The following is a 71,324-nucleotide window of genomic DNA, read 5'->3' on the forward strand; positions in this document are numbered from 1 at the left end:
AAATATTATTTTAAATTTTAAATTTATTATTATTAGAGTATTATTTTTCTAGGTAGTTACGAGTTAAATTTTAATTAACAATAAATAATATGTATATATATAATTAATGATTTTATTAATAAATTAGTCAAAATAAAATAATTTTATTGATAATAATATTTAATAAATTTAACCATAAAAATAAAAAAAAAAAGAAAAAAAATGACAAAATGGAAATTTTACTTTTTTTTTAAATTAAAAGCTTATTATTGTATGTTAAGAGATTTTTTTTAAAAATAAAAATATAATTAAAGTTGACATATTTTATTTTAATAAATTAAAATTGAGTAACTAAAATAAAATAATTATATAAATTAAAAAAAAATTGTTGCAATTTACCCAAAATTTAGTGTTGATTTGAAAAGAAAATCCAAATGTATGAGTCAATTTGAAGATAATGAATCGACTCAAGATTGGTTTTCAAAATTAAATGAGTAAAAAAATAAAAAAAATAATAAAAATATGGAAGGTTAAAACAGTCAAGGCACGCTAAAATTAAAATGATTGGAAAAACCAGAACGAGTTGATCCAACTACAAATAATAACTCAGAAAATTACTTCCTCCTGTCCCATTATAATAGATGATTTAAAAAAAAATTATCTCACTTTATTTATTATTTTAAAAAATCATGAAAATATTAATTATTTTTTTTTCTAATTTTACCTTGATTCATTATTATTTTCAATGTTAATATATTGAAAATATTTACAAAAATATTTAATAATTATTTATATTTTTTATAAAAATATTATTATTTAATTATTTCTTTAATTCTTAATTCTTATGTAAAATCCTTGAAAAATTATTACAATAAGAGGGAAAGAATATATACTTATTGTAAAGCTGGATCTAAGAAAAATCACTCAAGAGGATTATCACGAGAGGTATATAACCTTTTTAGAAGAATACTAATATATTGCCGGAGAATACTAATCACTTATATAAGTATAAATTAAAGTAAATTAATTATAATTTGATCGGTATTTTCTTTAATTTAATATCGTATTAGAATTAAGTGATTGTATTTATATGAGCTAGAATTAAAATAAATTAATTATAATTTAATTAATACTATATCTGAATTTAACATTTATTAATTAATTAAAATATCTTTATAATATCATTGAAATGTAAAAAGGTACTAAAAAGAGAAAAAAAAAACTATGGCAGAGTAAAAATTTCCTCCTACAAAATAAATTATTATAGAAAAATAAAATTTTACAATAAATAATTAATGAACAAAACATATATAAATATGTAATAAATAAAATAAGTAAAAAAAAAAAAAAAGAAGGATTATAACGAAGCTAAAAAAAGCGCGCGAAGGCCGGATTTTAAGTTTGAAAAGAGGAAAAATAGAGAGCCCATGAAGCGTTCCACTGTATAACAAAATTGAATAAAAACCACCACTACCAATCCAACGGCCCGCATTGCATCTCGCGCTTCCATAAAATTGCCCTCCCTATTTTCGCTTTCTAAACCATCACTCCTTTTCCTCTGCTATCTCAAAATCACCCTTTCTTCTCCTTAATTAAGGTTTGTTTCCTCTCTATTTATCTCTCATTTTCTTTACATTTATCTCTCTGTTTCTCTTTTTTTTCCTGCTACACTGCGATTGGATCTGCTTGCCAAATTGTTAAGTTTGTTTTCTTTATTCTATACGTGTAGCGATTATGTTGAATATGATTGAAGATTTGGGGATGGTTGTTTATTTGTTTATTGATTTATTAGTTTCAGATCATAATTTTTGTTTACATTTGTGGGTTCTTTGAGTTTTTGAATCATTTGATGGGATGTAAATTTGTGTGTATTTAGCTTGAAGAGAAATGAAAATGGGAGCTGAATGCCTTATTAAGATATGCATTAATAAGTCAAAATGCCAATTGTACATGGTTGATATGTTGTATAATTCAGTAATTCTTTTAGTTATATGGCAACTTGAAAATGACAAAATGCCTTCTCTTTCATGTCTTAGTTGATACATTTATTGCAAAGTTATTTTCTGTTTACTCTTTAATTTGACATCTGCGGAAGGATGCGTTTGTGCCAGTGTTATTGTTAATTTACATTCTATTGTCTTCCAAGTTGTACATTAGTAGCACATCATGATTGTGCTGCATCATAGCATTTGCAATGGCAAATTTTTTCTTACCTTTTATTAATCAATCCAATAAAAAGGCTATTTCAGCTTAATCATACGATGTTAATGTGCAATGAATGAACAAAAAAGGGGGGAAAATGACAGTGATCGTGGTGCATTTTATGTAAAATTATGAACCTTTTTCTAGTTTGGTGTGGCAGGCGGTAAAAGATGGCTGACGCTGAAGACGTTCAACCCCTTGTCTGTGACAATGGAACAGGAATGGTCAAGGTATGCCATTGGACTTTATTGCATTTGTATTTGGAATCTGACTGAAATTATTTTGGAGTGTTGGTTTTGGGGGAACTGATTTCAACATTTGCTTTTAGGCTGGATTTGCTGGAGATGATGCTCCACGCGCTGTGTTTCCCAGCATCGTTGGTCGTCCTCGTCACACTGGTGTGATGGTTGGCATGGGCCAGAAAGATGCATATGTTGGTGATGAGGCTCAGTCCAAGCGTGGTATTTTAACTTTGAAATACCCAATTGAGCACGGTATTGTGAGCAATTGGGATGACATGGAAAAGATCTGGCATCACACCTTCTACAATGAGCTTCGTGTTGCTCCGGAAGAGCATCCTGTACTTCTAACTGAGGCACCTTTGAATCCCAAGGCGAATCGTGAGAAAATGACCCAAATCATGTTTGAGACCTTCAACACTCCTGCTATGTATGTTGCCATTCAGGCTGTTCTATCCTTGTACGCCAGTGGTCGTACAACTGGTAAGCAGTTAACAATTTTCTTCATTCACTGAGGGTTTCATTTGAAAATGGAGTTCTTTGATGTGCAAGTAATAAAGTTTATGTGCGAGATGAAGTTAATTCTAGCAGATGAGACTTGTGAATTGGCGTGCCAAACAGCTAGTGCATATGGGGTGTTCTCCTGAGCACAGTATATCATCATTCCTCTGATATCTGTCAGAGATTTTTTTTGCTCTTTTTCTGTCTAAATGATTATTTAATTTGCTGGGACGTCCAATTTATCTTATAACGACGTCAGCCTATTCAGTGTGATTGTTCTGGAATTTATTGTGCAGGAATTGTGATGGACTCTGGTGATGGTGTCAGCCACACAGTTCCCATATATGAGGGTTATGCCCTCCCACATGCAATCCTTCGTCTTGACCTGGCTGGGCGTGACCTTACTGATCACTTGATGAAGATCCTCACTGAGCGTGGATATTCTTTTACCACCTCAGCTGAACGGGAGATTGTGAGGGATATGAAAGAAAAGCTGTCTTATATTGCTCTTGACTATGAGCAGGAGCTAGAGACCGCCAAAACCAGCTCATCAGTAGAGAAGAGCTATGAATTGCCCGATGGGCAGGTCATCACCATTGGTACTGAGCGTTTCCGTTGCCCAGAAGTCCTTTACCAACCATCCATGATTGGAATGGAAGCTGCAGGCATCCACGAGACCACATACAACTCCATCATGAAGTGTGATGTGGACATCAGGAAGGACTTGTATGGTAACATTGTCCTCAGTGGTGGCACAACCATGTTCCCTGGTATTGCTGACAGAATGAGCAAGGAAATCACTGCACTAGCCCCAAGTAGCATGAAAATTAAGGTGGTTGCACCACCAGAGAGGAAGTACAGTGTCTGGATTGGTGGCTCCATTTTGGCATCCCTCAGCACTTTCCAGCAGGTTGGTTCAGATACATTTATGGTATTGCACAAATGTTTCTTCAAGTTTAATTTCTAGTTAATTTCTCATTGGGGACTTTGCTTGCTTGTTTATTGAGTTCAGATGTGGATTGCAAAGGCAGAATATGACGAGTCTGGACCATCAATTGTGCATAGGAAATGCTTCTAAATGTTCCAAGAGTAGGATTGTTGAAGAAAGTAAAAAAAATGTACTGTTTTGTTTCTTGGAAAGAAGTGGGTAGTTGGCCACCCTTTCCATTCTAGCTTTGTTGTCCTGCCATGTTTATTGTGGTGTTGCAGTGATGACTTTGAGAAGGCGAGGAGATGATTGCCAAAATGGTCCATTTCTTCCATTGTTATTGTTCACAAGCTTTTTACTCCTAAGATGCATTTTGCACCCCTAACGTTTTTTTTTTAATGGTTTTAAGGCTTCTAGCATAATAATTACCATTATAAGTTTTCTTTTAGGTTCCGATGAGTACAGAACCACAGATTATTATTATTATTATTATTATTATTATTATTATTATTATTATTATTATTATTATTATTATTATTGTTGTTATTGTTATGTCTCAAAGTTTAACAAAATTAAAGTATAACAATATTTATCAAATTTACAAGAATTATTACATAAACTAAAAGTAGTATTTGAGAAAAAAATTTTGTAGTAATATTAATTTTACTACTATAAAATTATAATATAATTGTTATATGAACAATTATCATTAATAGTGCATAAAAAGATAAAAAATGTGACAACATTTGTTATTCATTTAATTATTTTTATTAATAAATTTTTTGTAATAGCAATCACAATTTTAGTATAAAATATTTACCGTTATTGGCATGAAACAATTTTTACATCGTGTCATAAATTTATGGTAATAAATTTTATATTTTTATAAGCATATATGAATTATTGCCAGTACTTTACAATAAAATTATGATTACTTTAAAAAAATGTTATTAAATTTATCATTGGTAATAATATTAAATAATAATTATAGTTATTTTTTTATATATATCATTAACAGCCATTATATATGTTAATGTTATATATATATATTGATTTATAACAACAAAATTAATGCCGTAAAATTTTTTGTTACTAATGTAGTGACTGATGCACTTAAGGGAAAGCAAAAATATCTCTTTATTTTATTAAACTTCTGGCCAGTGAATTCCTCATAACTTGAATTTTATTAATTTTTTTTATTAGATCTAATTTTTTTATTAAACAATAGCAATTTTTAGGGATTCATATATTTTTAACATATAACTAATTTTTTTTTAAATATAGCTCATAATAGCAAGGCATTTAAAAAAAAAAAAAAAGAAAAAACAAATTTTAAGACCTAAATAAACTGTTTTGAAAATTTTTTGGAGACTACTGTTGGATTATAGGACTTAATTTCAACTTTTATCTTTTTTTTTTATATATAATCAAGATAATATGTAGAAAATTTTTCATTTTTCTTTATTTTATATACATAGAAAATAATTGAGCATAGGTATATGAATTTGCTTAATTCATAAATGAATTTATTATTTACCTTAAATATAAATTTAAGTAATTCCAACATACGTAAGCCAAGCATAGTGAGTGCTTTCTTGGACTTTGATAATCATTCGCCTCTTCCCCTAACACTATATTTCATAAAATAATGAAAAATTTTAAAAAAGTTTTTTAAACTATAAATTTCTGATTGGAAAAACTTAATATTATATATATATTAAAAATAAAGTTTTTTGAGAAATATCTGAAAATCTTTAAAAACCTCAATTTTTAATTTATTAAAACAGTGAGTTGAGAAGTTTTTTTTGCCTTCAAAATCTTTAAATTCCTTTAAAAATTTTCACTTCCTCTCAAATAATAAAATATTATAAAAACTGTAAAAAACTTTATTCATAAAATACTAGCTTTATTTTATAGAAATCATATAAATTCTTATCACTCAGTTCATTATAGATCCAACAAATAATGTGTATAATAGAATTCATGTATAAAATAAGTGAAATTCATATAATCATATAAATTCTTAATTCAAAGCAGACAATTTTTATTGAATTAAGAATATTGTCCATAAAAATTTCTTCCTTTCTACACTAGATTGAATGAACATATTGTCGTTCTTGACTTCTTGTACCAACATCTACGAAGTCGAGCAAAAACTCCACATATTTCATATATGTGTTTCTGGCTTTTCCATTTGTAATACACGAAGCAACCCTAAAACTACGCTGCAAAAAAGGAGTCTTCTTTGGCAGATTGCCACATTGTAAACCTCATTTGCCTACCAATTAATTGAAATATTAAAATTTGGATCAAGTGGATTATGGCTACAAGGTAAAGGGCAGCACTTTTCTACTATCAAAGTTATGGAGCTTCTATAAATAGCATGCATCTCCAAACCATTTGATCATTGAAATTATATATTATATTCAATTTCTATATAAATATTTCTTTCCTTTCAGAATTTCAAATTCCATCCAATGGCATTGAAAGTTCAATAGTTCTTTTTTGTCTTTTATTAGTAGATGGCTCACCTTCAGCTCTTCTTCTAAGGCATATGTCCAAGTTGATGGGTTGGCTAGCTACTATACTGCTCACACGCGTAAACATCTGAAGACATTCTCTTTACATGTTTTTCTTCGTTCTTACAATTATAAGAATTCATATCATCTGCTTCCTTTTGTATGCAGCTTCTGCTTGTTATGGGTATGAGGACCATGGTGTAATGATAGCAGCAGCAAGTGAAGCTATTTTCAACAATGGTGCAGCTTGTGGGCAATATTATCAAGTGACTTGCAAAAGTGGGACAAATGCTGGGACCCCATTCCCTTGTTGGGGTAGTGGGGCTGTGGTGGTGAAGATTGTAGACCGTTGCCCTGATGGGTGTAGGAGTACCATTGACTTGTCACAAGAAGCTTTTGCCTCCATTGCAGATCCTAATTCTGGTGTTATAAACATCTCTTACCAACAGCATGTGCAAAATTATTGTTATTATTATTATTTTGAAGTTCAAAGTTCTGCTTTTAAGATAATATTGCTTTTTTTTTTTTTAAATAATAAGCTAAGATAATATTGGTCTTGTGATTCTGCCCAATTTCAATTATTAGATCTTTTTCGATTGCATTTTTCACGGTCTAAAAGATGCTTCAAGAATACGAAGTTCTTAAAGAAGTGACATTGCGATCAGATTTTTCTAATTTCAAATTCATTGAAGTTTAGTTCATTTTTTTATTGATTATTTCTTATGTGTGGCAGAAAATGAAATGGAATAAATTATGGCTGATTGTGAATGCAAAAGGCTTTTTTTTTTTCCTTTTAATTAGCTAAATTGCACCTTCTATTTTTATAATTCTTGATGGATTAAATTTATTCGAAATTTTTTCGAGATATTCTGAGAAGAGTGCACCTTATATGACAAGTAATTTTATAATAAAATCATGATTCCATGTTATGATATTACATGCAATGGCAAGCTAATTACAGATTGACACATAAACAAAAAGTTAATTCCCATAAACACCCTTTCAGGAAAACAACTGCGATTGGCCTTTATTTTATTAGGTTATACATACCCTTACCAGGCATTAACATCCAATTTAAATCTTTAAAAAAAAAAAAAAAAAAAAAAAAACAAAAGAACCTTATTACCAGCCTAGCTATCGTTATGAAAGCGAAAGTGTAACCCTTTAATACCATTACCGGACACAGGGAAAGAAAAAATGTGAAACATTTCATTCTAGAGAAGAAATAAGGGACTCTGAAGTGTGATGATCACTGTGGCAGAATGGATGATCTTCCACTGCACATTCCTCTTCTCTAATTTTATTCCCACTACTTTCAAGTGCTGGGCTGACATCCTCATAGATATTTTCTGGTTTGTGGATTTTTTCCTCGATCAAAAAGTTGTCATCTGAGGCCAAGAACTCATATTCTTGATTGATTTGTTCAGTGTAATTAGAATTACACCTTGTGCATGTTCTAAAGGTTAAGTCTTTGAAGCTTCCATCATGTGAAGGGGACCTATGGCTAAGGGAGAAGCTACCAAACCCTTGAATCCCTCGTGTTAACTTACGAGCTCTTGCCCTTTCTTCTTTAAGAAACAATTCATTTTCCAGCAACTTCAGTATTCTTGCAGATAAGTTTCTAACACTTGAGCCCCAGTTGAATCTGCATATCAAATAATGAAACCAAAGGATTAAGATACTGTAAAAATAAAAATTGGAATGACCTGAACGAGGAAAAAATATATGCTTATGTACACAAGACCAACCCTTTCTCGTCAACAAATTGAAAACTTTCCATCTCCTTAATGACCTCTTTATCACTCTGAAACTCATCAGCGACTCTTAAAGGACCATGGGTTAGAAGGTGTTCTAACAGGAGTAGAGTCTTGTAGGAGACCCTCCAAGTTTTTCTATCAAACTTTGTCAACCTAAAGGAAAAAAAAAAAAATAAATAACACTTAAATCTTTAATTCAGGTCACAGCTCCGTTAGTGCAAATAGATAAACCAGATCCAAATAAACGAAACCTGTTATGTAGAATGTCCACAATTCTCCAATAATCATCAACTTCGAAGGCAGCCCTTGAAATTACACCCATAGTACGTGTATCTGGTGCCCAAAAATCTCCATTTGTAGCTTCTTCTGTCAATCTTTAAAACCAATAAAAGGTAAGGATAACTGCACAGTTTTGAATTATACACGTAAACAACAAACTTACAGTTCTGCTGGTGTAACATCCGTCAAGGCCAAGCGAGCAGTCTTGATCTTCTCCTTGAAGAAGAAAGAGGCTTGCCTTTTGAATTCATGGAAAAAGGGGCTGCCCATCTTGTTGTTTCTGTCTAAAAGTATTGACATGTTGTTTGCTGTGAGAGTTGATGAAGAAATCAACTTGCTTTCTCTTTGTAATTCTTATCTAATGCATGTAAGGACTCCAACTACTCCACTATAGCAACGAACGCCAACTACTCTATATAAAGAGTGAATTTGCTTATGTAATGAGAGTGTGAAAAGGACATGTGAAAATATTTTAAGAGAAGAAGAAAATTGGGTAAGGATTAATCAACTTTGAGTTGGGATTTTGACCATTAATACAGTGGAAATGCCGTGGAAATTTTGGTAGTTGAGCATCTGTATCTTAAAGAGTCGTGTTATTGAAGAATAACTTGTTAAGGTAGAATTTAGTGGTTTAGTGAAAATTCAGTTGATTTCCATAATGGACTATTGATTAGGTAATTAACAATTCTCTGACATTAATCTCCTCTTAAGACGCTTGTAATAAGTGACCTCAATTAAGTGCCATGTAGGCTATGGATGGGAATTATTCCTAATTCAATCCGTCCAATCTAGTCCAGCACTCAATCAATTTTTTTCTGACTCACCCGTTTTTTATATTGTGCAATGGACTCGGAAATCTCCATAACCTATCCTAATAATATATATAATATATTATTTAAAAAAATTATTTTTATGCATTTATGTATATAAATATTATAATTTTAAATATATATGTATTATTAAGATCATGAATAAAATTTATATTTTAATTTATAATTCATTTATTAATAAATAACTTTATATTATATAATACTAAATTAAATAAAAAAAAAATCTCTACAAGTAAATCCATCCCGCCCAACCCAATCTTGATTTCTTATGGAGTGGGAATGGAGAGTGCAATTCCATCCTAACCTGCCCATTGGCATTCCTAATGTAGGTTCAATCACACCAGATTATACCAGCTTCAAATTTTCTCGCTGTTTTTTGATGATAGGTGCAAATAAACAACGTCAAGCCAGAGGCAGTCACGAAGCACTTGCCAAGCAAGGTAATGATTTAGCTTAGTAAAAGTTGAAAGAGTCGTAGGTTACTATCACACATTCCCAACCAGCAATGGACCTCTGAAAAATGGTGATCAATGTCTATGTTAACGTTCTTGAGGGGCACTTGTTCTTGATTCTTACGGCTGCTCTAGACGGCACACTCCCTATCACATGTTAGTACTGAAAGAACAGAAGTAGTTAACCCTAAAGACTACACAGGCGAACGAAGCAACACCTCCTTCATGTCAAAGAAATGTATCGTCCTAGCCATGTAAAGCATGAAACAATGATAGCTGTTCTGAATATTGAAGTCTTAAGTTAAAGATAACGAGCAGTCTTATTTTAACATGGCTTCTGGTTTCATATGAATGTACAGTGCAACTATATATTTCTTGAAACAAGTGGCTAAACTCTAAATTCAGTGATCAAGGAATGATAAATAAAGAAAAAGATTGATCACTCAAATAGTACTGTGCTTCCATTTCAACTGATAAGAATCGGAAGAAGCAAGGAAGATCACGATAGTTCTCATAAATGATCTCCACTATGAATACTCTGAGCGAATTTCCCACATTCCAGTCCCATATCCAAAGACCATGATTGCAACCTCCCACATCGCCTGGGGAATGCTTAATAGATTCACCTTGGATCCAGGCATTTCAGACCAGTCTACAGAAATTTCAAGCACGGGGATATTGAAATGTTTGCATAGAAAAACAACCTCTAGATCAAAGCACCATCTGCACAAAAGTTCAATTTCTTCAAACATCAGTCCACATAATAAATTCAACGCAAATTAACCGGTAGATACAGCATGGAACATCAAAGATGGAAGAAGCTATTGCCAGACTTAACCAGAAACCTAAGTCCCTTTTACTTTCAGCTAAGAGACTAATGTAAGTTGGCCAGCAGTTGCTTTTTAAATCTGTCTAAGGGCATACTTAGAATTCAATCACATTAAAAAAATTGATCTGAGTCTCTTTCTGCATGTGTTCAATCAATCGATAAATTCCCACCAAGACACAAACTAATTGTTGATGCACAGATTTAATGTGAAGAACTTTTCCAAAGATTTGGGTCAAAGAAAAATTATTAAAGTTAGAAAAGATCGTTGTTTTGTTTATAATTATACTATAGAAGGCAAGGACAGTTCAATGCCCAATCATAAAAGAAAAAAATATATATATATATGAAGAGCAAAGCAAATCCAAAGTGAGGTTATAAATATTTTGAAGGAACCAAGCACTCAAGAATTTGATCTTGAACAACTGTTGAACACCGAGTGCAAAAAGCGCAACCCCAATATTATGATTAATGGAGCGATTCCTTCTCCTGTATGCGTCTGTTTTTGTATGTTTTTATTATCACATTGTATGTAGTGTTTACATTTTCTTGAATTGTACTCCCTCCTCAACATGACAGATACATTTTGCATTCTGAGCAATAAAAATACTGGCATGGCACAGAGGGCACTAAATCAGGGGTGAAGGTGGAATCACCAAGCAATATATTTTTTACCTTTCTGGTTAACCTCCTTTGAATCAAATTTTAAAAATTGAGGATATAAAAGATATAAGAGAAACATGTTGAAAGAAGCAATGATTACCCTTTCAGCCGGATGTTTGCGAAAAGTTTCCTTGCTGCAGCCCTGGTGAACATCTTAAAGCCACACTGTAATTCACGAAAAGAACACATTCATGTATTTTCAGTGTATTTATCTGAACAAAAGTTGCAATGGAGTTGGGTATCTGTGATATTGTCAAAATAAAGACCATGTGCATCATATAAATATTCCAGAAAATTACCTGTGTATCACGAATTTCAGGACCAGCAACTAAGAAAACAACAGGATCAAAGCTCTTCTTTAGAAAATAGCGATACCATTTTCTCTGAAATGCAAAGCATATTGAATCAACCATGAGAAATATAAAATAAAGTCGACAAGCTAAACGAGGACAAAAACAGAAACTAGTGAAGCATAAGCAAAGCATAAGCAAGACTGAACTGTTTCCAAAGGTTTCTCCTCAAGATGAGCACGAGAACCAAATGCAGCAACTGGGAAATCAGATATTCTAAAATTTGAATCTGTCGCTGTAGCATTTCCCAAATTAATCTCCTTTTTGGCAAAAGCATGAATCTGACAAGCAAAACATCAAGTAGCTCAAAGCAACTATGTTTAACTTTTCCATAGACATTAAAATGATAATTTCACAATAACTGACCATTTCACATTTCATGAAGATTACAAATAGTCTATAGAGCTACAGCTAACACAAACCTGATATTCAAGTTTCTCGAGGTCATTAACCTTTGTTGCCCCATCAGCATCCACCATTAGAAGTAGTTCACCACGAGAATGAAGCATGCCCTGTTTTACAATGCTTTCACAAAGGTAAGAGCTTCAATGGTTGTCATCATGCATGCGAGATGAAACAAGGGCTCTTCAATGAAGATATATATACATAATTAGGGAACAGTTTGGATTAGACTCACTTTTCGAATAGCTTCTCCCTTGCCATGATTTCTCCCAAGAAGGATAACTCTTACATTGTCCACTGTGTATTTTTTCACGAAGCCAAAAGCTACGCTTTTTGTGGCATCCTGACTTCCATCATCAACAATCACCACCTGTTTGAGAACTCATCCATTCACATATGTAGAGCTGAAGATAATGATAGACGCAAAGCACACCCTCAAATGTTCATAAAAGTAATCAATGCAACAGACGAACAGCAATCAGTTGATATTAACTGCAGATAATGAACCTCACATGTAGGAATATTACCTATTTATAACCTGTATGATAACATGCATCCATAGACACATGTGTATGCTTGAATTACCAAAAACAAATTAAATGGCTTTCAACTTAACAAATACTTAATAGGGTTTGAGATGATGAAAGTGCATCTCTAAGATAACATCCTGAAGAATAGTCAAGTAATACTCAGCGAAAACATATATCCAAAGGAGCACAAAAATAAGAAAGCTTTTGAAAAGGAAATTTTTCACTACCAAAGATAAAGGACCAAAAGGATAACAAACTAAAAGGAAACACTAACAAACTAAAAGCAGAGACCCTTGGTCTGTTTAGCATTGTTATTAATATAGCTATTGAATATCAAATACTAGAGAGTATTAAAAATTAATTAAAAAATAAGTTTAATATATTTCAATAATAAGAATACTAAAATAATAAAATAATTTTTTTTAAATGATTTTTTTTTAGTAATATCTAAAATGAGACCTTTTTTTTTCTAAAAAAAATGCTTTTTTTACCCTAAAACTCAATGTTAAACGAGCTTCTATATAAATAAAAGTTAGTGATAGGCACCAACGTTAATCGGTCACCACAGTAAGCTTTCACTTATTTACCAAAATCTTGCATGATGAAAGAGTTCAACAAAAGTTTGTATAGGAGAATACAAGGACGCATGTTAAACACAGCCAGAACTTTACTACATGGAATATTGACTAATGCTAGAGCTCGAAGCCTCAAACAATAACATCAAAAACCTATTCTAGGAAAGTTTCACATAATGGATGCGCAAAATAAATTAGCTTTCCCGATGAAGCAGAAAATTTTATTGGCATCACTATGGGAAAACTTGGAATTGAAACCTACATTCATCAGTTCTTAGGTGAAGTATGTTTTTTTACCATACACAATTGAAATGAAAAGGTAGAAAGACAAACAATCTTAATTTAAATTCTTGTTAGCCAATTAACTATAATCTTATGTTGCACTTACATCGCAACCATTCATCATTTACAGTGGATACTAACTCAGGTTATCCAGGAAATTAGAAGAATAAAATCATACCTCATAAGTAAATGACCTATCCTTTGCTGCACGTCGTTGAAGATAACTACAAAGTAAAGACATATGAATCATTAATACTGTAATTTCATTTGTAGTAGTCATCAATCAATGAATCAAATTAATAACTTTAGAGGAACTTTCTGAAACCACATGCCCCGTCCTCCAATCCCTGTTGTTATTATGTACATATTAAAAGAAGAAGAGAAGCTTTACAATGACAACAACATTTGAAAGAAGTGCCAACGTATGAGGATTTGCATTTACATCTACAAGTTACAAATAAGGTGTCCTGCCACAAGGTTCCTATTTGGTGATTTTGTTGGCTTAACTATATTGCACATATTTTGCTTAACTATACTGTTATCATTCATGCAATGATAATAGATAAAGAAATACTCTCAGCTTTTCCTTTTTTTCTTTTTCTTGGCAATGAAATGCGACATAAAGAGCAATACTGCTATAATACAAAATAAATAAATAAATAAAACCTCTTTTTTTTTAACTGTAATAACATACTCCAAAATGAAAAGAAAAAATAACATTATGATAGATTAAAATTATTCTTCAACTTACTTCATGGTTTCATCAAGTGCTGCAGGAAGCCTACGTTCTTCATTAAAAGCAGGAATTATCAAAGATATATACTTCTCTGCTGGATCATTGATATGGGGGCAAGGAATCTGTAAAAAATGGCACGAGAATGGTTAGATTCACCAAAACCATTCCAAATTTCAATAAATTATGAAATGAATTAATTATTACAATCATCTTCAAAGAACAGAAATCAAGCATGATTGTGCAAGAATTCAATTGTTTTTTTTTTTTTTTTTTTGTGGTAATGTCTAAACAAGGGAAGACCGTTTAAGATCCAACTGCACCAAGAGATAGTGAGAACTATCAAAGCTAAGTGAACAGAACACAAAATTTGATTATTCTAGCATCATATTTTCCTTCCAGACCACCTTTCATATATTCATGAATCAAGCCTATGACTTTTTCACTTCAAAGAATCACTGAACAGAAGTGACAGAGATCATCTTAGTGATAGACAATGCACCTATTATTTGAATCAAAGGTTTACACTACAATAGTCTTCTAAAAGAAAAAGAAGACTATTGTATCTCAAACAAACTAACATCATATTCGAAAAAGAAAAATTCTTTGAAATTACCTGTTTTAACGAATTCAGATCCTCATAGATAACAGGAGCATCAACATGCCTATCAAAAACAAGAATCAATAAGTATAATGAACAGAGAATAATGAATCATGAATTCAAAAGGAAAAGACAATGGCGACTGAAACAATAAAGAAGAAGAAGATTACTCGTAACTGTGTCTTCGCTTGTAGGATTCAAAGATGACTGGAAAGAATGTTATCATCAGAAGTTGAGCTGCCAGATGCTCTGCTATTGTCAATAGTAACTCCATTGGTCACTGTCACGGTGTGTAGTCCTATGGTTTCCAGTCTTCACTTATTTATTTAGGACAGAGGCTTGATCTTTAAGCAAGCCCGTCTAGCTCAGTCGGTAGAGCGCAAGGCTCTTAACCTTGTGGTCGTGGGTTCGAGCCCCACGGTGGGCGATTTCATTTTTCACATCAGAGGTCCGATCTTATCCATAAAATTAATTACAACATTAAAATTTAAAACATTGTAAAATGTTATAAAACCTTTTATTAATGGAAAACACTTTTTTATAAGAAAAAATATATTTTATTCTTTAGAATAATTTTTTTTAAAAAAATATTTTCCTGAAAGAAAATTTTATTTCAAAGAAAATTTTCAAAAATTTATTTTTAATGAAAAAATGAAATTGTTCCAAGAATAGTTAAAACAATAAAAGTAAATCTTTTAAATATGCATGCTCGGTGATGAAACTTTTAAATATTATTTTTTTTGAAAATTTCATGGAAAATCTTATTCTTTAAGAATTTTTTTTTTCAAAAAATACTTAAAAAACATTTTTTAGAAAATTTTTCTTTAAAATATGCCTTTTTAAAAAAATGCCTTAACTTACTCATTATTCAAACTTCAATAGCTAAATAATAATTTAACTAAGGATAATAGTACTCTTCCTATTTTCTTTTTAGTTTTATTCCCCTACTTTTTTTAGCAAAATCAAAATATATTAACGAAAACAATAATAAAGATTTAACTTCAAGGGCAAAATGAACTCAAATGTAAAGAAAAAAACAATTTTTTTTAAAGTAAGATATTAAAAATTAAATTTGACTCTATTATGTGAGTGATATATTTTTAGTAACTAATTAAATCATGAAAAAAATGATTTTTTTTTGCTTTTATTTATATATATTTATTTAAAAATAAATTCTTCTCTAGGTGGTTAAATATAACTATTTAAATTAGATTTTCTAGATTTATGTTATAATTCCTCTTAAAATTTATAATATAAGTAAACTTAAAATGTATTTTTTTTTGTACATTCAATTTTAATTATATGATAAAGTGATGGTTTCAATTTTAGCATTAAACTAAATCAATATCTATGGTATGATTCACAAATTTCCTTTAGGATAACCCTTCAATTATGTACATTCAATATGCATGGAAGGTGATGCAAAAATTATTTGACAAGCTAAGTAAGCTTCTTAATAGTAATATTGTATTCCTTCCATTCCATTTCAAATGTCTTCTAAGATTTTTCATAAGGAATAAAGAAATTATTAAACAAGTCAATTTTTATAAAAAATACTAATAATTAATTAAAATTGTAATACCTTTAAAATGTAAAAAATAATAAATAAGAGATAAATGTATTGAAAATAATAATAAATAAGGATAAAATTAAAAAATAATTTTTTTTAATTTTTTTTAAAATGAAAAATAAAATTAAAAAAAATTAAAATATCACTTGAAATGGGATAAAGGGAGTATTATTATTCTTACATTAAATGCCAATAATTAAAAAAAATAATAAAATATTTTAAATATAACAATTTTATTATGATAAATAATCAAAACAAATTTCATATGAATTTGATTATAATTAAAATCCATCTTATTAAAGATTTCTTTTTCCATTATCATGATATTTGAATTGAAAATGAATAAACAAGAATTGGTTTTGACTGTTTGTTTGCTAGTCGACAAGAAATTCAGAGAAAATGAAGGAAATGTTGTTGAGAGAACGTTGAAAACGTTTGGCAAGTGTTGGAGATTTGATTAGATAATTTCCTCATTCAGCTAGCATAGACAGACTTTAATTAAGGGTATATGTTCACCAATCACCCTCGTTATCTCTTTGTATTTGTGTAAATCAAGCCTTAATTGATGTCATCTAACCAACTTATTTTTAACTATTTCATGGCTTTTAAGTCAAAATATTCCTTTCTTAATTGTCATAAAATTACTGTGAGATATTGATTTTTTTCTTCTTTCTTCTTCCTTAATCCATCTCCTAATCTAGAGTAGCTCAAAAAATTTTAATTGTGTTATTGTTTGTGGCTTAAATTTTGTTTTTATGGGCCCGAACTGTAATCCGATCCGAAAGTTTCGCGCTGCGACCCGATTAAGATAAAAAATAAAATCTGTGGTAGTAGCGGAGGACACAGGACTAATATAAATATTGTAACATTGTAACCTTTGTGGTAGAATTATGAAATATTCGGGAAACATATTGAGGTTAGGGTTTGAGAGTTCTGAGTGATTGTATTTTACTCCTTTCATCATAGTGAAACTTTTTTTTTTGTTTTGCCCGTGGACGTAAACTTTACAGTTGAAGCACGTTAAATCCTATATTATTCTTTTTCTCTTTTCTATACTGTGTGATTGTATAATTTATGTGAGCTTTAGATTTGCGTACCTATCATAACAAATTGAGGTCAATCGGAATACATTAATAAAATATTTTCTTATATACATATATAATAGAGTATATAAAATGTAATAAATAAATATAATACAAAATATTAAACTATAAAAATTATTTATTGCCTAACTTATTTAGTCCAGCGACTAAAGTTATATCACTCCAAAATTTATATGAGAGTTGAGATTACTAATTTTATCTATTTATATATGTGTAAATAAAATAATTTTTTAATTAGAATAAAATAAATGAGAGAAAACAAAATCAGAAGGAAGATAAAAAAAATTATTATATTTATATAAAATTATTAAAGAAAAAATAAAAACTAAAAAAAATCCCATATGATTTTAAATTGTTTCATAAGAAATTATATATTAAATTAACTTGTATTTAATTTTCATCAAATAATAATTATCAATCAATTGTATTTAATTGATGTCATCAAACCAACTTATTTTTAACTATTTCATGGCTTTTAAGTCAAAATATTCCTTTCTTAATTGTCATAAAATTACTGTAAGATATTGATTTTTTTTCTTCTTTCTTCTTCCTTAATCCATCTCCTAATCTAGAGTAGCTCAAAAAATTTTAATTGTGTTATCTTTTATGGCTTGAATTTTGGATATGTTTTTATGAGTCTAAACTGTAATCTGACCCGAAAGTTTCGCGCTGCGACCCAATTAAAATAAAAAGTAAGATTTGTAGTGGTAGTAGAAAACACAGGACCAGTATAAATATTGTAATATTCTAAACTTTGAAGTAAAGTTGTGAGATATTCGGGAAACATACTGATGTTAGGGTTTGAGAGTTTTGAGTGATTGTATTTTAATTTTTTTTCTTTTGTTTTGCCAGTAGACGTAGATTTTATGATTGAAGCACGTTAAATCATATCTTATTCTTCTTCTCTTTCTATACCGTGTGATTGTGCAATTTATATGAACCTTAGATTTACATACCTATCATAACAAATTGAGGTCAATCGGAATAAATTAATAAAATATTTTCTCATATATATATATATATATATATATATATATATATATATATATAATAGAGCATATAAAATGTAATAAATAAATATAATACAAAATATTAAACTATAAAAATTATTTATTGCCTAACTTATTTTGTCCGGTGACTAAAGTTATATCACTCCAAAATTTGTATGAGAGTTGAGATCACTAATTTTATCTATTTATATATGTGTAAATAAAATAATTTTTTAATTAGAATAAAATAAATGAGAGAAAACAAAATCAGAAGGAAGATAAAAAAATTATTATATTTATATAAAATTATTAAAGAAAAAATAAAAACAAAAAAAAAACCCATATGACTTTAAATTGTTTGATAAGAAATTATATATTAAATTCATCAAATAATAATTATCGATCAAATTTTATTTTGTAAATATAAAAATTGCAAAAATTATTTTTAATTAAAATTTTGTACTTATTTAACAATAACTAAGTAATTTAAGTAATTTTATTGCTTCAATTTAAATCACAATATATAAGTTATAAATTATTAAAGACCAATAAAAAATTTAAAGCGACAAATTAATAAAAAATAAAAATATATTACACTTATTTAATATTTTTTATAAATATTCGTAAAGATTAATGCAAATTTTTAGAATTAATTAATGCCTAATCTGTCCACCAAGAAGCCAATTAATCATCACATACGGGCTAATTTTATACATATACACTGTAAAAATTTGAAGTTATAATCACTACCTCAGCAGTATTAGAGTCGGCTCCAAACTATAAGATTTCATGTTTGAATTATGATCAAAGCTAATTATATATAAAAAAAAATTAGAAGATTTGAATTTAAATTTCAATTAAAATTTAGTGAATAAAAAAAATCATAATAGATGGCCTGGGGAGATCCACCTCCTAGTGGGAAGAATACTTAATTTTCACTTCTATTTCTGCATAATCCCATTTTAAGTTTTTTTGAATGAGGAAATTGACCCAATTGCCATTCCTAACAAAGCTAGAAATTGATTCATTTGTAGTGTACGCACATTGACAGAGTTTCAATTTCAAAATAAGGTGAAATTGCAACTGACACTTTTAATCATGTTGCTGCTCTGCAAATTGATACCACATGTGATACCCTGTAATTAACTAATATGATTTCCAACCCACAGTAGCACTATTCACTTCACTGATGCACACTGGTAAAAGTGTACACACAGCAGACAGAGACTCAGAAGATATATAGGCAATTCTTTATTCAAGTTTGTATATAGCAGAAGGAAAGAAAGTCCATGATTCTTGTGAAAAAAGAAAGTTGGCTGGAGAGATGGGGCCTTCTCAAGGCATGATTAAAGCGACAAAGAAGGATTGAGAACAAGAAAAAGATCTTTTATTTTTTCTTTTCCTTCACTTTTCTAGACCATAAAGCTTTGATAGAGGTGGAAGGTTGGCCCTTAACCCAACCCCAGTTTCTGCTTTGCATCATGACACCCAGCCTCTTTTTCTCTTCCTTCAGCCCTTCTCTCTCCCCATATACATATATGTATGCTGAGCATTCCATTGATTCAAATTGATTGAAAAAGAAAGAAATGCATCATGCAACATAGCAATATCCTATTTGGCAAAAAATTCAAGATTCACCAGATGAATTAACCCTTTATTTTCTGTACTTTTCACGGTACTCCAGGGAGAAACTTGTGAAGTTACCAAGAAATTTTTGACATTATCCTACATGAGATGACAAAGTTCTGCAGTATTATTAAAATACTGAAACTGTGTATTCTAATTTCTATACCAATTAAAGGGTTGAAAGTGTGGCCTTGGCATTTGAGTTCACAAGTTAGATCTCAAGTCTCAACACAATTTACAAGAAAACAGCGTTGGAGAGAGGAAATTTTGAACAAACTGCTGAAATAGCAATACTGGAAAGGGAATTATGAATTTTGTATAGCCATATCATAATAACCTCTGAGCAGCTCAAGCTAAATATGTTTGGAATCACAAGGCTAAGGATTTGCCCAGAAAAGAAAATTGAACTAGCATTAATTTTAAGCCATGATAGACTATTCTTCTTGAATATTTTTATTAACTACATTAGTGAGCACATTAAATAATAGATCAAAATGGGTAGAAGGAAATAATTAATTACTGCAAATATTCTTCAAGATAATTAAGAATATATAAATATAACAGTACTGCATACCTCCATTTTCAGAATTGCCAGTAACCACTGCCACTACTTAATCAGAGATATCAACTTGCAGTTGGAGACAATAAGAAGCTAAAATACAGATTGCAGATAGGTACACAGAATTCTCTGTGAAATAAACTCCTATTTATTCATAATCAAATATAACTTTTTAAATTTTGAAAGAAGAAAAAAAAAACCCATAGCAAGAATCCCCAACAAATAAACCAATCCCCTAATTCATCACTAAAAAAATATTTAACTAGGAAAAAAAAAAATTAACCAAAAGAAATTAAATGGCCTAAAAGATCAAGAAGAGAGATGACCCTGATAAGAAGAAGATGATGATGATGATTGGGGGAAGAAAAATTGACTAGCTAGTGAGCCATAGCAACAGGAGATTGATAGTTGATGCTTCTCTGATGAGGCATGGCAAGCATAGTAGTGTGATCCAAGAAATCTTTAAGAGAAACCACAGACTGTAATATTGTTCTTAAATCATCTGCACAAGAAAATCCCATGTTTCCTACCCTTCTCACTGCATAAACATAGAAGGTGATGCATCCTTTTCTGAACTTAAACCTTGCCATTTCAGACCCAGTTAGGCCTCTAATAAGCTTCTTGTTCACTTCACCTAGAGGTATCTCTGGTGGCCATATTCTGTCTATAGCCAATTTCATAGACTCAGATTCAAAAACAAACATTAGTATTTTGGATTTCTTGGTTCCAAGACCAAGTGTTAGAGTATGCCAAGCCTGGTGGGCTAGGATAGTGAAATTTGTAGGCAAGAAAGCAGTTGTTGAAGGGAAAGGGATTTTGCTGCTGCTGTTGTTTCTATTTGTTGGTGGATAAGAAAGGACTTTTAGAAGCTCAAGTGGCCTTGCTCGCCTGATTGTGAAAGATTTTACAATGAATTGACCTCCAAAACGAAGACCCTTTACTTCTGAGCTAGGCTTGAAAGAAATATCTGATGCTGGTTTAGTGGTTTGGTCATTCGGGTGTTGGTGCTTTTGCTTCTTATTCTGCTTCTGCTTCTTCTCTTTTTCTTCCATGGATGGGTGGTGGGTGTGGTGTGGTGGCCTGGTTGAGTTTAATTTGATGTATATGTGATAAACAAGAAATCAAACAATCCAATACTTTTGACAATATATTATATATGTTTTTTTTTCTTGAAAAAACAATAAGTATTTCCAACTGGGTTTCTTTTCTCTGATTGAGATGTTACAGTCAAAAGGAAGGGCAACCACTTTGCACAAATTTGATCTTCTTTATTTTAGGTATCATTTTCAATGTCTGTCATGTATATGCCATTCCTATGATGGATGAAGAGGTTGCAACAGTTCATTTAACTTCGATTTTCTTAATATTTTAGATTAATATACATTAATTAATTAATCCATAATAATAAAAATAAAGGGTTTGAGATGGGAGCAAAAGTTGAAGCTCTTGAGTATCCTCATATATTGATGGCACATTTCATGATGTGGCCAATTTTCTTCTCCTATCTTTTCCAACTGCACCTTTGTACACATGATGCTTCATCAATTTATATCCACAAACAAGCACCACATCAAAAAAAAAAAAAAAAAAAAAAACCCTTATACGCACATCAACTATTTAGAGTTAACCCATGAACTAAAATCGTAACCTATTAAACGCTTGAACTTATTACAAATTATATCAATACATTATTAATAACTTATAAAAAAAAAGTCAGAAATGATCCTGCTTAATTGTACTTTAAATTTTATTGATTGTGCTTTAAGTTTTATAAAATGATAAATTTACCCTCAATATAATGATTGTTATCAATTAAAATTTAGACCACAATTGGCAAAATTTAGAGTATAATAAATAATAAGTGAAACAATTTCTGATTTTTTTCACACTTATCAATAACATGATTAATTTATATTTAATTATTATGATTTTTATAAATTTAAGTGTTCAACAAATTACAATTTTAATTCAGATGTTTAATAGATTGACCACAAATAATACTAGGATGTAAGCATATATTTGAAAAAAAAAAAAAACTATTAGATATTCTAAATCATTTTTTGGAATTCAATTAAATTTGCATTTATCAACCTGTGTAATCAAAGATAAATAATTTGTATTTAAATTAAGAAATTATCTTCCATTAATTAATAAAAGAAATTTAAAATTTAACAGGAGAAGCTCTACTTATTCCATGGGTATAACAAATGCCTTAAGATATCTTGGGCGTCCCTGTAAAATTGGTGTAAATGCTCATTAACAGAGGACTGGGACCACACAGGGTAACTCATGGTGGAAATTACCCTAATCAATATTATAATTTTTTTCTGATTATCAATAATTACACCCATTTGTTTAAATCGATCCTTTCAATTACTACATTTGTAAAATCTCAATGTGCCTATTTAGCATTTAAATTTGAGATTTTATAATTTTATTATTAAAAAAAATGATTATTTAAAGAAGTTAATAGGCATGAATATATTGCTTGCAGAACTTGTTTTTCTAACAAAATCTTCAAGCCATAAAAGCAGCCATGACTGGAAACTGGACCCATTACCAATGGATGGTGGAAGCTGCTTAGAAGAAGGAACTTGATAAGGCTTTTTTTTTTTTTAATTAAAAAATAAAAAAAAAGGTATATTTGATTATTTTTTGTGTTATATTTGTGGAAATGGAGAGGCTAGAGAGGGATAAGGTTGGCTTACCTCATTTTGACAACCCATGAGTCTTCTCATCAAAGTTGTTTCCTTTCAAAGGCACCATTGCTTTTAATCATATCAAGGGAAAAGGCATTCCAGAGGTGTTTAGAGGAGACCAACTAAAAGTCTAAATAAGCAATCACTCATAGAAACCTTGCCTAGTTTTCCATCTTTTTGTCACAGCCTGTTTTCACTATTCATATCACTAGTTATATAATAATTATTTTTTATTTAATTTCATTTAAATTTTGGGATCGAAATCTCATAATTCTAGACAATATCAACACCATTAAATTAAAGTTTATTAATAAAAAAATTTAGAAAAAATTATTATTAAGTCCTTTTATTTTAATGAAATTATAATTATTAGTGTTCTGCTTTGAAAAATACATTAATTAGTTATTGTATTGTTATTTCGTCTATTCTTTAGTTCTTCTGTTCAATTTAAATCAAATTTTCTATTAATCAATATATTTCAAGGAAAGAAATTATAATGATTAAATAGTTCAAGACTAAAAAAATATAGATCAAATTATAAGGACTAAAACAAAATCTAAATTAATGCCTAAAAAATAATAGGAGTTAATTATTATAGAGTAAACGGAATTAAAATATACATATTATAATTAATTTATTTTTGAAAACAAAACATTATCAATCAATTTTATTAAAATAAAAAAACTAAATATTAATTTCTCCTAATCTTATCATAACTAGCATAAGACCAAAGTCTATCCTAAATTCAACATGGTCAAGAAGCATAAATGATCAATTAATCATACAATTGGGGTTCCTAATTTCTATCAATTTCAGCAAAATTGACAGATAAGTAGATAGCTAGTTAACAAGAGGGATCCTAAAAAAAATCAACAAAATTGGGTCAAGATATTAATAAAAGCTGACTGATAACAATGGGTTTATATTAACATCTTCCTTATTTGACACAAAATCTACAATAATTACAGTTATCAGTCTTCCAAGAGAAATATTGTATAGTTGAATGGTGAAGTATAAATCTTTTCTGAAAAAACTACAAATATGATAAAACAAATTAAAAAAAAAAAAAAAGAGTTCTCAACAAATTAATAAATAATATGTCAATTTTACACAATTGGAAGACTAGCTTTCTCTTTTCTAAGCATTGACAAGAGAGAGAGAGGGAGAGAGAGAGAGAGAGAGAGAGAGGGTATAATGCTGAATGGGCTCCATATCCTTTGTAAGGACAAGAAACAATGAAAAAATGCAGTATAGATTTTAGAAAAAAATTGCTCCACAAGGAGATTCCTTTGGGATAAGCTTATTTTTTAGGAGTTATGGCACTTGTGGAAAACATTTTTAGTATTTATTTTCATTTCTCAATTTTTTTCATTTTTCATTTTTTAAATGAAAAGTTGGAAAATGTAAAAAACTGTTCATTTATTTAATTTTTCATTTTTTTTATTTCCTCTTTATAAAAAAATTTATTAGACTTTATCAAGGATTATTGAATTTTAAAAAGTTAATTATTTTAAATATAAGGCTCTATTTATTTCTCAGGAAATATTTTTTAAAAAATATTTTTTATATTTTTTAGTATCTGGGACAGTAAGAAAATGAGTCAAGGAAAAAACTAATTCATTGTAAAAAAAAAAAGGTTTTTTATTTTTAAAAGAGAAAGTTATCTTTTATTTTTCAAAATTTTGATAATTCTATTAAAATATGAAAACATTTATATATCATGATATAAATACATATCATTAATTTAACATTACAATCAAATAACGAAAAATATTTTTATTAACTTTTTTAAAATATTTTTATATACAAATTATTTTTCACAAAACAAAATCCTAATTATATAAATATTTTTAATAGTCCAATATTGTTTTTACAAACTGTATATATATACACATTGGACTTGAATTGTGTTTTCCACTTTGAGCCTTGAATTGTAATTTGTAAGTGTAAATGAGAAATTAGAAAACATTAAATTTTTTTTTATTGCAAATTAAATCTATTGAAAATAATCAAGAAAATTTAGAAAATTAATTTTTAATTTTCTATTTAGAAAGTTTTGATAATTAACTTCCAAATTCTATTATCTAATTTTTTAAAAATATCATTTTTTTTCCAAATTCTATTATCTAATTTTTTAAAAATATCATTTTTTTTCCAAACTAAACAAGAAACTCTCAAAATGGAAGTGAGTGAGTCACTTGAATGGCTACTTTAAAAATTAAATTCAACTGGGCTTTTTTTAACGAGTCAAAACGATTGGATAAATAGAAACAAACTGATTCATCTATCCAGCTTTAAAAACATTTATTTAATTTGTATTAGCAATCCCTCAAATCTTACATTTTTATAAATTAATTTTACTATTAAAATTTTTGTGAAAATTTGCCAATAATATTATTAATTTCTGTCTAATAATGCTATTTTTTTTCTCAGCAAGTGATTGATTTGCAATTTTTTTTATTGTATATTTAAACAAAATAAGAACTGTTTAACAAAAGTCTAAGGTTAGCTTTAACATGGTCACAATTCATGAAAATTTTAATAATAACAACATAAGGAAATATTATATTAGAAATCAATTAGGGAAGTATTTAATGTTGCTCAATGGAATAAGTAATAACCAATAAGTTGCACGATCAAAGGTGGTTATTTCTCTTTTTATTACAAAGGTAAATTGTCATATAATAGATAGTTGAAGAGACTTGAATTCAAAATTTTCTCACTTTCTACACCTTAAAGGTAAAGAAAAACCAATTAAGTTATCCTGATTGAAAATGAATTTTAATTTCTATAAAATAACTTCATTTCTAAATTTTCTTTAAAATTATACATTTACTTTCTCACCCTAATCCATTAAGAGAAATTATGTGACATTCCCATATGAGATAGAAATGAAGGAATGAAAGGGTTTATAAACCAAATTCAACTAAAAAATAACTTTAATTAACCATTTTGAATCTATAGTTGAATACAAACTACATACTGCCCACTTTTTTTATAAAAAATTTAATAATTTATTAATAAAAATCATTGATAAAAAAAATTATAAAATAAGTACAACATATGAAAAAAAAAAAAAATATATATATATATATATATATATATATATATATATATATATATAAAATTAAAATCTTTTTGTACATAGATGGTCTGGACAGAGAAGAATAATTTTATAAGTAGTAATTGTAATGCTATTTTGGTAAATTAAAATCTTTTTGTACATAGATGGTCTGGACAGAGAAGAATAATTTTATAGGTAGTAATTGTAATGCTATTTTGGTAGCTTGTTATCTCGTGACCTATAAAAGAGATTAAATTACTAAATATTAATATAAATATAGACCAAGACTATGCACTATCAGGTTTTATTGATAAAAGATCATTATTCATATGTGAAAAATTTCAAACAAAAAAAAAATAATAATTTATGCTATATTTTAAACTGTCAAATAGCTATTTCAAATACGGTAAAAAAAAATACCCCAATGAAAGGGTTTATAAACCAAATTCAACTAAAAAAACGTAACTTTAATTAACCATTTTGAATCTATAGTTGAACATATACTGCGCACTTTTTTTATTAAAAAGTTTAACAATTTATTAATAAAAATCATAAGATAACTACAGTATAATTTTCTTATAAGAGAAAAAACACAAATATAAATAATTAAAATATTATATTTAGAGATTATCTGAACAGAGTAAATAATTTTTTGGATAGTAAGTGTAACTGTCATCATAGAAATTTGTTATTTTTATGGCCCACATAATAGATTAAATCACCAAATATTAATGGAAGAATAATAAACTGCGAAACTCTATTGATTGAAGATCGTTACCCATAATAGAGATCCAAAATTTCAAAATTAAAAGAAATCAATTGTTCACACTAGGGGTGGCCACGGTCGGGTTTTGAACCGAAACTGGTTCGGTCAAAACTAGACCAAAATCGATCAAAACCAGAACCGACTTCGAACCAGACTGAAACCGTCATTCTGCGGTTTGGTTCAAGTTCATATATTTTTTAAGAACCGTGAACTGGCGGTTCCGAACCGGATTGAACCGATGATTTCGAACTGGATTAAACCAGCGATTTAAATATAAAAAAATTCAATAAATATGTTACCTCACTCCTAATTCATTTATATATATCATTAATTCTCTACACAATTATTCTCTGCATTTTCTTCAATTCTTAATATTTTTTTAATTTTTCTCAAATTCTCTAAATAATTATTTTCTACACTCATTTTAATTTCCAATAATCTCTCAATTTCCCTACTTTATTATTTTATATACTTACTGAAATTTTCAATACTATCTCAATTACTTTGTTATTACTTTAAATCCTCAATAAAATTTCTAATACCCTCTATTTTAATTTTTTTTCTCTTTTATACTTTTTAATTATTAATTATTATATAATTTAAAAAAAAAGGCAAGTAATAGAACTAAGAATTTTTATTCCTCTAAATCCTAAAGGAATATTTAGGCAAAATTAAGTTCATATACTTTTTGCTAATTTCTTTAAAAAAATTAATTTCATCTCTAATTTTTTTAATCAGGTTCAAGTCTTTATTTATTAAATTTTTCTTAAAGATAAATTATTTTCTTTCTTTTTTTTTCTTATTTTATTTTGATTGAAAGATTTCTAAGAAAAATTAAAATATTTTTACAAATATAACTTAAATTTTGAATCAATAAAATTTTTCTCTAATTTTTTTTTTCTAAGCTACCATTAAACCATCCCTAAACCGTTTTCAAATCGTCCTCCAAACTGTCTTGAACCGTTCTTTTTCAAACCACCCTTCAAACCGTTTTAAATCAGAGCTCAAACCGAAATCGGCGGTTCAGGAACCGTCTTCCAAACCGTCATTCGGCGGTTTGATTCAAATTCATGATTTCATTGAACCTAAACCGGCGGTTCCTGAACCGTGGCCACCCCTGTTCACGCTACCAAGTCCCATAATGAAAAAATAGGATCCTAATAGGTCACCGCCCACTTAACAGATCCCAAATATAAAAACTACAAAATTGTGTGCATATATAATTTTTCACCGAGCGCACTTAATTAACTAATTAAACCGAAGAATTTAAATCAAAGGAAGAGGCCTCTGCCTCCCTGTGACTATGAACGTCCTGCTGGAAGTCCTTGAAAAATTTAGAACACCACTGACAGAAGGCGAAAACGGCAGCCCAAATAGAGATTTTAATTGAAAATTTACCACTCCTGAGGAATAGAAAATAACTAGTTGCGGCAACAATAAAGGCACAAACCAGTCCAACGATATCTGTGTAGGAACAAAATAAGGAAGGTCATGACCTTGTGAAGTATAATAAAACCAGGGCAAGGTGCCGCTCCACATCCAAGTAGCTCTTGCCCTCCGAACCTTATATAAAAGCTCACTGATGCAAATAAGCAATGCTAGAAAAGACATCCCCATACATATTGGCAGAAAAAGAGAGTTGTGCTGTGAGGATAGCTGGTCGAAAACTATTGATGCAAGCTCCACATTGAAGTTGGCAATAGCAAAGATCCACTCTAAAACCTTGAAATTAAGAAGAAGCAACGTTATTTGTTAGCAATTGAACATGTAATTTATTCTTCATCTAATGGGTATATATGGAACAGTAATTTTCATTATGACCTTATGTTTTGAGGTGTTCCCTCCCCTGAATGACTCGTGACTGCCATCACCACTATTGCTGCTATAAAAAGCAGTCGTTTCAGAGGAAAAACCTGTGCGGGAAGCTGTATTTGAATGGATTTCATTGAGGTCCCCCAAGTACTACTTTCTATTCTTATTGATAAATTATTCAAGGGACACACTGGTGACGATCAAGTACTCATTGGAAGCTCTAATACGGACTGAGCATTTGATGGAATCTGTTGAATGCTCAATCATGGAGATGAGAGTGACTGAAGCCTCGAAGGACGATCAGCCGGCAACTGGAGCGGCCGGTAAGCTGCGTCCAAGGATATGAGGCGACGCACAGCTCGAATTTTTCGAGGTAAGCCTGATGAGAGGCTGCTCAGATTATTGGGAATCTCTCCTTCCATCAAGTTGCTATTGGTGAAAAGGGAGCTCAGATCACTTGGTTTCACTCTTTCCTTCATTTTATTACCAGGCAGAAATAGTTTTCTCAGATAGTCATATGGGATATTTGTCTCCATCTGCTGGATCGATGCAGGTCTTTTTCTTCTAGCAGGCAAGTTCGAAGAAGGGAGCATATGCGACCGCCAGAGATTTTCAGTAAAATGTTGAGGGTTTTTGTCCTTAGATGCAAGTCAATTTCTTGAGCAACTTCCAAGCAATTAATAGAGATGAAGATGATCATTTCAGGAACTTGACTAAAGAAGTAATCGCCAATTGTATACGCTGATCGTAGCTTCAAGCTTAGTACGATTGGTGAACGTTACTAAAAATGTCCAACTGATCAATCTTATCCAACAAACTTTAAAGTCAAGTAATCATGGGTTGAATTCTAGTTCTTGGAATATTATTGCTGAAGCATTCTTCTGCAATCGTTTTATGTCCTGTAAGACAAAATTTCAGGAGCTATAAACTTTATTATTAAGATTTCATTATTCAAAATTTTTAAATTTTAATTAAATTAAATTAATTTTAAAAATATCATTATTATTAAATTTAAGATATTTTAACGTGCAATTAATATTTTTTTTAAATCATTGTATAATTAATATTTTTTTCTGAAATTATGTATTATTAATATTTATTTAATAATATATTAATTAAATTTTGATTCATTTAAGATTACACCCTCAAATAGCTACATGTAAATATTTAAGGGCTAATTGTAAATGGTAGGTAATGTTTCGATAGGCCCAAAATAGTAGTTTTTTTAATAAAAAAATTGAAAAAATAAAAATTTAAATCTCAACTCAACTCAACTCAACTCAACTAAGCCTTTATCCCAAAAATTTGGGGTCGGCTATATGAATTCGCTTTTTCCACTCTGAACGATTTTGGGTTAAATCCTCAGAAATGTGTAATGCTTCTAAGTCATGTTGTACTACTCTCCTCCAAGTTAATTTAGGTCTACCCCTTTTTTTCTTTCTATCCTCTAACCTAATGTGCTCTACTTGTCTAACTGGAGCCTCCGTATGTCTACGCTTCACATGACCAAACCACCTCAATCTCCCTTCTCTCAACTTATCTTCAATTGGCACCACTCCTACCTTTTCTCTGATACTCTCATTACGGACTTTATCTAGTCTAGTATGGCCACTCATTCATCTTAACATTCTCATCTCTGCAACTTTTATCTTAGATGCATACGACTCTTTCAGTGCCCAACACTCACTACCATATAACATAGCCGGTCGTATGGCTGTACGGTAAAATTTTCCTTTTAATTTATTGAGAATCTTACGATCACATAAAACTCCCGTGGCACATCTCCACTTCAACCATCCGGCTTTAATCCTATGACTAACATCCTCCTCACATCCCCCATCTACTTGAAGGACTGAGCCTAGGTATTTAAAGTGATTGCTTTGGGACAGTACCACCCCATTCAAACTAACTCCTTCCCTATCACCAGTTTGGCCTTCACTGAACTTGCAATGCATGTATTCTGTCTTCGTTCTACTTAACTTAAAACCCTTTGACTCTAGAGTACTTCTCCAAAGTTCTAGCTTCCTATTGACTCCTTCTCGTGTCTCATCTATCAGAACAATATCATCCGCAAACATCATGCACCAAGGAATACTCTCTTGTATATGTTTCATCAGTTCATCTAAAACTAATGTAAAAAGGTAAGGGCTTATGGCTGATCCTTGGTGTAATCCAATTGAGATCGGAAAATCACTTGTGTCCCCTCCTTTGCGCACAATAGTAGTTGCTCCTTCATACATATCTTTCAATACTTGTATGTACCTAATAGATACCCTCTTTTGTTCTAACACATTCCATAAGATCTCTCTTGGAACACTATCATAAGCCTTCTCCAAATCAATAAAAACCATGTGTAGATCTTTCTTCACATCTCTATATTTCTCCATCAAGCTTCTAATGAGAAAGATCGCTTCCATAGTTGAACGCAATGGGCATGAAACCAAATTGATTGAGAGAGATAGAAGTATCATGACGTAGTCGATGCTCCACAACTCTCTCCCACAACTTCATAGTATGGCTCATGAGTTTAATTCCCCTATAGTTTGAGCAACTCTGTATGTCTCTCTTATTTTTAAAAATAGGTACTAAAATACTCTTCCTCCATTCATCAGGCATTTTCTTTGAGTTTAGAATCTTATTAAATAATTTAGTTAACCATGCCACTCCCATATCTCCCAAATACTTCCACACTTCAATTGGTATTTCATCGGGTCCACAGGCTTTACTCACTTTCATTCTCTTAAGTGCTTCCTTTACTTCTAAAGATCGAATCCTTCTAGTATAATTTACATTCTTTTCTATTGTTCTATAATCTATATTCACGCTATTACCATTTTGACTATTATTAAAGAGATCATTAAAATAATTTCTCCATCTTTCTTTAATGTCCTCATCTTTCACCAACACTTTTCCTTCTTTATCCTTAATGCACCTAACTTGATTGAGATCTTGACATTTCCTTTCTCTACTCCTTGCTAATCTATAAATATCTTTCTCCCTTCTTTAGTTCCAAGTTTCTCATATAACTTTTCAAAGGCCTGTGCTCTTGCTTGACTAACTGCCTTTTTTGCCTCTTTCTTTGCTATCTTGTACTGTTCATATGCCTCATTATTATCACATTTAGGTAATTTCTTATACCATTCCCTTTTTCTCTTCACTGCCTTTTGTACTTCCTCATTCCACCACCATCTCTCTTTTGAGGGTGGTCCATGTCCTTTAGACTCTCCAAGTACTTTTCTAGCTACTTCTCTAATCTTTGATGCCATCTGTATCCACATATCATTGGCCTCCATATCTAGCTTCCATACTTCGGACTCGAGAAGCTCATTTTTGAACTTCACTTGCTTTACTCCTTTGAACTCCCACCACTTTGTTCGAGCTACACTATTTCTTCTGACCTTACTTGAATTGTTCCTAAACTTGACATCCAAGACCACCAACCTATGTTGACTTGTTAAAGCCTCTCCTGGAATGACCTTGCAATCCTTGCATAGAGCTCTATTTGTCTTCCTGGTTAAGAGGAAGTCGATTTGGCTTCTATGTTGCCCACTTTTGAAAGTCACTAAATGTGACTCTCTTTTTATAAAGTAGGTATTTGCTAGTATTAGGTCGTATGCCATAGCAAAATCCAGGATGCTTTTTCCCTCCTCATTTCGACTGCCAAAACCAAAACCTCCATGAACATTCTCATAACCTTGCCTATCACTTCCTACATGTCCATTCAAATCTCCACCAATGAAAACATTCTCTTCATTCGGTATGCTTTGCATTAAATCATCAATATCTTCCCAAAACCTTTATTTACTCTCACTGTCTAGTCCTATTTGTGGGGCATAAGCACTAACTATATTTATTGTTTCTCCTTCTAGTACTAGCTTTACTAGTATAATTCTATCTCCTACTCTTTTCACAGCTACTACTGCGTCTTTCAATGTTCTGTCTATGATTATACCCACTCCGTTCTTATTTCTCTCCTTTCCGGTAAACCACAGTTTGTACCCTGAATTACCCACTTCCTTACTTTTCTCTCCTACCCATTTAGTCTCCTGAATACAAGCAATATTCACCCTTCTCCTTTCCAAGGTATCCACAAGCTCCATTAATTTTCCTGTAAGTGATCCAACATTCCAAGTACCAATCCTGATCCTCCTCCTATCCTGCTCCTTCCTAATTGGTCTCCTTCTATGATATCTTCTATTGTTTTCTATATCTATCTTGTGTTCTGTTCCACTATTTATTCTACTATCTGTCTTATGGACTAACTTCTTTACCCACACCCGTCCATGATGTGGGAACCCTTGCTCACTTAACACCATACCCGGGCGCCGGCATGGCGCGTCGCTTTCGGTGAACGCCCTACACCCTTGCATATTTATCACTACACCCGGGCTCCGATGTAGCGCGTCGTTAGTAGAGGACGCCCCAACGTTTATATCATTTAAATCCATATCATAGGGTGTGACGAAATTTTTACGCTGGTTGTCACCTACCGCAACCCTCCTCCTTTACCCGGGCTTGGGACCGGCTAAGCGCAAACTACTTAGGCGGAGTTAAAAATTTAAATCTAACTCTATCAAATAATACCTTTCATAAATTCAGAAAATTTTATCTCCTGTATCTATAAGAATGCAATAATGCAATGCTCCTGCCAATTGCCATGGGTAAACCTTCCCCTCTTCCTTAATTAGCCTCAAATCCTATGTGTAAGATTACATTTTTTTTTTCAAATTACATTTTTTTTCTTCAAAAAATGTAAAACATATATATCCATATCTATATAATATATAAATGTGTAAAGAGAAGGAACATTAGTTTTTCCCAAATTATGCTTCATTATTAAAATTAATTATTATATTTTTATTATTTAAATTAATTTTAAAGTTTATATAAATTTAAAATTTTTAATTTTTAGGATTGATATAAGTATAAAATTCTTAATCTTATTTATACTTGACTTAAATTAAATATAGAATTTATAAGAAGTAATTAATTAAAATGAGAAATAAATGAATAAATAAATAATAAATTATTATTATTAATTTATTTATTATTTACAAAAATATAAAACAATATATTTATAGTGATAGATAATAATTCATCATAGATAATGCATAAAAACACTAATAACTTGTAGTTAAAACATATAAATTCATCGATAATACTATTTAGCAATAAATAAATATATTACCGATAATTTTAGTAATTAGTGACTTCCTAATATTATCGTAGCTAAACTTTTAGTGGCAGAAATTTTATCACTAAATCCTTAATGATATCAATTCTACAATATATTATATTGTCACTAATATCTTTTAGCAGCAAAATATTTATCACTAAATATATAATAATTTCAATTTCTAATATTACAATAATTAATATAAATTAAAATTTTCATATTATTTTAATAATATTTTCTTACACTAAAAATATATTATAATTCTTAATATAGTAATTTTATAATTATAATCCTGTAAGTATTATTAATTTACTAAAATTATTTAATTTATTTTAATAAAATTACTAAAAAAAATTAAATGTGTAATATTATTGTTACTAATTTATTTTTTTAATTGTTTTAAATATTGATATTGCCCAGCCAATAACTCCTTTGCATCTTGAAATAAGAAAATATGTGAAGTCGATGGCCCATATAAGGCCACTACAATGCTGAATTCAGTAAAATATCGATAGAAAAGCAAATACTGAACGGAAATTAGAAGAATAGAATTACATGCCTCGACTATTATCTTGATTTCTACTTATAAGACAAGAGATAACGCCTTTCTGCTATATTCAGAATCTTGTCAACTCATATCTGACTATTTTCTTTTCAATATTGTGAAAACACAATACATTGTTAGGCAACATTCTCAGCGAATATAAAACGCATCCCAACAAACTGCGTCTGATTTCTAAGATAATCATTTCTTATCTGAACCCCTTATGTCTTGTCCGAACAACTTATAACTTATCCGAATACCTTATACCTTGTCTATGCCCTATCCGAACACCTTGATTACCTTGTGATGAATTGGAATCCAACCCGATTCCAAAGGATCCAAGCTCTTCAAAGACGTATTTGCACTTTTTGGATGTACTATGTCAAATATATATAAAATTATAATTTTAAACTTTTATTTATTTTTCAATAATATATATAAAAAATTAGAAAGGAGGGAAATAATTGGAGGATAAAAATACCTTCATGTTATTTTAAAATTATTACTAAAAAAATAACTATTTAATTAACATAATTACAAAATATTATTAAAAAATTATATATTTAATTAAATAAAAATTTAGCATTAACTAAATATTAAAATCAAGAATTTAAATTTTTAATTCAATTCAAGTAAATGAATCACATATTGGTTATAATTTATAACTTTTTAAATTATTTATATGGATAAAAATATAACTTTAATCAAATTTAAAATTTACTTTTATATATAAACAAAACTTCATTTATTTCATTTTTATTAAGAATAAAAATAAATAATTTTATATTCCTCAATTATTGTTAATTGTAGTAAATTAAAAAATAATTTTATTGAAAATTTTAATAAATTTATTATAATTACATTTTAATTTTGACAAATTTAAGTAAATAGAATAAAACTAACACGAATTTTATAATTTTAAGAAAATAAAATAAAATTTTAAATAAAATTAGAAAAGTGATTAGAATTTTTTTATTAAATAGTCTTATTTTTAAATTAATTTTATTTATAAAAATTATTAATTTTAAAATTCTTATTAAGTTAAGATAAAATCAAGTAATAAAATATATTTTTTTTACCTTACAAATCTCTATTTTGAATGTAATATAATAACTTTATTAAAAAAATTAAAACTATATTGAAAATAACTTTTAGTAAATAATAAATTTTAATTTGTAAAATTAAAATATTTATATTTAATATCATTTTTATAGTATTTTATTTATAATATTTTAATCACTAAAATAATATATATTAAAAAAAATTTATTTAGTGTGTTTTATTTATAATATTTTACTTACTAAAGCAATATAATTTTTTATTTTTTTTATAACTTTTTTAAATAACTTTAATTAGAAGTAAAATATAATAATACTAATAAATAATTAAATTTAATTGGTTATTGAACATAATATATAGTGATAATATTATATTATATAAAAAAATTTTAAAAATTATATAAAAAAATTTTAAATCACAATATATATAATAAGTAAATCAACATGTAACATTCCAACTAATATATATATGTATATATATAATTCCATATTTACAAGTTTCCCCATTTCAATTACATTACAAAGTGGGCCTCCAACCAGTTAATTCCTAGGAACCCTTGTACAAACGCTGATCAGCTGAACTTGATTTTAAATGTATTTACATGTGCCGTGACCTGCAAATACACACAAAAATAAATATTACTAAAATATTAAAAATATAAAATAACAAAATCACTGATAACTTTCACACTTCGTTTTAAATACAACATTTAATTAAATTAAATAATAATATGTTTAATTTCAGGTTTTAAACACTAATTAACAAGAAAATAACAAATGATGCTTAATCATAACTTACTTGGGTCAACATGAGTGAGGACGCCAGTTTGAGAGAAGTCACAAGCAAAATCTCTGGCACCATGGGTCTGGTAGAAAGAGTTCATTACAAAAGATGCATGAGACCAAACACTGTTGGGATCGAAACAGACACCACCAGCCTGGATGGGCCTGCAATCCACGCCTTGGCTGCACACGTAGTCTATATTTGCTTGCAATGCTTGAACACTAGCACTTGCCTTTGGCACGCACCACCTCTTCCCTATTGGTCTTGGTGCTACTCTACCTCCAACTCTCCCACCACGGCGGCGACCACCCGCCGGCAGCTACATATATATCAAAAAAGATGCATAATTTATTTTTGAATAAACTTATGCATATTAGATTAAATTTTGTGAAGCGAACTAATGGTAAATTAAATAAAATATATATATAGTTAAAGCAAACTTGAGAATGGTTAATTAACCATTAAAACGAAGTACTTGGAAGGAGTAATTAACCTGTCTATTGCGCATAATCCCAACATGATAAACCGGGGTAAAATCCGGTCTAAACAAACCGAAGTTTCTCTCTGCGATCGGACCGGGTTTAAGATTCTCATTGAACAAGGAGAAAATATACGTCTCGAACCGTCGGTTGGGCATCAATGGCGTACCCCTTCTCTGCTGGTCACGTCTAACCAAATTCCCATTGAACCAAGCTGCATTCTGGGCACTACAAGCAGGTTGGCCTGGGTCGCAAAGGGAGGGCCAACCGGTCTCGCCCACCACAATATCCACATCACCATAACCTAATTTTTTCATGGCAGAATGAACAGCATCAAGCATCGCATCATACATGTTATGGTAAGTAATACCAGTGAATCGGTCATGAACCCCTTTATTGTGCCTGAAGAGAGCGTAGTTAGCCATTTGTGGAGAGTAGCCAAAATAAGGGTACGGGTTAACCATGAAAGGTGATCGTGTTTGACGTAAAAATTTGAGCATAGGTGCAAATATGGCTCGGTCGTACCCTCGCCTGAATTGGGCTGCACTTGGTGGTTCCGAGATTGAGAGTATGCCAAGAGAGTGTGGTGTTGTCACCTATTAGAAAGGGGAAAATAAATATGGATTTATTAATCATTCATTTGTATCCTTAGTTGAGAATTATTTAATTTTGATCAAACCTGAATGCCTCTAATTCCAGCGAGAAGAAGAGCATTATGAACGTTCCACATGGCAGGAACAAGGTTAGAAATCCAAGCCTTATTTGCGGAGGCCATGATTTCATTACCAACACAAATTCTGTTAATCTTTGTACGAAGATGGAAAGGTGAAACATTAGCAGCAACCCATTTGCGAGCATTGCCTAGATTGGCAAGAGCAGGAATATCTCCATTGCCAATCGTGATCGTCACACTAATGCCAGTATTGGCAAAAGAACGAATAATGTCATGATTTGAATCGAAGATCTTAATGCTATTGATTATCGTTTGTGTTTTCAGGAAGTTGGCAACCTGAGAGGGTGTTGGAAGGTCGTTGCCAACAGTTCCATAGTTAACACCGATGGCAAAAGTGGAGGTGGAGAGGTGGAGGACGGTGGAGATAAGGAGGAGGAGGAGATGATGGGCTTTGGTGGTCATGGCTTGGCTTGCCACCAATTCTTAATCTTTTTTCTAAATTAGGTTCTTGGATTGGAGGGTTAAAGGGATTATGGGTGGGAAATGGGATGAACATGGAGGATTTATATAGTGGTGGAAGTGTGAATGTTTTTGACAGATAACAAAAGCCAATAATAGATGCATAAAACCAGTTTGATGCTTTTTATATATAAAACTTCAAAAAAAAAAAATCTTTTTATCAAGAAATGAAATTTTTCAAAAAAAAAAAATCTTTTTATCAAGAAATGAAAATTTCTTATTATGGTTGACCAGCTTTTTATTTTTTTTATTGTTTTTAATATATTAAAGATTGTATTTTTTATATTATTAGTTTTTAAAATACATGCGTTCTGTATATATCAAATTATTTTATTTATATATTTAAATAAAAAAATATTAAATATAATCTATAAATAAAAGTTTTTGTTGATTTATAAACTCCTATTTATAAGAAATTAAAAAATATGTGATCTTTAATTATGTTACATTTTATAAAAAAATCATAATTAATCTAATTTTTATTATTTAATTATTATTTAAAAAAATATGGTGAGTAAATTAATTGTCATATAAAGCCTATTCATTTATTGACATAAATCTTGTCATCATCTAAGTCTAATTTTTGTTATTTAATTATTAATTTTGTCACTAAAGTTTACATTTTCAATTACAAATGACTGACTTCATTATGTAATTTATACATTTAATGGTAATAGTGAAAGCATCATAATTAATTAAATTAATTTTTTGAAATTAAATATTTGAAAATTATTTTTAATAGTTATCAGATTTTATATTGTAGAGAGTTATAAGGAGTTAATTAGTCGCAGGAAGTTACTGGATTAGCAATTAAAGAGTAGGTGCAAGGGTGTTATGGGAACAGACTGAACGTGAGACGTTAGTAAATATTAGTTCTGAAACCTTCACAAAATCAATCAAGTGCAGCAATAAATATATTCTATTGTGCAATGATACAATCCCCACCCAATTAACAATAAATTTCAGTAGTTTATCTATTTATAATTTTATCTATTTTTTAATTTTTTAAATTTTATATTTATTTTTTAAATATTATACTTAAATTTTTAATAATTAATAAAATATTTTATTATTTTAATTATTCATTTAAAGAGAGATTTTGATAAAATTATTTTCAGTCTAATTAAATTTTCATAATTATTTGAAAAAAAGTAAAAATTAATATACTCAGTATCTAACACTTTTATATTTCCTAAACCGTTAACTAACCAAAATATTTTTTTAAGAAAATAGACATTTGTTATTTATTATGATATTAATATACTTTGAATGATGAGATTTAAAATAATTATTTAGCGCTAACTTGTATTTTATTAAAAAGAAAAAATTATGACAATTTAAAACTAAATCAAGCGTCAATAAAAATTATTATAATTTATTTGTTCAATCATCATAAAATTTTTAACATTAAAAATCACATAAAAAAAATCAATATATACTTAAAAAATAATAATAGGAACATCTAAATAAGATATTTGATTCGATCATCAAGTAAAATAATTTGATAATATCTTGAAACTACTGAAAACCTACCTATTTGATTGTCAGAAACTCTTTTTTTTTTCATTTTTTAAAAAGTTAATTTTCATTTTCATGAAAAATAAGAGAAGATATGAAAAACACGATTGCCTAATTTCTCATTCAAAATTTAAAAAAGAAATTCAATTAAAAAAATAAATCATTATAAAATATATTTAAAATTTATTTAATTAATAAAATTATTTTATCATGCGTTAATCATTCGCTTTTATAATAATATAATTAATTTTTAATCATTATGAGTAAATTTGTGTCTTAAATAATTATTAAATGAAAAACTATAACTTAATTTTGATTATTAAAATATCAGCATTTTTCTCGTAAAAAATAAAGCTTTTGTAATAAAGAAAAATATTAAAAAAACAAATTTAAACTGTTATAAATTTTAATTAAATTTTAAAAAACTAGCATATTTTGAAATTTTATTTTTTAATTTTTTATAAAACTTTTAAAAAAAAAATTACTTCAATTTCCCACGTCACAAAAACTTAAGAATCAAAAGAACAAGACAAACAATAAAATTTTAAATTTTAATAGAAAAACAAAAATTAAGGATTTAATGAAATGTTCTATATTAGTTTTTACCAAACACATTTCATCATGCTTTTATAACAAAAAAAACTGACTCCAAATTGCACATGGGAAACGTGATAAGAAAAACTGCCTAAAAAGTTCAAGAAATTCTGCATTTTTAAGTGGTACTTGCAATCCCAAAGATCAATTCATCATCCTATCTGCAAGTCATAAAGCACAATACGCACAACATGCATTGGCATAACAGACACAAAAGAATGCATTAAACTACCAGACTCATCAATTATATCATTAACTTGTAGTGTATGTATCGCCCAAACAACCTTTTTAATTGGTTGTAGTATATGTAACTAAAAAATTGAAGAAGATGAAGAAGAGGGGGGAGAAAGACAAATTAGAACAAAATTCCCTTAGCCATGAAATAGCTGGCATGGAATATATTCAAGATGGAATTTATACTAAAAATAAACAAATAAAGACCTGTCAAATTATGCACTTTGGTGAAACAAGTACCACCAGAGCCAGAGATGCTGCCACGGATTGATAACAAACCCCGCAGTTCGGAAGATCTGATACTGTCACTTGCTGCCAATGCGCAAAACATGAAAATAAAATGTATGACTCCACATATGATGTGTTATTGTCCTTTATGTCCTCTGTATAAAATTGGACTTCATTTATTCATCTCAGGAAAAAGAATTACTGAACATGAAAGCCGCAGTACAATTAACCTCTCACAAAGGGAACTTGCAATTCCCGGGCAAAATTTCTATACACTTCAAGGACCCCTCAAAAAGGAATGTCTTCGCCTCTCACGCTTCACTCTCCAGTTGTTATCGGTGTTCATGGGCTTCAAGAGTCGCTCTTCTTCCATTTCAGATTGGAGCGAAGATTGCAGCCTTTTTAAATGTTCACTGCACTGCTTATGGTCAGAAGAGCTGATGCTGCTAAAATTTTCTTCCTCTGGGCTCAAATGTCTCTGGTATGGTGAGTGCCACTTTGCTTGCAAGTAAGCTAGTGATCTCCATGGAGGAAGAGGCATTGAGTTTTGCTTGAGAGAAGATTTAGCAGCTTCAACCATGGCTTGAAGATACTGTTTCAGCCTGGTCATGGTGCCCACATAAATAACAGGAAGTGACTTCAATATTCTGTCATAAGAGTCCACAGCTCTAGCTATCTCAAAGTGGCTTTGGAAGTCAATATCAATAATCAAACGCTCAGAGCTTCTATTGTAGTTAACCACATCAATGTATTCATGATCCCCTGCCATACAATATAAGAATATAATTTTAGGAAGGATTTGAATAAAAAAATAATCTTCAGAAAGTATAACACAAGACAAACATAAATAAATACCTGCAAATAAACATAGATATCTATCATAAACATGATTCTTTAGAAGACACATGGAGAAATGGGAAATTGGGTTGCTTAAGCAAAATAAAATCACCAGACCCTCTTGACTCTTCATTGCAATCACAATATTCATAATACATCCAATTAGAGCAGAATAAATCATTTCAACTATGCTAAAATTTGAGGCAGGATCATCTAAAACAGCATTAACTAAGATTGCATAAATGCAAGATGGGAAATTGATGTGCAAGGACTTATTTTTCCTTTTGTACTCAGCAAGAAATTATGTGATAATAGAACAATGTGAGGAATAATACAAAATAATTAGTAAAAACAGGTCAATTTCAATTAAAATATGTATGCATCTCAAAGATATGAAAATCTATTCCCTAGCAAAAACTACCCAAATTGGAACCACTTCACTTATAATACTCCCTCCAAACAAATTACAAGAATTTAAATTTGTATAAGATTCCTATATTACATACCTCCAGGGACCTTGCCACCACCCTGCCACCTAGATGAACATACAGCAGCATCATAACCAGCAAGTCTCAAAAGCTTTACCAAAGAAAACCTAATGCAGCTGGCATTACATGTACCAGACTTAACAAGGTGAAGGTCAGTCTCCTTGATGGATACCATAAGGGAATGAACCAATGACAGTAAATCACTCTCATACTGAGCTACTGAGCGTCTATAGAACTGCAATGATACCAGAATTTCAGTGACATGAGATTCTCTTCAATTTAAGAATCAAAAGGAAATTAATAAGTGAAGCACATCAGCAGAGTCTGACAAAGATATTAATTCTAATAAAGGAATCACCCAAATGAGAATTCTGAAAAGCTCACAATACTCTGTAACAAGCCTTGTTGAAATTGCATTATGACAAGACACAACTAGTGACCTAATCATTATAACACAGGGAATTAATCACTTGGCCTTCATATGTAGGAGTTCACATGTGAACATCGAGTTTATGGCCTCATTCATACTGGTACATGAATGATATGATTTATGAGGGTAACTTTGACAGTTCCTTAGGCAGAATAAAAAGAAAGCCTACTAGATATTTCCTAATGTTGGACAAATTTTTAAATTTGTTTATATTTAGTTATGTACAGATCAAATCATAACTAAACTATCATATTTTAACCTTGATGCAGAAATCACATATTGACTTCGATGCTGAAAATGTAAACCATTATGCTCTTACTAAATCGCAATTACCTATGGTTTTCATTAATACTTGTTCTTCATCTATCAAGATCTAAACCATATATCCAAGAGCAGCCTACAAAGCAGAAAGCATCTTTTGCAATCCATCAAGTTAGTGGCTAATGAAGCCTAACTCTTAAAAGCTAGCCCGCTAATATAGAGTCGTCAAAGCTAACCACATGAACATGTTCCATCCTAATATGTCCTGATATGATGATAATATGACCTTCTCTTCATATTTATTAAAGCTACCTTTATGCAAAAAAAATAATAATAATAAATAAAAAAAATAGAGCTACATCACATGCAATTTCAAAAGAAGATCCATCGGAAACCATCTGAGATAATTCAGGTAGTTTTTTATAAAAACCATCTGAGATAATTCAGGTAGTTTTTTATAAAAAAGGGTCAAATGATATTTACAAACTAGTAACAGATTGCAGACAAGGAGTTCGCACTAATCAAAAGCATATTAATTAACCATGTCAGAAACAAAATTTTTCTTCGTTTATGAATCCAAAAATAAATATATCCAAACTCAATTAAAAAAAAAAAATCTTTCTCCACACGAAATACAGGAAGAAATGAATAAAATTTCGAAAGAATTATATATTAAAAAATCATAATTTCCATAACCCAGAAAATTAAACAAGAAAATAAAAATTAAAAAAAAAAAGAAGACATAGTCATTTGAATTCCCTCCCTCCCTTCTAAAATTCTACAAAAGTGGTAGTAAAAAGTAAAAAAAAACTAAATTACCGAAATCTTATCGGCGAGATGATGGAGATCGGAGAGACCAGACTCGCTATCGCTGCTGCACCAAGAATCGGCACCGCTGCTGCAGCCGTTCTCAAGGAAGTCGCTGACCATGAGAGCCAAGTCATGCTCGCTCTCGTGGCTGAACCCTCCTCCGATCTGTCCCGCTATCCCCCTCGCCCACCAGTCACCCGTCGCCGCTGCCGCACACATCTTGAAACCCCCAAAAACCCTCCCCACAAAAAAAAAAGAGAGAAAAATTTTTTTAAATAAAAAGGACGTCGTTATCTCCGACGTCTCTTTCTTCCCCCTCTTAATTTTCCACACAAAACCATCAACAAAACTGAATTTTAATCGCAAAACAAATTGAAATTCTTAGGCTTCTAATTATGAAATTATAATTCTTCTCAAAGCATATTCTATTAAAAAAAATAGAATTTTTATAAATAATTACAGAAATGAATTTTTTTTTTCTTCGGGCTTTCAGAGGAAGGTGGGATGCCGGCGGTCTGTTTTCGAAACGTTTAACGCGCTTGTTTCTCTTTTCTTGAATTTCCGACCCGATGGGCGAGAGGAGGAGGAGGAGAAGGAGGAAGGAGAACGGGAAGAGGCTTTCTCTCAAGGGGATAGATTACGACATTTCGGGGCAAGGCCGAGTTAATTTAATACACGAATATGCATATACGAAAAGACGATACTGCCCTTTGATTTGTTACTTTATGGCTAACTAAGTCCTCGAAATTTCCAAACCGATGGATGAGGTGGAAAAAGTGGAAATGGACATGGACGGAAATGGGTGTCGGTTACGAAATGTTATATATAAATTCAAATTAATTAAATAAATTTTTAAATTTAATAATTTAAAATTAAATAAATTTTTCATAATATAAAAAATAAATTTTTTTTTATAATTATAAAAAATAATATATATAAACTGAATTTACTTAATAATTTACTTGAAAAATAGGCCTTGGTAGAAATAATGAGCAAGATGAAACTCATTTAGAGCTAATAGTTTCAGTTTAAGATTTAGAAAAATCAAAAAACCTTCATCAGTTCAATTATAATCTATTTTTGTTTAATTTTGACCCAATTTTAGTTTAATTGAATTTAACAATTGAAAATTCTTTTAAATTTTTATTTTTTAGTATAAATATAGTTTTAATACATAAATGAGCCAATTAGTTTAGATATAATTAAAAAATAATTTTCATCAATCTGATTTCAATTTAATTTTAAATTCAAATTAAATTGATCAAATTTTAATGTAATTTCAATTTAAATTATGTCTGGTGGGAAATGCTTATTTTGAATTAATTCATAATCTTTGTTATATTTTAACCTATATTTTAGCTTGAAAGGTTGTCATGCACAAGAAAAATTATTTTATTGAGCATAGCAAAAATCTCATTAATCTCTTATTATTATTATTATTAGAAAATTCTTTAATTATTTTCCTTCTAAACAAATTAATTCAATAATGGGTAACTAATAAACCATACAAACTAAAATTGTTAAGATATTTTCTAAATAAAAATTAAATATAAATTTTCCTGCATTCATATTGATCTATTTGTAGAAAAAAAAAAAAGCAAAAGCCATCTTTCATTGACTTCAAATAGGGTTGATGCCTTGATGGAAACCCTTTTTTTTTTTTAAAATATTAGAGAGGATGATTATATTAATGAAATATGGATTTTTTGTATTTACAAACTAAATTATTGTCTATATTTAAAAAAAAAATCATTCTTTTGTTTAGCTAATAAAGAGTTGGGTGAAAAGGGAATTTCAAAGAGTAAAACATAACATTTTTTGGACTTGGAGGCTAAGTCATTATTAAAGATATTCATAAAAATTTATCTATTAATTTTTATTTGTAATTTTAATATTTATATTTGTATCTAAAATACTATTATCATTACATTAGTATTATTAAAATTTTAATAATTTTATACATTTTAATTAATAATTTATATTAAATTATATTTTTATTAATAATTTACATTTTAAAAAAATTAATAATTCTATATATATTACAACGCCTTCACTTTAGGTAGTCCATACATTCTACTGTTCCGACGACTAATGTATGTTCGGACAGCCAGGATGACTGGAACTATACTCCAACTATAGTGAGGAGGCATAAATTGACTAAATAAAGACTAAGTAAAATTAAGGAAAAATAAAGAAATAAATTGCAAATGAGTTAAATGAGCTGGTGCCCCGGTGATGGGTGACCTAACAGGAAGTTGCTGTAAAGACAGCTAGTAACCCTAAACCCGAGGGAAACCCAGTGAAATAATTTTTTGGACTCCAATAAATAGTTATTGAGGTCTAAATGACATTAGAAATATTAAAAAAAATTCAGAAAATTTTATTTATCGGTACAAATCAAAAATAACCTAGTGAGCCTAAATAAGGGCATTTTGGTCATTTCAACCTCAAAGTTGAATTTTGACTTAAGTGTCATTTAAAATGAGAGAGATTAAAACACATAAAAAAAATTAGAATCATGAAATTATAACATGGAAAATGAGAAAAGAGAAGAAAAGAAAAATTATTATGATATAAGCTTTTATGATGTCTACAAGAAAAAGTAACTAATAGGAAATTGACAAACTAATGGTAAGGGATAAAAAAGAAATTAAAGTGAGATAAATTGATTAAAAACTCACCTTCTTCCTCTCATTTCTTTCATGGTCAGCACCCTTCAAAGCTCTTTCCTCTATTATTTTTCCTTTCTCAAGCTTGAGTTCCTCCCTTTTATCCCCATAAAACCCTAAACACCATTCACAAAAATTAATCCCCATACCAAGAGGAAGCTTTTGATTAGTATAAAGTAAAGAAATTTCAAGGTTTACATAAGTAAAAAATTGAATTACAAGAGGTTAGTGCCTAATCTCATTATCTCTTTTGTTTAATGCTTGATTTAGACTTAAGAAGAGTTGAAATTACTTAAAATAAAAAGAAAATGACAACTTTGTGAGGAATTAAATTTTCGACAACCATGAGAATTGATAGGATTTTGATGACATGAAGGTTATACTTATGATTACAAGTGTTGATTAACAAGTAAGTGTGATTTACATGTGGTGTGCGTAAGTTGAGACCTTGAGTTAGGGTTTGAATTAATTTTGGTACCTTAGTGTTATGGCTTGAGATTAATCTTGTTGAGATTGTCCATTGATCATTTGAAGTGTTATAAATGATAAATTTTAGTAGGGAGTAAGAAGGATGGAATATTGGGAGTGCTTCTCTTATGCAGGAAATTCAGATCTATGAGTCTACTGTCTTTTTTGAGTTATAACTGAAGTTTTCTTACTCTAATTGGTGTGAGGCCAATTGAAGGTGAAACTAGACTCAAAATACCCCATTTTCATGGAGAAACCTTGCTTAAATTCTGTCAAAATCTTGGTCAATTTACTGTCCCAATCCGGGTATTCAAACACTAAACCTAGAAAAATGACTACATGTTCATTTGGCCATAACTCTCTCTAGACAGGTTCAAATGACCTAAATTTTATACTATTGGAAAGATTAGACATATGACTACAAATTTCATTGAGAACACCAAGCCCAAAAATGTCTATAATCAAATGAAATTATTGACTCAAGTTAGGATACCAAACTGATCTGCACCATTCTACCCAGAATTTCTTGGAGTAACGCTCACCCAACTAGTTTTGGCAAGATGGCTATAACTTGGTCTACAAAAACCAAAATTCAATGAAACCAGTGGTAAAATTTCTATAAGACATAGATTTACAAAATTGGTCTTTTGACCAAAATCCAGATACTAAGGGAACTAGGCCAATTTATTAGGTTAAGTTAGTATATGAATTCTGGAAATTACCTAAGTGATCATTTGAACCCAGAACACTCATTTAGCCATATCTCCCACTAGGTAGCTCTAATTAGGATAAGCCATACTGATTTGGAACCCTAAGAAACAGGGCTCCAACTTTGTTTTAGACTTGGTCCTTAAATTATGAATATAAAAACCCTAAAATGGGAGTCAAAATTTCTGACCTGAACATAAATCCTGGTAGAACAGGGTACACGAGTCCAGGCCAGTGATTTGGCCATAATTAATTTTACAAAACTTGAAAAATTGTAATAAAAATCTCTGAGTGACTATAATATATAGGGTAACAACTTCTATGAATAACCTTAGGCCTAAAAATGACTGTAACATGACCAATTAATTAGACAAAAACAGACTCTAGAAACTGCTAAATTCTGGACCTTGAGAAAGGTTCATAAAATAACTTAGCATATGATATAAAATAAAATAGAATACTTTGTTAAGCATAAAAATGACATGAATTAATGAAACTATAGGTATGAAATAATATTATTTTGTCCAAAGTACACCTAGACTCATTTATATAGCTTGGATTGATTGGTATACCAATTAGGAACTATATATTGCGGTACTGACCACAGGGATAATCATTGACAGACAACATATGTTTAAAATGATTGTTCTACTGGCTTTATGCCTGCCCGATGGACATAGTGCCAATTTTTATTATTATTGACTTATGCCTGCCCGCTGGCCTTGTGCCTGATATGACCATTGTATACTAGGTAGACATACGGATGTCTAACTAGTATACTCCTGTGTATCCAGTCTTTATAGTCTGTCATAGGTTACTTGGGCACAGATAAAAGCAATAAGCCATAAATATAAATAAGTACATGAGAAAATCATTAATATGAATTTTATAAGACTGAATATAAGGTATATGCACAGAAAATATCCCTATTAGCTTATTTACTTTCAAAGTTCTAGAAAACATGTAAAAGATTTTAAATACATGAAAATTGATATTTATTTATAAGGTTATGCTTGAAATAATTAATTTAAATTGTTTAGTTATTTTTTCTTTCTTTTATACACTACTAAGTAATATGCTTAGCGTGTTGGTTCTTACCACGCGTAGGTGCTGGAGAGTAGCAGCAGTAGTAGTGCCTAGACCAGACTTGGACCAGATCTGCTAGTGTGGGTTGTCACTTCATCAGTTATTTTTGGTAGGGCTCATGTACATATTAGATTTTGCATTTTGATATTGTATGTAATTAAATGATGTAAATAATTTTAGATTGTATATGAATTGTAAATATTATACTTGATTTTATATGAATAAAATACAATATTTTATTTTCTTAAAAATTTATATGAGCATGAGGAATAATATGATGAATGATTGGATATGAATTGTTTTAACAGGTAACATGAAACCCACCATGCACTAATAGAACAGAGGGGACTCTGTCTGGGTCTCCATAATAATGAAATGGGAAAAAAAAAACAAAAACAAAAAAAAAATTTCTACAAGTGAGATAATAAAATTAAATGGATATTAAATTAATATTGTAAACGATAAGACATGATAGGATACTCCGGCACCGAATATAACACGCCTTACTCAGCTACACTGTAGACGGGAGAGGGGTGTTACATATATAGTGTTTAAAATATATTTATCTAAAATTTAACATTAAAAATTTTATAAAAACTATTATAATATATATTTTACATTTTTTAATTGTTTATAAAGATGATATTCAACTAATAAATGTTTAATTAATAAATTAATTTAAATTCAATATAAAAATTATTTTTTAAATTTAAGTTCATTTCAAATTTAATTATATACCACATAATCTTTGTTTTTTTTTCAAAGGCTTAAATCTCACCATTACACTCTTGTATTTATTAGAGAAATTTAATTTAACTAATTTTTAATTTTTTATCCAGTTTAACTCAAAATTTTTAATTTAGACTTAATTTAATTCAAAAATTAAGAAATTGTTCATCTTAATTTTTAGATTTAAATCAAGAAATTAAAAAATTTACTCTTAAAATTAAAAAATTAAACTTCATATTTTTTTCTTTAAATTAAGAAATCAAAAAATTTTATATATAAATTTCAATTCTTAGATAAAATTAAATTTAAATTAAAAAAATCTATATTAATTTAAATAAAATAAATTAAAAATAACTAAATCTAATTTTTCCAATAAATAAATAGTTAAATACTAGACTTCTTTTCATGCCCACCTACCATGCAACTTGACAAAACAAAAAAAAAAGTTGAATGAAACATAACATTTAAAAAAACTTTAAAGAGGGACATTATAAACAGTCTGCTACCGCCTGGCATTATAAAGAGGGTGACATTAGCTTCATGGGGACCTTTCAGTCACACCAATTAATCATGAGCCTTTAACATGTGATTTTGGATTTTTTTAAACCCCTAAACAGAGATTGCTCCACCTTAATTATTTGCTTGTGTAATATAATATTTAGCCACTTCAAAATTACAAGAAGAGGACAAACATCACATTGCTTATTTTGTTTTAATTAATTCTCCACTTAGCTGATCATCAATTATGCGTTGCTGATAATTAATATAATACTTTTTTATTACAATTTTATAAATCACATCCACTAAATCCCATTCACATTGATTATGTTCATATAATTCGGAAGAGGATAGTCATTGACTATAAATCTCTGGATCACTTTCTTTGTGATGATAAATTTTTATTATTTAAAATTGATATTATGTTTATTCAATTCTACAAAGCCTATATTTTTTTCAAGTTTAACTTTAAAGTCGAATTTTAACAGTTTAGTATTCATCCTTCATATAGGTTCAAGACAATTTTTTGTATCTCTACAGCCTAACCAATAAATTATAATGTCTTTTGACCTCAAGACAGCTCCTACACAATTTGATCCATTTTCATTTTTCACAGACCCTTTTTCGAAAAGCCTGATTGTCTCGTTTGGTCACAAAACTCTAACTATAAATAGAGAACATATAAAAATACCATCATAGTAATGATAACTTAATAGGATACTCATAAAAATTATTTTATCCAAGTTATAATTCAATTAATATTTTTAAAACTCGAATCCATTATAAACTCGATTAAAATTTATTTTTAACCATCCGAACTCATTATAAACTCGATTATTATTATCTGAAAAAATGTTTAAATTTATTTAATTTTATGTATTTTAATTAATAATTTATATTAAAAATTATTTTTATTAGTAACTTATTTTTTAAAATTTAATTATTTTATAAAATATTTAAATTATATTTTATTTAAAATAAAATATATAAAAATTTATAAATATTAATATAAAAATATATATTTTATATTTAATTAAATATTTATATAAATAAATTCTGTGTAAGTTTCGACAGCTCGGACAAAGCCAAGTGAATTTAATACAAAATGACGCATATATGAAAAGACGATACTGCCCTTCGATTTGTTACTTTATGCCTAAGCAAATCTTCGAAATTTCCAGGCCGATGGATAAGGTGGAAAAAGTGGACGGAAATGGGCGTGGCGTTCCAAAATGTTATATATAAATTCAAATTAATTAAATAAATTTTTAAATTTCATAATTAAATATTTATTTAAAGTGTAATTAAATTTCATAATAACTCTGACCCTAACAAATTCTAAAAATTTTAACTTTTATAACTGATTTTTTAAGAAAAAAATAAAGGTTTTGGAAAGTATTTATGTTAGATATTTTGGCAAGAAAATCATTTTACCAAACCCAATAACAATTGGCACATATAAGAAATGAGAAAAATGTGTTCTCAATGCATATAAAATAATATTTTTTTTAAATAAATCTTTTTTATAATATCAAGAATAAATTTTATATAATTATAAAAAAATTCATAATTTCAATTTTAATTATATTTTAATTTTAATTTTAATTTAATTTTTGTTTAATTTTTGTTTAATTTTTATCCAATTTTAGTTTAATTGAATTTAAAAATTGAAAATTATTTTAAATTTTTATTTTTTAGTATAAAATATAGTTTTAATCCATAAATGAGCCAATTAGTTCAAATATAATTAAAAAATAATTTTCATTAATTTGATTCCAATTTAATTTCAATTTCAAATTAAATTGATCAAATTTTAATATAATTTCAATTTAAAATAAACTCTAAAATGTTTAATACAATGCTTGTGCTTATTGAAGCAGTTTAATTTAGCTCATTTTTTATTTTTTATCAAATTTAGTTCAAAATTTTTAATTTAAACTTAATTTAGTTTAAAAATTAAAATTTATGAGCTAAATTTTTTTATTTAAATTAAAAATTAAGAAATTTAATTTCTTTATTTTAGAATTAAATTTTTTAATTTTTTATTTAAGCATAAAAATTTAGAAACTCAATTTATTAATTTCTTTTTTTTTTAGTTAAATTGAGTTTAAATTGAAAATTTTAAGTTAAATTTAACAAAAAAAATTAAAGATAAGTTAAATTGAATTTCCTAGATAAGTGCAAAGATATAGTTGAGCTTTAAACCATTTATAAATTATTTTGAATTAATTCATAATCTTTGTTATATTCATAATCTTTGAATTATGAATTAATTCATAATTCATAGCCTCTTTAAAAGGTATGTGTGATGTGGTAATATTATAAATTTAAGAAAATTTGTACCTAGAGGGTATTTATAAACTAAAATATTTTTTATATATTTTTAAAAAAATCATACTTTTGTTTAGCTAATAAAGGGGTGGGTAAAAAGGGAATTTCAAAGAGTAAAACATAACTTTTTTGACTTGGAGGTTAAGTCATTATCAAAGATATTCACAAAAAGTTATTTATTAAAATTTTATTAGTAATTTTAATCTTTAGATTTGAATCCAAATTAATATTATCATTACATTAATATTATTAAAATTTTAATAATTTTATATATTTTAGTTAATAATTTACGTTAAATTATATTTTTATTAATAATTTAAATTTTAAAAATTAATAATTCTATATATATAGTGTTTAAAATATATTAATATAAAATTTAACATTAAAATTTCATAAATAATATTATAATATATATTTACATTTTTCTAATTGTTTTACAAATGATATTCAACTAATAAATGTTTAATTAATAAATTAATTTAAATTTAATATAAAAATTATTTTTCAAATTTAAATTCATCTCAAATTTAATTATATACCACCTAATTTTTTTTTAAAAAAAAAATCAAATACTTTATCACGACCCAACTTATGGGCCGGACCGGCACTAGTTACTGAGCCAGCCTAAAGCCTTCGAGACCTGTAGTAAACCTAACTATTCCTCAATCCAACTCTAAGGCCCATTTGGGCCTAATTTCAAGAATTCAATCGAACAGAGTCTGGCCATAAAATGGACATTTCAATGGGGAGTTTTTAACTCACCCGACCTGTAAACATAATATATAATCAATTGGGGAGCTCAGCTCACCCTCCACATACTCATATGTCATAAAAATAAATGGGAGTTCAGCTCCCTCATCCAGTCCAACATGCAAGCATATAATAATAAGTTTACAGGTCCAACATAGTAATTATATTACAGACCCAAATCAAATGAATATTTCTAACACATGCGGAAATCTAGAAGTTAACAGAATTATACAAACATGAATAGACGACCTGCGAAGGAGAAAAGTAGGTTAACCACAACAATAATCCTTCTGTAGCCTGAAAAAATATTGAACAGGAGTGAGCATTCGACTCATAGAGTAAAATATCAATTTTAACCATAATCTCTATAGCTATCTAAAACTAATGCATCCTGTAAAGTGAAATGCAACATCGTCAATATTATCACATCATAACAGCAAAAAGGTAATCTGGAGCACTCACACACCCGATAAGGTCAAACAATACATATATGGGAGCTGATCCCCTACACAGCCCTCTTAATCCAACCTGTGCCAGCAAAAAACTCAAGCCGGACTTTCGCTTAATAAACCAAATCGGGGTCCCAACGAAGAACTCAAGCCATGTCTACCCCGAAGGACCGGGTCCCAGCGAAGATCTCAAGACGTGTCTACCTGTCCTGTCCATAGCCAACACCACACCACACGCACGCCAACTCACGCACACTACTCCAAATTACCACAACAACATCCATGGCACTTTAACATTTATGAATGCAATGTAAAGCGTGCCTATTGTTTAACTACATAGATACATACATATAAGTGATACATGGGCATACTTGAACATATAATAATATTGAAATTATAATTAAAATTAATATTTTACTCACAGATTTAACCGCAGTCACTGTGGCGGCTGGGCGGAGGAGGAAGGCTGTCTCGGCTCACCTGACAATTTTTATTATAATTATTTAGTACATTTAACTCAATACAAACTAAGAAAAGACCAAAGATGTCCTAAGTCGTGCCGAAAATCTGGCAGAGTCTCCCCTATACCTAGGACCTACCCGACCTGCAAAAGGGCTTAAAACGCACTTCTATATCCACAAACCATACACCCACAACTCAATCACATCACACAGCCCCTCCTAGGCCCATCCAAACAGTCATCAATCACAATATGTAAAATTACAGTTTAGTTCTTATAATTGACCCTTTTTGCAAAAACTATCCAAATAAACTCTAAAAATTCTAAAACTTTGCCCCGCGGTCCTTAGCAATATTACTAAGCTAATGCAAAAAAAATCATAATTTTCTGAACTACCACGAATATTTTATGGATTTTTAATCCCATTCAAGCACCAGAAAATTACGAAAAAGTAAGGTTCGGGTTTACTTATGCCGATTCCGACTTCAGGGACGCGCTCGAGATGTCTGACAATGGTGGGGTAGCCAAAATCTCGATACAATTCCGAGACTTTTTCGGTAGCCTGTCTGTCTGAAAGGAAATTCACAAACCTGGGCAACTGTTGAATTTCCGCGAATTGAAGGTATCTACATGAAGCCCACAACACGAGGGTTAGTATATAATTTTTACGGAATTTTCTAAGCTCATTTAATGCTCGGAAAAACGCTACGAAGTTTCTTGAAACTCACTAAAAAACGGTGTCAGAAAATTTTGAAATTTATATTGCCGCGAAGCTCTCGACGAGTGGAGCGCTCTGGTACTCTCAGTTTTCTCATGGGGTTCACGGTTTGCGAGAAATCTAGCCCAAAAGTCGAAATGGGCTAAAACTTCCTGGACAAAAATTGGACAAACCGCTAGATGAATTTTGGTGTTCTTGGTGTCTATGGAAAGCTCTCGAGATTTAGATGGTGTTTGACACAAGACCCGGCCCAAACAGTGGCCGGATTTCGATCGGGAAGGCGAGGCATCGCGCTGCTCGTCGCGTGGCTTCACACGCGCTTTCCCGGCGTTCTAGGCAGCGGCTGGCGAGGAGGGAAGGGCGAGACAGGGTGGGAAGGCTGGGGCGGTGGCTGGCCGGCGTGGGGAGGAGGGAGGAGAGAGAAAATGGGAGAGAGAGGAAGAAGGGTCGGGACGCGCAGGGAAGAGAAGAAAAGAAGGAGGGAGGCCGGTCCTATTCGATTGGTCCGATCTGATCCGGTTCGATTCATAATACAAAATTTTAAATTTTTACTCTGCCTTAGGACCAAAAATGAGGCTCAAAAATTTCAAAAAAATTCTAAAAAACTCAGAAAAATTCATAGAGTCCAAATATATTTTTAGTTTTGTCACATGGTCTTTAAATTAATTTTTAAAAATCATCAAAGTTTTATATTTTCGGAAAATCAAATCCGATTTCTAAAACCCGAAAAATCTCAAATAATTTTCCAAAATTTAATTAAAATAAAATATCTATATTTACCCACAAAATAATAAATTTAAAAAATTAGGGGTGTTACATACTTAAAAGCTTCAATCTCAGTGTTATATTCCTGCATTTATTGTAAAAATTTAATTTAGTTAATTTTTAATTTTTATCCAATTTAACTTATAAATTTCAATTTAAATTTAATTTAACCTAAAAATTAATAAATTAAACTTTTTAATTTTTAGACTTAAATTAAGAACTTAAAAAATTTAATCCCAAAATTAAGAAATTAAACTTCTTATTTTTTATTTAAATCAAGAAATAAAAAACTTTATATATAAATATTAATTTTTAGACAAAATTAAATTTAAATTAAATAATCTAAATTAATTTAAATAAAAAATTAAAAATAAACCAAATCGAATTTTTCCAATAAGTAAATACTTAAAAACTAGGCTTCTTTTCTAATTTTTCCAATGAGCAAATACTTAAACACTAGACTTCTTTTCATGCCCACCAACCATGCAACTTTAAAAAAAAAGTTGAATGAAACATAACATTTAAAAACACTTTAAAGATTAGCTTCATGGGGACCTTCAACTCACACCAATTAATCATGAGCCTTTAACATGTGATTGAGATTTTTTTAAACCCCTAAACAGAGATTACTCCACCTTAATTATTTGCTAGTGTAATATAATATTTAGCCACTTCAAAATTTCAAGAAGAGGACAAATATCACATTCATTATTTTGTTTTAATTAATTCTCCACTTAGCAGGTCATCAATTATGCGTTGCTGATAATTAATATAATACTTTTTTTATTACAATTTTACAAATTACATCCACTAAACCCCATTATCAGTAACGTTTTTCTTAATCACATTCATTATGTTAATTTAATTATTAAAATATTTGTCTGATAATGGAAAAAATTAATAAAAAAATTCTAAAATATATAAAATCGAGAGGCCAAATGTGAAAAATCACAATCTATTCATTTCCCGAACAAATTGCCAACTCATAAAATTGACCCATTGCCATCCATATGGAAACTTGAATCTGCAAGAAGAATTATATATTTTTAACTACTCAATCGAGTCAGACTAAGCATTACATGAACAAGATTTCATTTCATTTAATTTTAACATTTTTAATACCGAATTCTATAAGCTACTCTTTATAAATTTAAGAAGTATTGAAATATTTTACCATATTGTAAAGTAAATATCAAAATACAATTAGGTTTTAAACCCTGAAACAAAAATATAATTTTCACAATTCTTTTAATTAAGCTTGATAATCAAGTAATTAAGCAAGTAGAAAACAAGGTTTGAGTTGGCAAAATCATGCAAAGAGAAACAAGGTAAAAACAAAGAGAAGATGAAGTTTCCTAACTTCATATAACATACAAAGACGACCCAAAAGTAAAGTCTATGGTGGGACAACACGCTTGCAAGGAGTTTTCTGTCTCTTTTATCTTTTATGGAAGAGAAGAGGACAATTGCCACTAATGCAATTAATCATAGGCCTAAAATTGACCAATCCAACTTATGCTTGTAATAAGATTAAAAGGTGGTCGGCCATTTAGGACCACCAAGAATCCTGAGGTTTCTTCTCTCTGGGACTTATTTTTATGTTAGAGGATGGCTGTTGGACCACTTTCATTTTTTGTTCACGCGAGGGAAAATCAAGTCAATTAATGGAAATCAACTTTAATAGCGATGTTTAGAAGCAATGGTTAGAATTCAGTGAGAGATGCTAAGAGGTGGCTGTACTGATTAGTAAATTAAAACTAATGGATTGGTCAAGAATTCCTCTGGATGCCTTCTTTAAGGTATAGGTTAAGATTGGGAACAAATTCCTCTTTTCAATTGCATATGGTCCAGTCTGTGTCTAGCAAGGAAGAATTATAATCGTCTTACTTGGTTTTATACAATGGTTGAAGGCACATTATTCATCTGATAGATTTGGGTTTCCAATACTCTAATCTTTTACTTAAAAAAACATAATTCTTGATCCCATCTAGCCAAATTAGCTCTTTGTTGCAACAATTTCCACCGTTTCTCTCTTTAAGCCTAAATAACCCTAGCCAGAACAATGACTCAAGATGAGAAACTAGAATGTCTAGCTGAGGAATGTGTAGTGTACCCTCCAGCCAACTTTTTTAACTTAATTGTCTCGCCAAAATACAACCTAGACCCTACAAATGATAATGGCCGGTGGGTTAAGCCATTAGGTTAGATGAAACATCACAGTTCAATAAATTACTAAAAATATTTAACTGCATATTCTGAATCACCACTGACCATACCCTGAAGTCCTTTTCTATGCTCTCAGGTTAAGAAAATGATTATAATAATCAAATATAGAGAGGGTCCATTAGCTCTTCATTTCCTCTGCAAATTTTTTAAAGGATATCATTTTACTCAAGTATATTGTCCTGCAAAGATTGTTTGATAAAGCAAAAGTATCAAATATAATCAATTCATGGTTTGGCAAACCTAGGAATCTGGTTCGAAATATTGAATTACTCCTTTCTCACATTCATCGCTAAAATAATTGGATTTCCGCCTCTCTCTCCTGTCTGAAATGCAATCATTGCTATAGAGGTAAGCCTTTAAAGAAAAATGTAATCATAGCATTAATAGGAAAGAAAAGGAAAAAAATTACAAAGGAATCTAGTAGTTGAGGAAAAATAACATACCATGGTATGGTCTATATATAATTTCATTAGTTAGCAGCCAATTTTACTAAAGAAATGAGGTAGATTTCATATAGATGAAAAACAAACCTTCCAAATTTTAATAGCTCTAATTAAATTCCTATGATTTATGCCATGTACATACAGAAGATTCAAATAGTTGATCAGCCACTTTAATGATCTGCCTGTTTTGTTTGCACATGATTCAAATGATGTTAAATATCTGAGATTTTTTTATTGCAAAGCAAGTAGCAGCTCATGCTTGGTAAAAGCAATTGAGCTGAAATACTATTGTGATGGTCTATAGTGTCTGCTTTCATTGTCCTCCTCCCCTTCTATATTTAAAAGAACCGAAGAAATTAAAAAACAGTTTGGAAAAAAATATATTTTATTATTTTAATATTTTTTAATTAAAATTTATTAAATTTAATTTTAAATTATTTTTTTATATTCTTTAATTGATATATTTAAAAGAAAATATTTTTTCAATAATAATATCAAATAGATTTTTTTTTTCGTGTAGGCTTTTTATCACCATATGAGATTTGTCTTTTTTTTTTTTTTTGAAAAAAAAAAAAGAAAATATCAAGATACCAATAAATTTGCATGGCTCAAGACCCATTGCACAATGAGGCCTAGCTAAACTTCAAGCCTATGCCCAAATAAAATCGAACCCTGAAAAGAAACCCTAAAGTATCCAGTAACAAAACCAATTCATCATCCGGTTACTTAGAGAAGGACATAATTACATAATATGCTAATAAAAAATTATTATTTAATTCTTATATTTTGATAAGGATAATTATTTAATTTTTATATTTAATTTCTATATTTTAATTTTGTTAAACTATTTAATTCATCCATTAAATTTTCTATCAATTAAATAATTACTATTTAGTTTCTCTATTTTAGTGAAATTAATTAATTAATCCACATATTTTAAAAAGCACATTAGTTAATTTTTATAATTTAATTTGATTAATTCTTTAATTTCCCATATTATTTTTTTATATTCAAATTGCTTTAACCATCTCTTCCTTATTTGTTTTTTTATTCTTCTTCTCCCTTTATTTCTTTCCCACAGCATCACACCCTTTTTTTCTCTCATTCTCTCTTTATTTTTCAGCTTTTGATAAATATTGATACAAGTTATACGTGCAAAAGGATTAATCAATTCTCCTAAATATCTAAGTAATTAAGGTGATTATTTGAAATAATTATTTTCTAATAAAAAAATATAAAATTTTCATCTAAGAATATATTTTTTAAAATATAAAGACAAATTAATTAATTTTACTAAATTAAAGAGAATAAATGATAATATTTTTAAAATATATAAATCAATTAATTAATTTTATTAAATTAAATAGACTAAATAATAATTTGATATATATAAATTTATAAAAATTTCAGAAAGGAATTAAATAATTTAATAATAAAATATAAAAATAAAATAATTAATTCTATTAAAATTTTGGGGCTAAATAATAATTTTCCCTACAATAATTCAGTATAGACGACTAGCAGTCATTCGTCGACTCTTATATTTCTCTATTGGGTCGCTAGTGATCTACTTTCCCTATCACTTCTTTCTTCTTCAAGATTTGCATCTGCCCCTCCTTCTTTTGATTTGATCAAATCTCTTTGATAATTATCTTGATTGGAACAGGTACTTTATTTTATATATATATATAATGTTTTTATGTTGTAGCTGCTTTCATTTGAATTTTGTGAGTTCTATATGATTTTGATTTACTTTCTATGCAGCTGCCCTTTCTTCAGATCTGTATGAGAAACATCTTGATTTTACCAGGTACTTTATATTTATTTATGTTCTAGTTACTATCATTTGAAGTTTGCTAGTTTTATTTGCTTCTTTAACATATTGATAAATATTTATATTTATTTATCTTGCTAGGTTTTTTTGAAGTTTGATAGTTTTATTATTGCTAGTTTGAAGTTTGCTAGTTAATAAACTTGAAGAAAATTTTATTATTTTATTTCAGATCGAGAGGTATAGTCATATTATGAATGAGACCCATATCCTCTAACAAACTTGCATGCTTGATGAAGCCTTTAATAGATCTCTTTAATCTATGTTTGAAAGGAGAACATCTCTGATTAATCACTGACAGACAGTGATCTCTCTGCTTTGTCTCACTTATCTGCAATCAAAGTTGGCATCATTTGGTGCCTGTTCTGATTCAAGCAAGTCTTTAGGAGAAATTCTTCTCAGTCAAGGTACTTAGCTTATATTTATTTTCTTTTCATTGATTCTAAGTTTTCATTTGATTCTTCCAAATTTTTGTTTCTATAATGGTAATGATGCTTTGACAAGTATTATTTACCTGGCAAACACAAATAACGGATTCACTCCACTGTTCATTAGTACCCATGCATAAATAATAGTTTGCAGAATAAAGTTTCCCATGTTCCCTTTGGAATTTTTCCCATAACAAATAGATAAATAGAGAATATTTTGAATTATTCATCTTGTAAATGAATAAGAAACATGTGGAATAAGATCATGAAAACTATGATGTAACACAGCTCATACTCAGAAGAACCCTTAAATGACACATCACTTATATTTTGCTATTTTACCCTGTAAATAAGTTTGGTAATCCATTCTTCACTCTTCTATACCCACGAAAAATTTATAACTTGGTCGAGCTTCAGTATTGCTTCTTGTTCTAACTCCCAAATAAAATCTTTGACTTAAAACTTGCAATGCCTTGGACAGAAATTGGTTTTTCCTTCCCATTTTTTTTGGCAGACCTCTATTACTGTGCATTACTTACATTATTCTGATTGTCTGTAGGACAAACAAAAATGGGAAGACCGAAAGATCAAATGTTTTGGGAGTATGTTGAGGGGATTGGTAATCATTTGAAGTGTAAATTCTGCGGAAATGTATTCAAGGGGAGTCCTTCAATTTCAAGGATCAAATCTCATTTAGCAGGAATTCCAGGGCAGGGCATTCAAATTTGCGATAGTGTGCCTGATGATGTCAAAGAAGCAGCTCTTGAAGCAATCCAAGGAGCAAACAAAAGACGTAAAACTATGAGGAGTTCAAGCAACAATGAGGTGTACAATCCAATTTCAAGGCAACAAAATCATGAAGTGGAAGACGAAGAAAGGATGCAAATGGAAGTTCAGGAGATTGAACAACAAGTGGGGGAAGCTGGAACTTCTTTTCTTCTTGAAATGGAAGATAATGTAGAGAACCATGTTGGACAATCTTTGCAATTTGTTGAGACCAAAGGAGAGAAGTTGTTGACAGCAAAGTTAAAGGGTGAGGAGTTTGAAACACATATAAAAGAGATCTGTTCTTGTTTAAGGGATGATGATAATGTCTCAAAGGTTGGCATTTATGGGATGGGGGGAGTGGGTAAAACTGAATTGGCGAAACATGTTAATAATGAACTTTTAAGAACTCCCAGCCCATTTCATTATGTTTATTGGGTTACTGTGTCGCCAGATTTTAGCATCCATAAATTGCAAGACACCATTGCAAGAATGGTGAATCTAGACCTTTCAAGTGTGGATGATAAGCATATAAGAGCAGCCAGATTATTCAAGGTGTTGAAGGATAAAAATTTTGTTTTAATTTTGGATGATATGTGGAATTATGTTCCCCTTGAAATGGTAGGAATTCCTGATAACATGAAAAGATGCAAGTTGGTTCTCACAACTCGATCTTTAAATGTGTGTCGAAAGATGGATTGCCAGAAGAATTTCAAAGTAAAGCCTCTTTTAGTAGATGCAAGTTGGGAGCTATTTTTGCAGGAATTGGGGCATCAAATAATGCCTAGTCTAGAAAAGATTGCAAAGTCCATTGTATTAGAATGCAAGGGCTTGCCACTTGGGATTAAAGTAATGGCAAGAAACATGAAGCAAGTGGATGACATACATGAATGGAGTAATGCATTGGACAAATTAAGAAGATCAATACCAGAGCAAGAGAATTTGGAGATATTCAACGAATTGAAACGTAGCTATGATTATTTGAATGATCCAACTTTACAACAATGTTTCTTATATTGTGCATTATATCAAGGAAGTTGGTATGGTATAAGAAAAGGAATGATCGAGTTATTGATTGATGTGGGAGTAATAGAAGGAGAAAGCAGGAGAGAAGAATTCAATGAGGGCCGTACCATACTCAACAAACTTCTAAATCTTTGCTTGTTAGAAAAAGAAGAAGATACTTACACAGTGAAGATGCATAAATTGCTTAAAAATATGGCCATCCAAATAATGAACGCAGATGCACGAGTAATTGTTAAAAATGATGAAGAGTTATCTGAAATGCCAGAGTGGGGAAACTGGTCAAAAGATCTTCTCAGAATTTCATTGAGTTCTAAAGATATACGTAAGATTCCTTCCGGTTATTCACCCAGCTGTCCTAATCTTTCAACTGTTTTGTTGGGTAACAATTTTAATTTGAGCTTCATTGGATATTCTTTCTTCAAGCAATTGCATGGTCTCAAGATGCTTGATCTTTCTTGGACTGCTATTCAAAAGTTGCCAACGTCGATCTCTCATTTGGTGAATCTAAGCGCATTATTACTTAGGGACTGTAAAAATTTAAGGCATGTGCCGTCATTAGCAGCGCTTAGGGCATTGAAGAGGTTGGATCTCTATGGTTCTGGAGTGGAAAAAGTGCCTAAAGGAATAAAATTGTTGTCCAATCTCAGGTATTTGGATCTTTGTGGCACAAACATAGAGGAGTTGCAACCAGGGATATTACCAAAGCTTTCCCAATTGCGATTCCTCCGCCTTGGCTTTTCTTTCACAGTTGAAGGAAAGGAAGTAGCATCGCTGAGAAAGTTGGAAGAATTGGAATGCCGTTTCCACGGTGTTGGTGAGTTGAACACCTTCATGACTTGTAAACCTTCAACCAGTCAAATGCGATGCAGACTTCTTGTAGGACAAAGCAAACAAATGGATGGAAGCTATTTTGATGATTCTGAGGTTTATTTTAATAATTGCAGTATCAGCGAAGGGGGCAATGCCCTATCTCTCCCAAGAGAAGTGAAATCTCTGATCTTTGATGGATGCAACATTGAAAGCGGCGGCTTATGCTTCCGATATGCAATTGAACCGGAGTACTTTGAAATTGAAGATTGTGAGGGTCTAGAGCATTTGTTTTCATTGTCCTCCCCCCCTTCTGTGTTTAAAACCCTTGAGATTATACAAATTCGCAATTTGAAGGATCTATATTTCCTGTTTGGTGAAGGAGGGAGGAAGTTCAACGGGGACATTCCATTAACAGGACCATTATCACTGCCGTATGGTACCTTTTCCCTTCTCAAAGAATTTAAAATATGGGATTGTCCAAGTATGAAGAAGCTGTTCCCTCAGAGCTTGATGTTAGACCTTCAAAATCTGAAAGTGATTTCTGTAACAAATTGTGATAACATGGAGGAGTTGATAGCATCGGAAGAAGGACAAGAAAGCGTCAACGGCAATATTGGCAGCAGATTCATCTTTGTCCCAAAATTAAGGAGGGTTGAATTGCATGGGTTGCCAAAACTGAAAAGCATATGTAGTGGAGAAATAGTATGCGATTCTCTCCAAACAATTGGAGTACGGAATTGTCTAAATCTTGAGAGGATAGCACTTTCTCTTTTCTTGCCTGACCATAGCCAGCTGTCCCCTCTCCCTTCTCTTCAAGCTATCAGAATTTATCCTAGAGAATGGTGGGAGTTGGTTGTTGAGTTTGACCATCCGGACGCCAAGGATGTCCTCTTTCCCCTTTGCGAATTCTTATGATATTTTGTAAAATAATTGAAGCAGGACATAAGACATGTTATAAGATGGAGTTTCATCAGCCAATGGGAGTAGGAGTGTGAGGTCTCCATATTTGAAGGTGTGGTTATAAGTTCGAGCGAGCGAAATCGGAGATCACTATCTCGAAGAACGATGGCCAGGAAGTTTTTCGTCGGCGGCAACTGGAAATGTGCGAGTTTCCATCCATCATTTCCTTTTTACTTTATTTAATTTTCATTTTATATTTTTCATATCTGATCATTTATATATGTACTCTTGCATGTGTTTGATCAATCTGAGGAATATGAAATTCCTTGTTCTTTTAGTGTCTTGAAAACCAAGTGGAGCACTGTTTTTGTTTAGCTGATAATTTTTCTTTTTCTTTTTCTTTTTTTTTGGGTGAGGTTTGAGTGATGTGAGATTTATGGGTGATGCGGATGGATTTTTCAGTGGGTGATGTAATTTGAAATTGTGGAAGGAGGTTACTTATTTTTCTGTTTTGAATTGAATTCGGATGTTGAATGGAACCACTGAAGAAGTGAAGAAGATAGTCTCCATACTCAATGAAGGTCAGGTGCCGTCCCCAGATGTTGTTGGTAAGTGAAATCCAGTGAGCTCTATATCTCTGCTTCATGCGTTTTGTGTCACTATCGGGTAAAGAGCTTCTGTTATATGCGGACGGGTTGGTAAGTGAAATCCAGTGAGAATGATACGGCTGTTTAAGAAATTGTAGTTTTATCCCTTGTGTTAAATCCTTGCTGTTCTTGTTTGTTGAAAATTGCAAGAATCATTGTACTGACTAAAAATGAGCTAAGATTGGCATTTGAAATTATGGGATGAGTTTGTGTTAGCAGTTGATATAAGTAAGAATTAATTATAAATAGAAATATTTTTTTAGATATTAATTATAAATGTTGAAGGTTAAAAAAAATAATAATTCTTAAAATGTAAATAATTTATTGTATTTCTTATATTTCCTTATTGAGTTGCTTTTGATCTACGCTATCTCTTCTACTTCTTCAAGATTTGCGTCAACCTTCATCTAATTGGATAAAATCTGTTTGAGAATTGTGTTTGTTGGGTCAGCTACTTGACCAATTCAATGAAGCCTGATTAATTATATATATGCAAAAAAAAAATCATTATTGATTGTATTTATCGGTTAATAAAAATATTTTTCTTATTCAATAACAAATTAAGTCACTTTCATGAAAAATTGACATGATTATTTTTTAATCCATTTTTCAAATTTTAACAAACTTTCTAAAGTTTAAAAAGAATTTATAAATATATTATATAAACACTTATATTATAGTAATTATAATTATTATTTTATAAAACTAAATCAGATAAAACTATATAAAAATCATTTTAATTTGATTGGGGATTTAAATTAAATAGTACACACCCTTAAATATAATTAAGGCTAATATTTGATTTTAATAATTTTGTAAATTACATAAATATATAATATATTTCATTAATAAATTTGCATATTAAAATCTGCCTTTTAGAAATTTTATTTTAGCATAGTATATTCTAGCATTTCTATTTGCTAAAATGGTGTACGTAATTAAATTCTAAACCAGAAATTCATCTCAAAATGTCTGTTGCCCGATCAGTTGGTGGGTGATCAAACAATAGCCACCCCATGAGAAGGCTACTGACCCATATACAAGGATACGGCATTTTTTTTTTTTTTAATGTTAGAAAAGGAATATATATATATTAAAGTGAAGCTTTAAAAATAACTTTATAGAATTATGCTACATAATAAAATAAAAATGCCTAAAAATATCACGTGGCATAATTTTTATTTTATTTTTAATTTTATTATATAATAATTAATTTGTTACATTAAAAATTAATTTTTATCTAAATATTTTAGAATGTTAACTATTAAAATCTTATCTTATAAAAAAATAGAAATAATAATAGTTATTTAAAATTAAAATTTTTAAATTTCTAAAATATCTTCTAATCATAATATTTCTACCAATTAGTCGTTTTTAACACTATTTTTATTAAATTTAAAAAGAAGAGTGTGTCACTTAATCAAAAAAAGGTACGTGAAAAAATTAAGTGGCACAACTTTTTTTGAAGTTTTTTTTTATATTTTGTTATACAGTAATTAAGGTATCACATTCAATATTAATTTTTTATCTAAAAATTTTGAGTTTTAACTTTTAAAATCTTCTTATAAAAATATATTAACAGTTATTTAAATTTTTTTATATTTTTTAAAATTTTAAAATTTCTACCAATCATAATATCTAAAAAAAATTAACCATTTTTAACTACACTTTTAATCAATTTAAAAAAGAGTGAATTATCTAAAAAATTCTATTAGTATATACATATTTATATTTAAATGATTACTCACTAAAAGATAAATTTAAACCCTTATTTTAAAAAAAATTCTTATTATATTTAAAATTTAAAAATTTTAGTAATAATATTTAAAAAATTGCTATGTGTCCCATGAGTTTTTTTACTTTATTTATTCTTTTATTGTCATATGCCAAATAATTTAAAAATAATAAACTAATACATATATTGCAATTAATTAATTTATTTATTAACACCTAAAAAAATTATAAATTAAGATATTTATTATTAATATTTTGTGGGTGATCAAATAATAGCCATTGTAACACCCCAAATTTTAAATGTATTATTTTGTGAGTAATATTAATATTTTTATTTTATTTAAAGTTTAGGAAATTATTTGAAATTTTTTGGATTTTCGAAATCGGGTTTGATTTCCCGAAAATATAAAACTTTGATGATTTTTAAAAATTAATTTAAAGACCACGTGGAAAAACTAAAAATATATTTGGAGTTTACGAATTTTTCTGAGTTTTCTAGAATTTTTTCGAAATTTTTGGGCCTCGTTTCGGTCCCAAGGCAGAGTAAAAATTCAAAATTTTGTATCTTGAATTGAACCAGCAGAATCGAACCGGATCGGATCGGACCGATCGAATCGAACCGGCCTTCTCCTTCTTTTCTTCCCTTCCCGCGCGCGTCCCGTCCCTCCTCCTCTCTCTCCCGTTTTCTCTATCCTCCCTCACCACCAGGCCGCGCCGCCGCATCCCCAGCCTCCCTACTTCGCAGGCGCACCGCACCGACGCCTCCCCACCGCCTGCGGACCTTCCAAGCGGCTGGAAACGACGCGCGAGGACCCACATGTGGGAGCGCCGTTTCGGTTTCCCGGTCGAAATCGGGCCGATCCGACCACCGATTGGGCCGGGTCTTGTGTCAAACACTATCTACACCTCGAGAGTTTTCCATAGACACCAAGAACACCAAAATCCATCGAGCGATTTGTCCAATTTTTGTCCGGGAAGTTTTAACCCATTTTGACTTTTGGACTAGATTTCTCGCAAACCGTGAACCCCACGAGAAAACCGAGAGTACCAGAGTGCTCCACTCGTCGAGAGCTTCGCGGCAATATAAATTTCAAAATTTTCTGACACCGTTTTTCGGTGGGTCCCACGAAACTTCGTAGTGTTTTTCCGAGCATTAAATGATCTTAGAAAATTTCGTAAAAAATATATACTAACCCCCGTGTTGTGGGCTTCATGTAGGTACCTTCAATTCATGGAAATCCGACAATTGTCCAGGTCTGTGAATTTCTGGTCAGACAGACTGGCTACCAAAAAAGTCTCCGAATTGGATCGAGATTTTGGCTACCTCACCATTGTCAGACGTCCCGAGAGCGTCCCTGGAGTCGGAATCGGCATAAATAAACCCGAACCTTGCTTTTTCGTAATTTTCTAGTGCTTAAATGGGATTAAAAATCCATAAAATATTCGTGATAGCTCAGAAAATTATGATTCTTTTTGCAATAGCCTAGTAATATTGCTAAGGACCACGGGGCAAAGTTTTAGAATTTTTAGAGTTTATTTGGGTAGTTTTGGCAAAAATGGTCAATTATAAGGGCTAAACTGTCATTTTACATATTGTAATTGATGACTGTTTAGATGGGCCCAGGAGGGGCTGTGTGATATGATTGAGTTGTGAGTGTATGGTTAGTGGGTGTAGAAGTGTGTTTTAAACCCATTTGCAGGTTGGGTAGGTCCTAGGTATAGGGGAGACTCTGCCAGATTTTCAGCACGACTTAGGACGTATTTGGTCTTTTCTTAGTTTGTATTGAGTCAATTGTATTAAATAATAATAAAATTGTCAGGTGAGTTGGGACAGTCTTCTTCCTCCGCCCAGTCGCCACAGTGACTGCTGTCAAGTCTGTGAGTAAAATATTAAATTTTAATTGTAATTTCGATATTATTATATGTTCAAGTATGCCCATGCATCACTTATATGTAAATATCTATGTAGTTAAACTCTAGGCACGTTTTATGTTGCATTCATAACTGTTAATTGCCATGGATGTTGTTGTGGTAATTTGGAGCAGTGTGCGTAAGTTGGCGTATGTGTGGTGTAGTGTTGGCTATGGACAGGACGGGTAAACACGGCTTGAGATCTTCGCTGGGACCCAGTCCTTCGGGGTAGACACGGCTTGAGTTCTTCACTGGGACCCTGATTTGGTTTATTAAGTGGAAGTCCGAGCTTGAGTTCTTCACCGCACGCTTTGGATTAAGAGAGTCAGACAGGATCAGCTCCCATATATGTATTGTTTGACATTATCGGGTGTGTGAGTGCTCCAAATTATCTTTTTGCTGTTATGATGTGAAAATATTGCCGATGTTGCATTTCACTCTACAGGGTGCATTAGCTTTAGATAGCTATAGAGATTATGGTTAAAATTGATATTTTACTCTCTGAGTCGAACGCTCACTCCTGTTCATTATTTTTCATGCTACAGGAGGAGTTTTGTTGTGGTTAACCTGCTTTTCTCCTTCGCAGGTTGTTTATAAATGTTTGTGTAATTCTATTAACTCCTAGAATTTTCGCATGTGTTAGAAATATTTATTTGATTTGGGTCTGTAATATAATTATCATGTTGGACCTGTAAACTTATTATTATATGCATGTTTGATGGACTGGATGAGGGAGCTGAGCTCCCATTTATTTTTATGATATTTGAGTATGTGGAGGTGAGCTGAGCTCCCCAGTTGATTATATATTGTGTTTATAGGTCAGGTGAGTCAAAAACTCCTCGTTGAAAGGTCCACTTTATGGCCGGACTCTGTCCGGTTGAATTCTTGAAATTGGGCCCAATGGGCCTTAGAGTTGTGTTAAGGAATAGTTAGGCTTACTACTGGCCTCGGGGGCTTTAGGTTGGCCCAGGTCCTAGTGCCGGTCCGGCCCATAGGTTGGGTCATGACAAATGTGGTAGCAGAGCTTAGGCTCCAGATTCATAGGGAAAAATTGTTTAAAGTGTTGGGAAGAGTCTAATAGGAGTCACATGTGGAAAAATAAGGTCCACATTCGTCTTGCATTGTCATCTGTGCTTCTAGTTTCTGTTTCATATATTGTGTATAAATATGAGTCTATAGAGCTGTCTAATATGCAGTTTTAAAATTTTGTGGGCTAATGCTGCTGAATTTCAGGAAAATGCGTAGAAGGTGAGAGCCGCCATCGCACTGTAACTGCATGTGCCTGACGAGGTGTCGGCACAGGATGAGGCGCCTGCCCCGAGGAGGCGGGGTAGGAGGCCTAGAGCTGCTCAAGTAGAAGAGCAACTGCCACCAGTTCAGGAACAGTCTTTTATGGCACAGGGTCCCATGGACCCAATGGCAGCTAATCTAGCTGGTTTACAGAGAACCATCGATATGATGGTATAGTATATGGTCCATCCTCCCCAACAGCAGCAGTCCACCGCACCAAGAGGGGAACCTTACAAACAGATAGTCAATTTCAAGAAGTTGGTGCCTGGTACTTATGATGTGTCAGACGATGCATATCGGTTTTTGGATTCCTGCAGACAGGCAGGAACAGAGTTGCAGTTGACTAATAGAAGACTTATAGAGTGTATGCAGCATGTCATGGGGCCTATGCCCAGACAATGGATGAATGACTACATATTACCTCGGATGAAGGGTTTATCGTGGACCCAGTTTGTAGAACTGTTTATCAACAGATTTGTATCAGAAAGTTTCAGAGATCAAAAGAAGTGGGCCTTTGAGGCCTTAAGATAGAATGGTAGGTCTGTAGATGAATATGCTACATAATTTCTAGAACTGAGCAGGTATGCCCCTATAGCAGTAGCTACAGAAACTATAAAGGTGAAGAGATTCCTAAAGGGGCTTGACAGGAGGTATGCAAACCTGGCCATGATGTCTGATCAGTCTTTTGATGTGGTAGTTGATCGAGCAAGACAGATTGAAATTAGCTATGCTGTGGATGACAGCGGAAGGGCAAAGAAAAATAGAGTAGAGGGTTCTTTAGGTATTCCCCACATGGGTACTACGGATAGTGGTGGCCAAACTAATTATAGAGGAAGAAGCAGGAATAAGATGAGTGGTTTTAGACACAAATCTCGAGGATTCAGACCAGGATACGGATCCAGCAGTGGTCACAGTTCGGGATACAGTAGTTCTGGGTTTGGTTCAGGACTCTCCTTGGCACCTTGTGCACAGTGTGGAAGAGGACATTTAGGACCTTGTATGATGGGTTCAGGAGTATGTTTCAGGTGTGGCCAACCAGGTCACTTTACTAGGGAATGCCCAGTGTTCAGTGAGCCAAAGATGGGGTCACAGGGTTTTGTTGCAAATGTTCCTCGTCAGTTGTATCCTAGTGCTTCCAGCATGGCAGGCAGTCAGTTCAGTGGCCAACAGGGCCAAGGACAAGGGGGACGTGGATTTGGAAGCAGATCAGGAGGTATAAGTCAGTATCAAGGTTCTGCCACCCACGGTAGGGGTCAAGCTCGGGTTTTCACCTTGACCCACTAGGATGCTCAGGCTTCCAATGCAGTTGTGGCAGGTATTCTTCTAGTCTGTTCCTATGAGGCTCGTGTTTTAATAGATCCGGGTGCTACGCACTCATTTGTCTCCCCAGTGTTTGCCATGAGATTGGGTAGGAACCCTACAACTTTAGAATGTCCTTTGTCTGTAGCAACCCCGCTTAGTGACAACGTAGATGTAGCTATGGTTTTTCCGGGTAGCCCAATAGTAGTGGATGGAAAGATCCTCCCAGCAGACTTGGTTCCTCTACCAGTAATGGATTTCAATGTAATCTTGGGAATGGATTGGTTGGCAACTCATTATGCCACTTTAGGTTGCAGAAACAAAAAGGTGTATTTCCACATACCTGGTGTGGAAGAGTTTAGCTTTGATGGTGACAGGAGCGTAGCTCCATATAATTTGGTGTCAGCAATTAATGCTAGAAAAATGTTGAGGCGTGGATGTCAAGGGTATTTGGCATTGGTAAGAGATACATCTGTAGAAGGTATCAACATGGAAAATGTTCCTATTGTCAGAGAATTCATGGATGTCTTCCCTAAGGAGCTTCCAGGGTTGCCACCAGGAAGGGAAATAGAGTTTTGCATTGATGTTGTGCCGGGTACAAACCCCATATCAATGCCGCCTTACAGGATGGCACCAGCAGAATTGAAAGAGTTAAAGGAGCAACTACAGGACCTTTTAGACAAGGGTTTTATACGTCCGAGCACTTCACCCTGGAATGCTCCTGTTCTATTTGTGAGAAAGAAGGATGGGTCCTTGAGGTTGTGTATTGACTATAGACAGCTGAACAAGGTGACTGTGAAGAATAAGTATCCACTTCCTCGGATCGATGATCTGTTTGATTAGCTCCAAGGAGCTAGATTCTTTTCCAAGATAGACCTGCGATCAGGCTACCATCAGTTGAGAATCAAGAATGA

At 30.6% G+C, this 71,324-nt stretch overlaps 8 protein-coding genes and 1 non-coding gene across 13 annotated transcripts; 4 read left to right on the plus strand and 5 right to left on the minus strand.

The window, feature by feature from the left end:
* Positions 1 to 1,433: 1,433 nt before the first annotated feature.
* LOC131172552 (actin-1) lies at positions 1,434 to 4,293 on the plus strand. The gene is made up of 5 exons (XM_058133591.1): positions 1,434 to 1,576; positions 2,342 to 2,411; positions 2,510 to 2,903; positions 3,218 to 3,831; positions 3,934 to 4,293. The coding sequence occupies exons 2-5, from the start codon at positions 2,352 to 2,354 to the stop codon at positions 3,997 to 3,999; spliced, it is 1,134 nt and encodes a 377-aa protein (XP_057989574.1). The 5' UTR covers positions 1,434 to 1,576; positions 2,342 to 2,351; the 3' UTR covers positions 4,000 to 4,293.
* A 1,876-nt stretch (positions 4,294 to 6,169) lies between these two features.
* On the plus strand, positions 6,170 to 7,013 carry LOC131173020 (EG45-like domain containing protein). Its single transcript, XM_058134669.1, has 4 exons — positions 6,170 to 6,180; positions 6,348 to 6,448; positions 6,537 to 6,820; positions 6,954 to 7,013. The coding sequence occupies exons 1-4, from the start codon at positions 6,170 to 6,172 to the stop codon at positions 7,011 to 7,013; spliced, it is 456 nt and encodes a 151-aa protein (XP_057990652.1).
* Positions 7,014 to 7,253: 240 nt separating this feature from the next.
* On the minus strand, positions 7,254 to 9,274 carry LOC110642089 (uncharacterized). The gene is made up of 4 exons (XM_021794034.2): positions 8,568 to 9,274; positions 8,377 to 8,499; positions 8,117 to 8,278; positions 7,254 to 8,013 (listed from the first exon to the last, which is right to left on the minus strand). The coding sequence occupies exons 1-4, from the start codon at positions 8,702 to 8,704 to the stop codon at positions 7,578 to 7,580; spliced, it is 858 nt and encodes a 285-aa protein (XP_021649726.2). The 5' UTR covers positions 8,705 to 9,274; the 3' UTR covers positions 7,254 to 7,577.
* Positions 9,275 to 9,987: 713 nt separating this feature from the next.
* Positions 9,988 to 15,241, minus strand: LOC110642091 (uncharacterized). Of its 2 annotated transcripts, XM_021794035.2 has the most exons (10): positions 14,819 to 15,235; positions 14,664 to 14,712; positions 14,066 to 14,172; positions 13,493 to 13,538; positions 12,163 to 12,297; positions 11,948 to 12,037; positions 11,675 to 11,806; positions 11,475 to 11,558; positions 11,276 to 11,340; positions 9,988 to 10,409 (listed from the first exon to the last, which is right to left on the minus strand). In XM_021794035.2, the coding sequence occupies exons 1-10, from the start codon at positions 14,920 to 14,922 to the stop codon at positions 10,214 to 10,216; spliced, it is 1,008 nt and encodes a 335-aa protein (XP_021649727.2). In that variant the 5' UTR covers positions 14,923 to 15,235; the 3' UTR covers positions 9,988 to 10,213. The 2 variants fall into 2 exon arrangements, with proteins under 2 accessions (XP_021649727.2, XP_021649728.2); XM_021794036.2 differs by lacking the exon at positions 11,675 to 11,806 and having other exon boundaries at positions 14,819 to 15,241.
* On the plus strand, positions 15,003 to 15,075 carry TRNAK-CUU (transfer RNA lysine (anticodon CUU)). The gene has a single exon. It is a non-coding gene; the product is annotated as a tRNA-Lys (tRNA).
* A 5,274-nt stretch (positions 15,242 to 20,515) lies between the features above and the next one.
* On the minus strand, positions 20,516 to 21,788 carry LOC110642093 (uncharacterized). The gene has a single exon (XM_021794038.2). The coding sequence runs from the start codon at positions 21,545 to 21,547 to the stop codon at positions 20,873 to 20,875; it is 675 nt and encodes a 224-aa protein (XP_021649730.2). The 5' UTR covers positions 21,548 to 21,788; the 3' UTR covers positions 20,516 to 20,872.
* A 14,341-nt stretch (positions 21,789 to 36,129) lies between these two features.
* Positions 36,130 to 38,063, minus strand: LOC110651452 (glucan endo-1,3-beta-glucosidase-like). Its single transcript, XM_021806802.2, has 4 exons — positions 37,557 to 38,063; positions 36,892 to 37,473; positions 36,414 to 36,717; positions 36,130 to 36,228 (listed from the first exon to the last, which is right to left on the minus strand). The coding sequence occupies exons 1-4, from the start codon at positions 38,010 to 38,012 to the stop codon at positions 36,203 to 36,205; spliced, it is 1,368 nt and encodes a 455-aa protein (XP_021662494.2). The 5' UTR covers positions 38,013 to 38,063; the 3' UTR covers positions 36,130 to 36,202.
* A 2,337-nt stretch (positions 38,064 to 40,400) lies between these two features.
* LOC110651451 (uncharacterized) lies at positions 40,401 to 44,117 on the minus strand. The gene is made up of 3 exons (XM_021806801.2): positions 43,479 to 44,117; positions 41,987 to 42,203; positions 40,401 to 41,405 (listed from the first exon to the last, which is right to left on the minus strand). The coding sequence occupies exons 1-3, from the start codon at positions 43,686 to 43,688 to the stop codon at positions 40,921 to 40,923; spliced, it is 912 nt and encodes a 303-aa protein (XP_021662493.2). The 5' UTR covers positions 43,689 to 44,117; the 3' UTR covers positions 40,401 to 40,920.
* A 15,170-nt stretch (positions 44,118 to 59,287) lies between these two features.
* Positions 59,288 to 63,866, plus strand: LOC110632401 (probable disease resistance protein At4g27220). 4 transcript variants are annotated; one of them, XM_058133593.1, is made up of 4 exons: positions 59,288 to 59,435; positions 59,534 to 59,579; positions 59,773 to 60,007; positions 60,588 to 63,866. In XM_058133593.1, the coding sequence occupies exon 4, from the start codon at positions 60,599 to 60,601 to the stop codon at positions 63,542 to 63,544; it is 2,946 nt and encodes a 981-aa protein (XP_057989576.1). In that variant the 5' UTR covers positions 59,288 to 59,435; positions 59,534 to 59,579; positions 59,773 to 60,007; positions 60,588 to 60,598; the 3' UTR covers positions 63,545 to 63,866. The 4 variants fall into 4 exon arrangements, with proteins under 4 accessions (XP_057989576.1, XP_057989577.1, XP_057989578.1 ...); XM_058133594.1 differs by having other exon boundaries at positions 59,874 to 60,007; XM_058133595.1 differs by having other exon boundaries at positions 59,944 to 60,007.
* The last annotated feature ends 7,458 nt before the right edge of the window (positions 63,867 to 71,324 follow it).

This window comes from Hevea brasiliensis, chromosome 14, assembly GCF_030052815.1.
Source record: "Hevea brasiliensis isolate MT/VB/25A 57/8 chromosome 14, ASM3005281v1, whole genome shotgun sequence".
NCBI classification, from domain to species: Eukaryota; Viridiplantae; Streptophyta; class Magnoliopsida; order Malpighiales; family Euphorbiaceae; genus Hevea; species Hevea brasiliensis.

Coding starts and splice junctions, on each gene's coding strand:
- LOC131172552 (XM_058133591.1), top strand. CDS start 2,352: ATGGCTGACGCTGAAGACGTTCAACCCCTTGTCTGTGACAATGGAACA. Junction 2,412..2,509: donor ATGGAACAGGAATGGTCAAG/GTATGCCATTGG, acceptor ATTTGCTTTTAG/GCTGGATTTGCTGGAGATGA. Junction 3,832..3,933: donor CCCTCAGCACTTTCCAGCAG/GTTGGTTCAGAT, acceptor TATTGAGTTCAG/ATGTGGATTGCAAAGGCAGA.
- LOC131173020 (XM_058134669.1), top strand. Junction 6,449..6,536: donor CTACTATACTGCTCACACGC/GTAAACATCTGA, acceptor TTTTGTATGCAG/CTTCTGCTTGTTATGGGTAT. Junction 6,821..6,953: donor ACATCTCTTACCAACAGCAT/GTGCAAAATTAT, acceptor TTCAATTATTAG/ATCTTTTTCGATTGCATTTT.
- LOC110642089 (XM_021794034.2), bottom strand. CDS start 8,704: ATGTCAATACTTTTAGACAGAAACAACAAGATGGGCAGCCCCTTTTTC. Junction 8,279..8,376: donor GTGGACATTCTACATAACAG/GTTTCGTTTATT, acceptor TTTTTCCTTTAG/GTTGACAAAGTTTGATAGAA. Junction 8,014..8,116: donor CAATTTGTTGACGAGAAAGG/GTTGGTCTTGTG, acceptor TTTGATATGCAG/ATTCAACTGGGGCTCAAGTG.
- LOC110642091 (XM_021794035.2), bottom strand. CDS start 14,922: ATGGAGTTACTATTGACAATAGCAGAGCATCTGGCAGCTCAACTTCTG. Junction 12,298..13,492: donor ATAGGTCATTTACTTATGAG/GTATGATTTTAT, acceptor GTTCTCAAACAG/GTGGTGATTGTTGATGATGG. Junction 12,038..12,162: donor AGGGAGAAGCTATTCGAAAA/GTGAGTCTAATC, acceptor ATTGTAAAACAG/GGCATGCTTCATTCTCGTGG.
- LOC110642093 (XM_021794038.2), bottom strand. CDS start 21,547: ATGGAAGAAAAAGAGAAGAAGCAGAAGCAGAATAAGAAGCAAAAGCAC.
- LOC110651452 (XM_021806802.2), bottom strand. CDS start 38,012: ATGACCACCAAAGCCCATCATCTCCTCCTCCTCCTTATCTCCACCGTC. Junction 37,474..37,556: donor CTGGAATTAGAGGCATTCAG/GTTTGATCAAAA, acceptor CCTTTCTAATAG/GTGACAACACCACACTCTCT. Junction 36,229..36,413: donor CCTCACTCATGTTGACCCAA/GTAAGTTATGAT, acceptor GTGTATTTGCAG/GTCACGGCACATGTAAATAC.
- LOC110651451 (XM_021806801.2), bottom strand. CDS start 43,688: ATGTGTGCGGCAGCGGCGACGGGTGACTGGTGGGCGAGGGGGATAGCG. Junction 42,204..43,478: donor ATCTCGCCGATAAGATTTCG/GTAATTTAGTTT, acceptor GTATCATTGCAG/TTCTATAGACGCTCAGTAGC. Junction 41,406..41,986: donor TGGTGGCAAGGTCCCTGGAG/GTATGTAATATA, acceptor ATTGTATGGCAG/GGGATCATGAATACATTGAT.
- LOC110632401 (XM_058133592.1), top strand. CDS start 60,599: ATGGGAAGACCGAAAGATCAAATGTTTTGGGAGTATGTTGAGGGGATT.